This window comes from Cygnus olor, chromosome 8 (assembly GCF_009769625.2).
Source record: "Cygnus olor isolate bCygOlo1 chromosome 8, bCygOlo1.pri.v2, whole genome shotgun sequence".
Lineage (NCBI taxonomy): Eukaryota > Metazoa > Chordata > Aves > Anseriformes > Anatidae > Cygnus > Cygnus olor.
In genome coordinates, this window is record NC_049176.1 from 2,088,398 (window position 1) to 2,160,486 (window position 72,089).

Below are 72,089 nucleotides of genomic sequence, written 5' to 3' on the forward strand. Positions count from 1 at the left end.
TTTCTCCTAGAAGAATGACTAAGAGCTTGATTAGTTAATCTTAATTATCTACCCTAACTAAGCATGCTGTCAATAAGGAAATAGGCTGCTATCATACAGCAACTAATATGCTAAATTATTAGAGGCTATACTGAAGAAATGTAGTCATTTATTGAGTATGCTCTGAATTGCTGCTGCTCAATTTGCCATGAGTTGTGAATTTGCTCTGAGTTATTTTTATTATCTGAGAATTGCCAGGCTTTATACCATGTTTTGCACAAGGACTCAGCTGCCCTTTTGCTTTTGTATTTGTGGTTCCCTTCCAAGGAAGCTGCCTGCTGTTCCCAGGTTTCTCTCTCTCTCCCTCTCAGTATCTCCTTTAGACATGAGTAGTCCAAATGACTGATTTAAATTCTGTGTTTTGCAGGGAAACTTCCTGCTAGAACTTGAGTCTGGCCAAGCAATGTCTTCTCACCACCTGGAGAAAACCTTTATCCTTCAGGCTGATGACAGATGCTTAAAAGGAATCCTGCTTGGTCTGTCTCCACTAGCCACTAGCAAGAAGGAAAGAATTGCTCTTTCCTGGTGTTCTCCACTTGTACAGGCATAGTATTAGGACAGTTTTTCTCAGATTTCTTTCTTCTTTTGCATCATCCAACGGGGCAGATTGAGTTACCACTTGATTTTATTCCCCACCCCCCCAGTGTGAAGGCTTCGTTTCTTTTTGATCACTAGAAATCCCAAGTAATGGTCCTGTTCTAACCATGTTTACGCTGTACCTTCTGGACAGAATGTTTCCATGGGCTGTCAGCCCCTCCTTTGCTTGGGATGATGGCGAAGAGGTCAGCACAAGAAGCTGCCATTTGGAGCTACCTGGGAGACCTTATGTTACTTCTTCATTGTGCTGCCTTTCTCACAACAGGGCGAGCCTTTGGTGCAGTTAAAGATGCATTAAGTGATGGGTGGAAATGTGCTTGTCCCCAAAAAGGCAACAGTTCAGTTTTACTGTAGATGAAAGACAACTGCTCTGTTTATGTCCTTAAACCCCAATAATTTTCGTTGGAGTTGCTGCTGGTCATTCTTTACTGACTGGAACCCCAGCACAATGCTAAAGGGAATGTTATGTTTAATCTGGTTCCCAACACTTCATCTTTCCTTCACCCACGGCAACTGCCTGCACGTTTGTGAGTTTTTCATTTGAATGAAATTTCTCTCTAGCTGTCGGCAAAACATGGAAAAAATCAATAGCTATTAAGATATGTAACTGCGGGATATGGGATCCAACTAGTAGAAGAAGTGAAGGCCCTTTATTTATTCACATTCCCAAGTGCCAGCATTTGTTACCTGCCTTCACTTCCTGTGTCCTACTCCTTCCCCCAGGTTTTCAGTCAGATTTTTGTTGCCAAAAGCTGAGCAGAGGGTGTTTTGCCTACTGCGCTCAGTTGCATTCTGTGCTAGTTCCCTGTGAAAGCACCTCCGGGTACTTTCCCAGGGCTAGCACTTTTTGTTCAAGAACAAGTTAAGAAAAAAGAGTTACTGGTGGTTTTAAAACCCATTTTCTTTTTATCTAGTGTTCTGTTAAAGCTTTCCTCCTAAGCAGCTTACGATAATATAAACAACCTGCAGAAAAAACCTGCTGTCAATCTGCTGCTATAAATTCCTGCAGGTCCAGGGGCTTCAGGAGCTGGGTACTGCACCTACAGGCCTTGGAGTCAGAGATAAGTATCAGATAATTCACTCCTCCAGAAAATACTGCCTTGTATTCAAAATGGAGCGGGGGGAGAAGGGAAGCGGGGGCGCAGCAGCCAGGAGGTGTGCTGAGAGTGCAGCAGGAGCTGGAGACCTGGCGTACAGCTGGGGCGATGCTCACAGGGCTCCCAAAGCCGCAGCTGGGTAAGTGCTCGCCTCTCCTCACGGCTGTGTGCTTTACTGAGCTCCATAGCTGCACATCTCCTTCCTCACTGCAAAACATACATTTCCTCATTTCAGCTTGTGAGGGCCCAGACCATCATCTCAGCCCCAGGGGCTGCTCTAGCAGGAGCAGCAGCTGTGCCAGCTGCCCCAGGTCGGTGAGGCATCCTCCTGGCATGCAGGTTTGGGTTTCTCCCTTCGGCCATGGCACTCTGCTGTTTGTAGGCTGACGGTGCTGGAGCATGGCTGTAGGGGTGTGCAGCAGTGCTGTGCTGCTCCAGCTTTTGGAGGTGCTCGGGAATACTGAGAAAAATCTAATTAAGAAAAGTGAAATACAGTAGGTTAAGCCAGCTGCATCAGTGTGTGAAATGCAGCCATTATAAAACAAAACAAAACGTTGTAGAGCAGCATCTCTGGAGCTCTGCAGCCTTAAAATGATGCTGCCAGACTTCCCTGCCATCAGAGAGCCAACACTTGCGTAAGAGCTGCTAATACCTTGGATTGTCACTAACTGGGGCTGTGGCGCTCCTGGGGGCATGCAGGGCTCTGCCCGTGGGTGCTCCTTGCTCTGAGCAGCTCCTGCTTGAAAACTGGGGGCTGTGGGGGCAAAATGGGCCTGACCATGGCAGGTGGTGGAAGAGGAGGAATGAGGAAGGAGGTGATAAGAAAGCATCGGTGCAGTAGAAAGATGAGGGAAGTGAAAGACAAGCTGGGCAATGAGGGGGTAAGCAGGAAGGGTGGGTGTGGAGTGAGGCTGAGGGAGCAACCAGCTGACCTTTGCAGGCAGAGAGACTGCTCCAAATAATCTGAGAGCATGTTTGCTTCTGAAGAGCTGGGTTTGGCCAAGCCCCCTGGAAAAGTCTGCAAGAAAGCTGCTCTGCTCGGGTGGCAGAGGGCACTGCACTGCGCACGGGCATGGGCCGCTGTTGTGCTCTTGGGATGGCTCAGCGAGTGCACGTGTGTCCATACAGTGACACTTTCTGCATTGTGAAAGACAAACAAAAACAGAACAGCAACAGCAGCAAAACAACAACAAAGTTGATTTAAAATCTTATCCTTCTGAGATCACTGAGCAGAGGTCTTGGACCAGATGATCTTCAGATGTTCCTTCCAACCTCAACTGTTCTGTGATCAACAGGTAAAGCTTTAAAACAAGGCCATTGTATTTGTTCGTGATGCTACAATTTATGAAGTGGTAGGATTAATTTTACTATTTCAGATATCCTAAAATGGGAAAAATGTAATTAAGATTTAATCTCTTGCTGAAAAAAGCGTCTTTAAAATCAATCAGGAATGGCTGCAAAACCCTTAAAATATTTTTAATGGTAATTGTATGCAGTTCCCTCTGTCTAAAGTTTGGAGAAAGGGCATCTTGGATGTATGACAGTAAGTTCAGCGCAAGCGAAGCTGCTTTCAAATATACTGGAAAAGATATCCACAGTAATAGGATTAGTACAAAAAGAACGTGTCTTTGTATCTAAAATTCTGAGGCTAATTTGTCTTGGTTCCACCCCTCCAAAAACTTTTGTAATAAATTACTTTCATCAGGAACACTTAATGATGTTTCACTGGTAAAATGCTCACAAGAAATTCCCTGCTGGGAAAATTATCTGTAAAGGTTATCACAGTAAGGCTTGGATGTAAAATGTCAAAGGACAACTTCATCTCTCTCCCCTTCCTCGCCCTTCTACCCCAGCTACAGGCAGGAAATTTGGGGGAGCTTATGCAAGCCCATCAGATGGGCAGGAGTCTGTTCACTTCCAACGTGTCCCCACACTCGGAGTGCCCTGGCATGCATTTTATTCAAGCTAATGGGTGATCTGAAAGCTGAACACCAGAAGGCTGCAAAAATTAAGAATTCACCAAAACTTTGCTGGAGTTGAGTTTGACAGAAGAGCTCAACGTCTGCCGTCATCACCTGAGGGACAACCTAATGTCAAGGCAAGAGGGGCCTGCTGCTGGGAGCCACGGGGGGAGTGTTGGCCCCAGGCCCTGCCACCACGAGACCAACGTGACGGGAGGTAAGAGGGCCATGGGGACAGAGCAGAACTGCCTCCAGCTTCAGTGTAATAGCACATCAGCTACAGACCACTTTGCTGCATTTTTAAGCACTCTGCTGTTCCTCTACACAGGTCAAAATATGTTTAAGCATGTGGTGTGTCTCATGTAGCCTCTTTCATGGGTGGTGAACTGCTACAAGTGTCCCATTACCAGAGGTTCAGTCATATGCAGTGGGTAATTACAATTAATGTGCTTTGCTCTTCCTCGTGAGTATGCACTGAGGTGGCATGAAATAACATAATAAAATACCTATTGTACATAGTGATATCTGCACGGCAGGTACTTTTACCCAACACAATCTCTCTGTCAGTACAATATTTCCTCTCGATATCGATTATAATCTTGATAATACCTGCGATATTATCTGTGATAATATCTGCAACAAGGTATTTCCTATGTGATATCTTCATAATCAGATATCTTGGCTTTAGCTGATACAGGCAGTTTATGACTACGTTAAAGAATTTTGAAGAATGAAGTTTTTCTTACAAAAACTAAAATCTGTAAAAGACATCGACGTAGTGTTTGATGTGTGCTTGGTGTATGCATGTTCTTGTTCATTTTGAATTAATATAACTGATTTCACTTTCAGTAACAAAAATGTAGAAATACTTTGGGAATAAAAAGGCACCATTTATGTTCTTTAGGCTTTGATAATGCATTGACTTCCTTAGTGAAACTACAGAATGGGTCAACGAACTTTTATGTCTTTTCCAGTAGCATGTTTTGGAATATTTCTCTGGTTACTCACATGCCCTCTCCATTTCCAGGTGAACACAGTTACAGCTGCTCTCTTACGGACAGCTTACTTGTGCTTTATACTGTCATACAGGTACAGATTTCTGACAGCTGCGAAAATGTGCCTGAGGGGTGGGAAAGGGAAAGCAGGTTGCAACACCACCTCTTCTTGAGGTGGAATCACAGAGAGTGCTGTTATGGTAATTTCTGATGTGGCATGCTGTTTGTCTTTTCTGGGTTAATCTCAAAATGAGAGAAAGTTTTCCAACAGGGCCAGTTAAGTTACCAGGTGTCTTTGTGGCTGCAGAAGCACGGACTGCTGCTATATGCAGTCCTGCACTTCTCAGATGGCTCCACTGCAAAGGGAGCTTCTCATTTTGTGGTCATGTAATAAACCTTTTAGAGCCATTCCCCTATTGTTAACATCTGTCAGGGAAGGACACTAGATACAGAGTCAGTAGCAGTACCCCAGAAGGACTATATGTGGTCACACTTGGCAAAGGGTTGTCTTGTGGGGCGGCAGAGCTGTGCATGTCCCCCAGGTGTCCCCCACATCCCTGAAGAAAGGCCATCCCAGGCAGGTGGGGATGTTAGCACTGGTTCTGGTGCACCAAGTGGTCTAGAGCACAGGCTCTCTGTAGCTCACCTGTAACTCAGGTGTTCATCACCCTGCTCTTGACCGCATGTCGGGACACTGACTGGAGGGGAAGGGCTCGTGGGTGGATGTGGCTTGCCAAGGAGCCAGCTGGCAGCACACGTTGACACCACAAACAACTCATCTCTGAATGTTTTCTGCAAGAATAACTGAGATAAACAAGCCTCAAGAGCAAACAGAGGGGAAAAAAGCCAACAACCTCAAAACAAACTTTAAAATGCTACCCAGGCCTATTCTCAACCTTCGTGAGCAATGCTTAAGTGAGCCAAGTTCTCTGACAGCACAAGTCGTAAGTGGAGGAATTTCACACACAAAAAGCATATGCACAGTAGGCCTCTGAAACAACGGTGCTAGAAGACAATTTCTAAAGGTCAGAATTATTATAGGGCATTAATTAGCAATCAGATAATGCTCAAATTGCCTTAGCAAGTTTAGACACTCTGTAAAGCCACATGCTGCAGAGTGTGCAGCCACCTGAAAAGAATTTGGACACTTTAACCGAAATATGCCTTGCTCAGAAGAGAGCTAGAAGAACATAATGAAAACAATATGACTTCTCTGAAGTAATTAGGAAGTGGTATCGAGAGTAAAGAAGCTTTTGCAGAACAAGGTATGAGTGAAGCAAATAAGAGCAAATAAACCAGCAGCCAGGGTTTCTGCAACTGCAGAAAAAAGAAGGTAGATAACCCTTTCTTTTAACAATGGTACTTCAGATGTTAGCAAAAGGTAAAATGTCTTTGCAGAAAGAGGACATTACAAAACAGACGGAATACATGTAACAGTTTCTGATCCCAGATTTATCAAAAGTCTTTCCTCTGCCATCAGTGATGTCTTTATTTGGCCCCCAAATGGCTGAGGTAGGTTACACAGATTTCACGCAAGATGACGTGCATTTTTAGAAGCAGTGAAAAATGCTAACTCCATTGTATATATTTTTTCATTGCTCTTAAATTCAAAGTAGATCAAGGCTGGATGTATATCTGTTGCAGTTCAAATGTTGCCTTACCACTATCTTTGATAAAATGATATTGACTAAAAGAATATTTAAGTTACAGATTTTGGTGAATTAATCTGCTTATCTGTTAATTATATGCATATTTTAACAAGATAATAGCTGTTGGAGGAGAGTGATAATTGCTCTAACTTTTCTTCCTTGTTATGGGAGGCTGAATGGCAGACCTGAAGCTGAATTTTGAATATGTTTATATTTAGTGAGTTAGCCTCATTCATTGTAAAAACAAAGAATTGAAACTGGAACTTGGGATAGAATTTGTCTTCCATTTCTGGCCTTTCAGCTTGCAACAGTGCACAGTGCAGGGTGGCTGGATGTCTCTTTTTGATCTAAATGCATAGGTTTTATAGGCTTTTTGTATAATATATAGATATGTATATGATGATGTATATATGTATTTCCCTAGTGGCATTTGCTAAGAAATACTTTCATGACTACTTTTTCTTAAGCTACCTGTTACAGGTGGATGTGAAAACTGTAGCCAATTTGTCTTCTCAGCTGTGAGAAGAATCTTGTAGTTAACCTTTCCCTGTGAATACTCAGAAAAAGAGTATAAAAAGAATTGGAAAGAGGGTACATCTTGTAAAACAAGGAACAAGAAATTTGAAGCTAACTATCTATTTTCCATTATGAAGTTCCACTGAATTGGTTCAACAGCCTGCAATAAAAGAGCTGAAGATTTCTTCTTTTTTTTTTTTTTTTTTTTTTTGATGGGGACATGTAGATTGAGGTGAGAACTCTCCAAAGATTATCCGACGAGTGCCAGCTTTTAATGAATCCCATTTGTTTTCTTGATTAAGTCTGCTATTACCCCTGTTTAGTCTTGTCACGAGCCCATTAGCTGGAATTTTCATATCATGGATTAGAAGAGAAATTAGTGTACAAGAGCAGCACTCATCATCAGTCAGTTTTCAGCATATTTAACATAGTTTACAGTATATGAATTCAGGAACCTGTAGCCTTGCACACATATATATAAATATATACATATGTAATAAATAACTGTTCTTTGCAGTGAAATTCATAGGCCACTAAGGGTTGCAAATACCAGTTTGTGGTGATAAGATTGAATATCACTAATATTTTACACCTGCTAGGTATCTTCAGTGAACTTGCATTTGACAGGCTCTGTCAGGTCTATGATTTGTGAGACAGAAGTTTCTTTAGAAAGAAATGGCTCTTGAAAGGTTTTAACCTCTTATTTCCAAAATAAGCATCCAGGAGGCTTATCAAGCCTCGTGGTCAAAAAAGTACTCAAACGTTTTGGAGGTGTTTAAAATGCGTGTGCTGGGTACAGTGTAAAATTTGCACAGATGTAGCAGGGTTTTGAAGTTCTTGGCTTTCTTGAAAATGTTGTGAGAATAACCCTTTAAGACGTTTAAATACCCCCATTCTTTTTCAGATTCTCTAAATGAAAAGAGCAGACTAGGGTGAAATGTACTTTTTAAATGACATTTTGCAAATTTCAAGAGAGATCATTTGAGCCTCTCCTGGAGGTGAAGATTTGGACAGTGGAATTTGCAGAGCTGCCACAGAAGTATTTCATCAGTGACAAGAGTGAGAGAGGACTGCGACTGAATCATGGGTGATGCCCTGGCATTATTCTGTAATGGAAAACATGACTTTGCTAGCTACTTGGAAGCAAATATTGCAAATATTTGGACATTATGCCATTACTTAATATTACCCATTGTATGTCCTCTTTCTCTCTCTCATTTATTTATTTTATGTCATTCTAAATGTCTAGGCTAACCTGCTAGCATTTCATTTTTTTCTTTTTTTTTCTTTTCATTTTTTCCTTTTTTTTTCCTCTTTTCTACCCTCTTTTCTCTAAGTCCTGAAACAAAGTGGGATCTTGATCACTCTATTCTCCTCACTTAAAGCTCCCACGTCCTTTTGTATTTGATGAACAGTGTGAGAACATCCTGTAATCAAAGCGAAAACAACTCCAATCATATCACTATTCCACAGGAGCTCCCAGAGATGCCTTGAAGAATTTGCTGCATTTCTGGGCCTATAGGGTGTTATGGAGAACAACAGCTGGTAATCACAGCTCTTTAAACTATCTGAATTACTGAAGGAAAATCCTTTTCCATATCCTTACCAAGGCTGAATAGAACACAAGGACCCATTTCATAACTAACTGAATCTGAAAATTTCAAATCCCTGCTTAATAAACAAAAATAACCATCTTTATAAAACTGGTAAATGACCGTGACTGCCTCTCTAAAGAATTATTTCCTAAGAATAATTTGGTGCAAAAGGAGCATACCTCTCACCAAACACACCAGTTCCAAAAGCCTATAGTTTCCCTGCACAATATTCTCTAGCTACAAGACCCTTTTCTTTCAGTAAATGTATTATAACCCTTTCAGTCTGTTCTGTTTTACCTACTGTACACCATGAATCTGTAACAAGGTTAGGGTGAGTAACTATTTAAATCTACTTTCAAATACAGCTGAAAAGCCTATTATAGATGCAACCTTGAACTTTAATTGTATAAAGACAGCTACTTTCTTAGCGTTCACACAAGTGACAGAGTTTCTTGCTTTTAAGTCTGCTTGGACTTCCTGGCTGTATTGGCAACTGTGTATTCTGCCTCTAGACTTAGAAAAACAAACAAACAAACAAACAAACGAAAACAAAAACCTAAGTTTTCACACTGTGTAGCATCATAACATCTATTGAAATTTGTATTGATGAAGGTTATTAACATATTTGAGTTGGAGAATTTAATCTGGCTAATTATATGTTTTTCTTCCTGCTATTTTACTAGGCTACACAAGAGGCTGCTGAAATCCAGCATTTGTTTTCAGATACATGTTGATGCTTTTTAAGGAAATGATTGTAAAGAACCAGAGAATTCTTTAAAACAACGTTGGTCACAGCTTTTCCAGCATCGGCACTAACTGAGTAAATAAGGGGAAGCTTAAAGGATCCATGGAAGGTAAACAAAAGTCTCCATTTGCGGCTGGTTTGTAGTGGGTAACTGAAAATTCTGGTAGTAGCTTGGTGGTCTCAGTTTTATACCTTTCTGGCACCTCTGATGGTAAACCAACATCACAAAAAACAAAACAAAACAAACAAAAAAAAACACCACAAAAAGTTCAGTGTAACTGGCATTAACACCTGTAGTCTGTAAGCTGTCTTCATAGGAACATAACTCCTTTGCAGCTGCAGCTATGGTCTTGATGGAAAGGATCAATTTCAAATGAAAGTTTGTGCTTCATACTCCAAAAATTTCCATTAAATTTTCCAGTCATTGTAGCTGCAGCAAAGATGGTAACGTGATTATGGATGTAGAAATGAGGCTGCTGCTAATTCAGTGCAAACAGATTGCAAACGGATCTCAAACACTGGTAGTAACTATGGGTCTGTTCAGCCCTGGAGTAGTTGTGTAAAAGACCAAGTGAAATTTCATTATATTTAGTTAGTTTGTTTTATTTTAACCAACTTTAAGCCATGCTATTTCTGTCCTCCTAACCATATATATTTATATATATATATATGTCTTCAAAATCTTTGATCAAATATTTCATCTATTGTTTAGATAAGAACATATTTATCATTCATTTTCATTAAAGAAAGGATGATGTTATATGAGTAGATCTGCCTTTATCAGACCTTTTGCTCAGAGAAGTATGATATAGAAAGGAGAGCCTTGTAATCCTTCCAGTGCTCCCTGGAATGCACACTTGAAAGCACCCGAGATGTGAAGTGATGTTCTGAGTTACTGACTCCTGTGTGGAAGCACATTTGCTCTCTGTTAGCTGAAATTTTAAAAGAATTTTTTAGGCTTTACAGTTTGATTCTGTCATTTTTGGCCAAGATAACCTCATTCTATCTTATTAGCACACATAGAATAGCACTTGGAAAAAAAAATTTGGATTCAGAGGTACACTGAAAGTTTTTGGTCCCTAAGCAGAGATTTGAGATCTTTGTATTTCCTCTTCATTCAGAAAAATGAGGCACAAATTTTAAAAATGAGATGCATTTTGAAAGATTATCATCTAATTTGATAATTCAGCTAAAGAAATGCAGCTAAGTGAATATAGCATTATATTAATTAGCAGCAAGATATATGTCCTCTTTATGGTACTTATCAACAATATCGGTGAAAGGATGTCAGCAGGGGCACTGTGGTGTGAGCACTGGGAATATTGTGTAATGTTGCATGCACCAATCCTGAATAATATTGACTTATGCTAACTCCTCAGTCAGCTCAGCCCCTTCCGCTTACCAAAAGCTTTCCCATCTGGAAGAGAGATTCATTTGTAGGAGGAATGTAATGAGAGTCTTCATGGTGTGGGCATTTGACTGATTAAACTGTTATATGCCAAATCCCTTTACGATGCCACAGAAGGAAGAAAATTAATAAATAAATAACAATTAATATGCTACACTGAATAACATGCAGTGTAGCTTTGCAGCTATGCTAGCAAGCTGCTAGAAACTTCTTAAAATGCAAAGAAATTTTTACTTCCTTAAATGTTTTTTTTTTTGAGCTGTATTGAGCAATTATGCTTCTTCAGAGGTGGTTAATTTTTGTGAGCAGAATATTAATAATTTATAAGTGTGTTAATGGTATTGATCATACAAGGGTAGGAACATTATGCCTGACTTCCTTCTATAACCCATTAAAAAAGGAAGTGAATTGCTTCAGTTTACTATTAAAATATGAGGCTAACAGACTGTAGTTTAAAACAGATGTAAAGTTGTTTTCCTGCTTTAACTGCAGTCATCCATCGTAGAGCCGGTGGTAACATGACAACGTTTGCTGGGACTCAGCTGCAGGCACTCCAAACAGCAAACAGCAGTCTGTCCTCCTGCTCCAGGTGCCTTCCTCTCCACCTCTGTGCCAGCTACGCCCTGCAGGCACCGCTCCCTCTGGGTCCTCTGGGCTGATTTCAGTAGCCATGTCTGAATGCCTTGGTTTCTTCTTTTTGTGATCCTGTTTCTGGGCTCAAGACACTGCGTTTGGGAGCCAACAGGCTCTGCCTAAGTTCTCCTGGGGAAATGGTGAGGGACTGGAGGTCTAGCTGGTCTCTTCGTTTTCTTCTGCCCTGACCATTTTCTCATGTTTGACCCAAAAAGTGTGCATAAACGTTGTAGGTGTGCATGGTGGGTAACTGCAGCAGGCAGAGGCTTGTTGGGTCAAGGAATCTACCTGTATGGGACGTTTTGCTACATCAGGGAGTTAGTGTTTTCTTGATTCTGAATTGTTGCCCGATTTTGTCACAGTTGCATAAATAAGGCCTTAAAGCTCAGGACCAGGGTGGGATGTTTGTGACAGGAAGGGCCATTGTCTTTGAAACCAGTCAATACAATTCCTATTCTTCCATTCCTGTTCTAATGGAGAAGGAGGAATGATATAAACCGGAGGAAATAAATGATTGGTGAATAATTTTTTTAATCAGATTCCTTCTGGAGCACCAGTCTCATTATTTGTTTATCAGCTGGGCTTCTACTAAATCTATTCACGATTTAAAAAAAAAAAAAAAAAAAAAAAAGTGAACGGTATTGAACTGATCCTTAATTAGGGCAGCTGAGATGTCTTGTATAATTAACTGGGCTTTGTTCATAATTATTTCCTGATAGTTGGAATTGTTTTTTACAAGTAACCAAGCAATGGTAATGGTAGCACGAAGAAATGATTTTCAGTGTAAAAATGGCCAGGCTAACTGTGCTTAAGTTCTGTGAGACCTACTTGTTCCCACTGACATCTGAAAGTAATCATGTCAATTTGGCTTGTCCACATAGGAAAGGTTTTGCAAAATCAGGTATATCAGTGTAGAAATAAGTATGCATTTTAATTTTTAAAATGCATCTCTTCTGATTTGTGCTTTTTGATGGTCAGCGTGAGGTTACTCCTCGGGCAGCGGCTCCTGAGTCCTGACAACGAGTACCACGACAGGACTGTTTGGAAGAGTTTCTGTTCTCAGAGCCCACAGCTTTAAGCTGGTGCCTACAAGGTGTCTTGTCAAGCATTACAGCCAGCACCACGTGCCCTGCATGGGGTTGTAGACACCACTCTGGTTCCATAACTGAAGTAAGACCTCACTGTGATGTTTGTGATTCTCTGAGAGAAGCTGGGGAAGATGTGGGTGCACCCAGTGCTTTGTGGGGAAGTTGTAGCAGGCTCCAGGGAATGGGAAGTGTGTCTTTCCCACTGGAAAGAGGCATTTGCTAGAGCGTTGCCTCTGATTTCAAGAAAACTAGTATCTGCTCTAATCTAGGAAAATTGTAGTTGTGTTACAACCTGAGTTTTTTTGGGATTCATTATGAAGCTGCGTGAAAGAGCATGTGGGTTAAACAGGTTCACTGCTAATTAACACCTTTGCTTCTAACAAAGTAGCTCCTTGCTCTTGGGGCTAGGCAGCGTGTGAGGAGAAAAACAAGCAGGGAACTGTCTGCAGGCTCTTTCAGGGCTGAAGCAAAAACTGAGTATATGTAGTTTAGGGAGCAGGGCACCAGCCCTGCCGCCAAGCAGGGAAGCCCGGTAACTCAAACACCCAACAGCAGCTGAGTTCCTGTCTCTCAACAGCACTAAGGCAGAGGGGTTGGATCGGTATGGCTGAAATCAGTTTGTTTCTAAAATTCCAGAGCTCAGAAAAACTATGGGTTCCTTTTAGTATAATTTTCTGCGAGATTTGTTTAACGTGAGTAGTCATCCCCTGAGAGATCTTGGACGGTGCTAGGCTGCATTCAGGCTAGGAAGCACAGAATGGAAGTCGTGAGAATTGTTCAGCTGCCTCTGGTCTCTGCCTGGCAGCATCTCCCTTAATCTGCTCATTTATAAGGAATCTGGTGAATTTGGCTCATTGCTTTCTGATCACTCTGTTGCCAACAGTGAAGCCAAAGTCCATAAGCTGTAGAAACCTTTCAAAGTGTCGGGAAGATGTGAATAATGCGACTGCCTATTCCAAATCTTAATCATAGAAAGCATGGTGCCCTGGGGTGCCCTGACAATCATTGCCTTTCTCATTCTGCTCCTGAATCAACTGACCCATTACCTGTGCCTGTTTTGTTATTAGCTAATGCCTAATTATTTTTTTCACTGTTGAATTACTTGCAGCTCTCTTTAAAGTTTAGTCAATAAGAAGATTAAAACATAAATGCCATTAAATACGCTTTAAATATCAGACCTATTGAAATATTTCCAGGTTCTGTATCCTCTTAAAAAATAATCCCCATTCAAAACAGAGAGGAAATGTCAGCTGTATGAGTGTCTTCTGAGTTTAAGATTGGATTATACAGGGAATTATGTAGAGTAGCTTTGGAAATCTGATAATGAAAAAACTTTGGACTCTTTTATTTATGACATTTTAAACCGCTGTAACATTTGGGGAAATTTTCAGCATTGTACATGTACTGCTAACCTCGTGTGTAAAATTTTCCTGGGTAACTCCATGTGAATTAAAGGTCATACAAGCTGAATTTAGATTCAGTCAAGCTGGATTTACTGGGATTTGAAGGGGATACCTAGATCTGCATGAGGTTGCAATGGGGGTGTGGGCAGATGAGGCTGTTGCTCTCAGCCACCCCATACGGGATGCTTGCTCGCTCCATAGGGAGTGCAGTGAGAGAGTTGCCAAAGGTTAACATTAGCTGTTATGGATGTCCTCCTGAATCATCCTCTATAGGAATTCCACAACATCCCCAAATAGAAATTTCTACACCTCAGTGCCAATTTATTAACAAGTGTAGTGAGCCCTGGGAGTCCCTCAGAAAAGGGCCGAATGAAGCCCGATTACAGCCACTTCAGTTTCTATGTTTAAGTGCAGTAGGAAAATCCTCACAGAAGGTCAGGACAGGACTTCTCAGCTACTCCAAGCCCTGAAGCTCGTGTCCAGCATGGGATGCCAAAGTGTCTGTCAGATGTCTGGGACAACCCTGCATCCTCTCCCTGTAGGCCTGCCACCACAGCAGGAATTAAGGGATCCTCAAGTGCCCGAAGTGCCAGGGAGCAGGGCTCTCTGCCGGGAAGTGCAGAAAGGATTCCTTTCCAAGGCTGCTGGATAAGCTGCTTTTGGAAGCAAAGAGCAAAACCTTCAAACCAGCTTGGCCTTTTGCATTGTATAAGCACAGCAGGACTGGAAAAATGCCAGGTCACGCAATGCTGGGGAGGGGGAGGGAGAGTGGGAGGGAGGGAGGGAGGCAGGAGGACGGTGAATAACCCCAGAGCTTGGGTGTGGGTTTGCCATCTCGCTCTTCCCAGCCCTCTGGGTGGAGCAAGTACATTGGAGACCCCGTAGCAGAGAAATACAGGACGTCTGTTTCTGGTGAAGTCTGCAACCGGCGTTCATTGGGGCTGGCAGTGCGTGACTACCTGTTCCTTTCACAAGGCAGTAGCTGAACTGGAAGACATGCCCGTTGATGTAGAAATGCTCCTGGAAAATATTGACCGGGGAATTTACCATAAATATGCCATGAATCTATGAGCTAGTGGGAAATGTTAAAGCAAATATGTTTAGGACAGAGGCTTTCAAAACAGGCCAGGAAAATTCTTATTCCAGCAAGAGGTGACAAGCGCTTATTCTTTCTTCAGCTGGCTAAGCAACAGCGGGAGTGTTTCCTACTAAACAGCCTCATTAGCATAAGAATAACTACAGGGTAAATTTTCAAGCTCATTCCAAATGAATTCGAGGGGAGGGGGGAAAATATTCTTTTAATATGCGCAACTCATGCAAACAATGATATGAAACTAATTCATTTCATCATATTATCACCATATCATATTAACTTAAAAGAAATAATAATGCAACATGGAAATGTTTGCATATTAGAGAGAACTCTCATTGTACCCTATTAGCACCATATCGTATTAGTATTGCATTAGGCTATTATGCTCCAGTGCTAAAATGATGAAATCCCACTGTGAAAACTGATATTGAATTCTTGTAATGTTTCAGAACCATTTTTAGCACTGCATATAAATAATTCATGGGAGCAGATCTAATGAATTGATGAAACCCCCCCATCCCTTAACATTGTGAGAGTATTTGTGAATGTAAAGTCATGAACAGGATTTTTTTATTATTATTTTTTTTTTCTAACGAGGATGGGCTGGGACTGAAATATCTGGCTTACCCTCAGCCCCATGTCACTTAGAGCACCAGGCTGGGTGGCCGCATCCCTCTGTGGGCACGGTGAAGGCAGCATCTATGTGGCATGCAGCCCAGGGTTGGGCAGCGTGGCGCTGACCTCTGTGGCATGCTGAGCTGGACGCCCCGGGGCCCCAGCAGGGCGACCCCCAGACACCAGGGCACTGCTGCTCTGGTCCGCCCCATCGGCTTCCTGAGTTGTTGAGATCTGAGGCTACCGGCAATTTTTTAATGAGAAATTATATATCTAACTTGAAGGCTTTTGTGGAAATAGCCCTTAGCTTGCACAGCATTTGAATCCTACAATGTGGACCGCTATGGTGGTTGTTAATGAATGCTGTGCTGAACTTTTGTTTTATATAGATGTATTACTAGTAAGCTGTGTCCCAGTGACTATTTAGGAAACCAGAGTCCTGTAGCAAAGGGAGGTATGATGAACTAGTGAGATTAACTCAGCCTGTAGGGGCCCCACAAGGAGCAGCCCTGATGCAGAAGCCATCACCCATCTGTGTGCCCGGGAGAAGGGAGCAGCTGTGGGGCCACTTGGAGCAGATGGCCTGCTTGCTGGTGTCCGGGTTGGTCACCTTGTTCCTTTCCCTCTGCTCTCTCCAGGCTTACACTTCATCCCTCTCCTGCTCCTCTGGCTGCCTGCTTTCACGTCCAATTCCACACAGCGTTGGGGTCCCTGAGTCCAAACCACACTGCTCCCCAGGCTACTGGGAAAACAGTAACATGGGACCCCTTTGTAAACCCATTAGCTTCCTTTTCACGGAGGTGTAAGTTGAGAGTAAGAGATGTATGCACAGCAAGGCTGGCTTACTGTTCCCTTTGCTTTCCAACAGGACGCAAGGGTGCTGGCGTGCTGTGGATCCTGCTGCTGGGCGGGCAGGAGCCCTGGTCCGTGGATGCCATGTCTTGAAAGTTTATTGGGCTCCTCAGGCTTGTCCTTTCTTCAGTAACCTAGGACGCCTCTGCTGTGCTTGCAACAGGAAGCATGAATCAGACAGGGGGAATTACTATGTTTTCAGTGCAAGAGGCAGCAATTTGGGGGAAGTTTCTCTAAAGGTCAGCAGGAGTCGTGTGCTCTGAATGCTCTTCCCTAGTCTGGAGATTTCAAGGGGAAAAAATCAACACCAGGCTATGGGAGTTTCTGGTTTGCGGGATACAAGGTCAGTGCATTTATGACCTTGTTTTGAGCAGAGAAGGAGTGGATGAGGTGTGAGATCCCAGGAACAGCATTATGCAGGGAAAGACTAGGTGAAGAGGCATGAAATGTAGGGTATATCGTGACTCTTCTCAATATACCTCTTCATATGCACAGCTCTTTTCCTTTAAGACTGGGTGGAGAAATGGATCCATTCATGAGAATTTGATAGGATGGTAGTGTGGGAGCATTGGTTTCTCTCTCTGTTCTTTTTCTTCCCCACCACACAGTTTTGGTTTTCCATCCTTTCCTCCAGAAAAGGATGCAGAGATGCTGAAAGAGCTCTATTTAGCTCCTGGTTTTTGTGTCCAAACTTAAAAAATTGGCAGTGCTTGGAGTTCATCCCAGCTGGTTCAACTACTTCTAGTTTTCACTGGTGATATTAAATTACATGTACATCACTAGTGGAAATAGTTTTAGTTCTTCCTATAGTCCGTATATACAGTTTATAAATAACATGCAAGAGAGGATTATTTTCTTGTGGCCTATTTTTCAGTTAAGTTGAATACCAGACTTCAAGTTTGTTTGTAATTTACGTAGACAAGAGTTTTCCTCTGCGAACTGCAGAATTTCGGAGGTGTTTGAGTGTTCACCTAATTCATACTAAAAATAATGAATTTTGATGTTGGCATGTGAACCACAGTAGCAGCACATGCTGGCTTTACTCCAGCAAACAAAATCACTTGTTTATTTCACTGAAACATTTTATATGTATTGATGGGGAAATGGACCCTATGTTAGGGCTAACTGAACAGTCAGCGAACTATTAATGTGATATTGCTGCCAAAGTATTGTTCTAAATAGATTACAGCAGCTTCTTGTGGCTTACTGAATTTGTTTATGTGGGTCAATATGGCCTAATTTTTCCTGTTGAAGGTCTTCTCCAATTATAACCGTGAATCATTTTAGGTGAACGTGACAATTCATGAATAGTTCTACTGCTATAAATATCAAGTGTTTAGAAAGTACAACTTAACCTCCAAACGCTTACTGCTATAATTACCACTGAGTATCACGGTAGGATGGGAACAACTGTTGGTGGTGAAGAATGACGTATTTATTCCAAGTGTGAGTGAGAGACATACTTTATTCCAAGTATGAATGAGAACTTGCTGAGATGCTCGCAGTGCCAGGGGAGCACATCGGCAGTGATAAGGTGGAGGAATGGAAAGCTGTGCTCGTTGCACACTGCGGGAGACCACAGTGTCCTTGCCAGCAGCACCTGCCACGCAGCAGAGGAGCGGCTTCTGCGTCGGAGAGATGCTGCGTCCCCCAGGTGCAAGGAACACTGTGCAGTTTGCCAGTCAACAGGTATGGCATATCCTAATGTAAGAAATGCCTTTTGCATTATTAACTAAGAATTCCTATGTGCTTTACTGCAAATCTGGCAGTTCGGTGAGATATCTAATAGGAAATATTAGCCCAGATTGGGCTGATTCAGTGCTGGAATTGTTTTCAACATCCATGGATAACTCTTCCAATGGCATATTGGATCTCCGGCAGAGATTGGTATTCAAGAGCATACTGGTTTCTGGCACAAATGTTCGAGTCTATTTGCCACTCTTAAACATGTTTTAATCATAGTTTGGAGCTTAGATGTTGGTCCTGCTCCCCAGTGAATGAATAAAAACTGGTGTGAATTTGCTTTTGCACTTCCTTGAATTTGGCGGCTGCGGCGTTGGAAATGGCTGCAGTGGTAAGTTAGCAGCTCCCAAACTTGCTTAGTTATTTCAGCCTCTCCACAGCTCCATGCTTTCTAACCTTCTCCCATAACTGCAGACAGCACAACTCCTCCTTGCTGCTGCATGCTTTGCTCTTACAGCAGACAAGGGATATGTCTGCATCACACACTGTAGTAGGGTACCAGAAATAGCTTTGCGGGGCTGTGCAGGGGCCATCCAGGCTGGATTTCCAGATTCCCTTATTTCACGTAGCCTGAGTCTCTACTACACTGCACCGCAGTGCAGACATACTTCAGCGATAACAGGGTTGTATTGCTTTAGGAAAAACGCACCCTGTGCACACTGTATTCCTTCATTTTGCCAGGGAGCACTGGAGACTGGGAACAGGGGCGATGTCCTGCCTCTGTTGTGCCTCCTTGTTTCCCTGAAATCTGCCCAACCCTTTTGTCCTTCACCTCAGATTACATCTCCCCTAAATCCCAAAGCCTTGGTTTCCCTGCTAATTCACATTTCTGACCCTTCGAATCTTAGGTTGGGACTGCTAGTGGTATTGACTTCCTTGTGCCTATCTCTGTTTCTAACAGCAGGGGGGAGAGTTTTCTGTGAGAATCTGAAAATAGACAGATTGAAGATATCCACAGCCCCGTGTGAGCTGGATTGCAAACAGCTAAGCTTCTTAAAAAATTTGTTGGGTTTGCTGTATTCACACATACCTCAGTAAACACGGCAAACACTCCTTGGTTTCCAGAGCATCTCAAACGTGTCACTCAGCCACAGGGACTGACCTCACCGGAGCTCTCAGTGAAGAGGGTAGACAAGTAGAGGAGGACACCAGACTGGCAGTGAATTGCACAGAAGAGATGTCCTACAGGAAAAGTCATGAAACAGGAAGATAGGGGAGCAGCTTAAGGTCTGCAGTCTGTCCTGTAAGTGCTTTTTGGAGGGGAAGCAGAAATGCCACTTATCTGTTGTGTGTACTGTGGGACTCTGTTCTGTCAATGGTGAAGGGACAAAATCATGGGTGCAAAGTGTATCACAAAGCAAATATTGAGATATTTTTGAAAATGAAGTCAGGGAGCTACAGGGCTGGGCTTTTGCAGTGATGGCGAGATTGTGCTGGTGCCTGATCATCAAAGGACTAAATCAGTGGTTGTATGGGTGGACTTGGTAACAGCACTGAAGCTGGATTCAGTTGTGTGGAGTTGTCACTGGCAGCATAGCCCAAAAGCTCCTGGGACAGGCTCATGGGGGCTGCCCGAGCCGTAGCAGAATCCTGGCAAGCAGAAGATGCTCTGCACCTTCTCCAGCACGAGCCTCTGCCAAGTAATGTAGCAAAGCCCAATGGTAGTAAGCCTATGGATTTCATATGGATTTCATGCAGCTTTAACAGGCTCTGCACGGTGAAAATATCCTGCCTTTGGCAGAATAATAGTTGAATTACTTGAAGTCCACTTACAATCAAATCTTGTTAATTTGTGCCCGTAACTGGAGATTCAGCAAGAATGACAAAAACTTAGCAAGTTAGAGAGGAAGTGGTACAACACATTTTAAGAAGTGTGGCTAATGCATTACAGAATTCATTATCACCTTACAAACTTCTTCACACTCCAGAAAAGGATGAATGCTCTTAATTCATTTATTTTGACAAGGTTTGTTTCTTAAACATCTTTTGTTATAGCTGATAAGTTTGCACTGAAAAAAAAAAAAAAAAAAGGAATAAATTGTAATTAAGGAGACATTATAATAGTCCCTTCTATCAAGCCTGTGCCATTTTTTTGGGTACAAACTGTAGCATGCGTGGATAGAAGTGAACGTGCTTCACTTCATTCTGCTCACAAAAGCCGCTTACTTAGCCAGTGCTTGGCAAATCCTTTCTGCAAAGCAGCAATACCAGTGACTTCATTTGTCATCCTGTTGGAGAACCGTTGCTTTTTTAAAAACAAACAACCAAACAAATAGCTCTAATTTGGCGTGATACATTTAGAAAAAAATAAAATAAAAAGGAATCTTTATATCATGAAAAGGGTATCTCTGGCACTCTGAGAATGCAATACGTGGAAGAGATGTGACTGAATTTTTATTACTATTCTTAAAATGTTGTCAGTTTGTTCACTGCTAGCGTATTGTATCTCATTGAATAAGAAATACAGTTGGGGGAAAATAGATCAGATTTGCGGGTCAGAGGTTCTGCAAAAATGGGATTTGAACCTAAGTGCAGCAACCTTGAGGCAAAGCTGCCCTTCCTTGAGTGCCAGACATGAAATGAGGCTGATTACCATAACCTGCACTGTCTCTTTGATTTGGACGGCGATGGAGGCAAAGGTCAGCTCATGGCATGAATCTTCATACTGATACCTGGGCCACCCCTGTCTGCAGACAGGCACTTTCCTTTTTTGCCAGTAGCACAGTGGTTACAGATACCTGTATCTGACTGTGTACCACTTGTAAATCTATAATTAATTACCATAGGTTAAACAGACTGAGGAAATAACTGGAGTCTTTTTGAGGAAATGTAATCGTCAATATAGCAAGACCCCTGAATTATGGATTCAGCAATGATTGCTATTACAGAGATGGCATTAGACGAGTATCATTTTGTCAATTAACCTTTTACAATTCATAGTTTATTATAGCCTAGAACAATCCATTTTTAAAGACTTTTTTTTTTTAATTTTTTAACAGGACTCTTGCTGCTTTAAACACTTACTACCTGCTCTTTAGCCTTTGAACATAGATGGTTGTACTTGCTTAGCATAATGGTCCCTGGGTCACAAAGCTAAAGCAAACCCTTTTAATTTATTGGAGATGTCATTTTAACTGAATATTTTGAAGATGGCAGAATTTCCTAACTTTCTGATGGCACATCAGTCCAACCAAGGATACAAATGTATCTGTGTTCCTGGGTCCAGCCACTTTACCCTACTATAGTTTAAGCTTTAATTTCATAACCTACAGTGCCCTGGTTAATTTGCAAAAGAAAAAAGCATTCTTAGTCAAGACGATGTAATAGAGACTTCTGCAATAGCAGATAAAATGGCAATGACAAAGTAATTATCATAAAAATGATTCTTTTCTAAAAATACTTTAAAAATTCTCTACTGTAAGAAAGGGAACAGACTAGTTTTGATGAAAAACACATGGGAAAATGGCGATATAATTTCTTTGCTATACAAAAACAATTATTTTTTCTGCTAGAAATAGCGTTGCTGTAGCTGCTGTGGTAGGAGGGTGGAAGAGAGGTAAGGTTTGAGGGGAGAGGTAATATTTTTATTAGAACAATTGACATAGTTGAAAAAAAAAAAACAGAAACGCTTTCAAGGGGCTTGTGTGTCTGAAAGCTTTTTTTTTTTTCCCTCCAACTATATCAGCTGGTCTAATAAAAGATATTCCTTCTGCCTGCAATCCTTGCTATTTTTGTACATCGCCATCTCTGTACAAATGATTTGTCCACTCACAGGACAAAGACTTCTACAATTCTTAAAACTGGTATAATTTGGTTAAAATTGATTCTGCAATACTAAAAGTTTTAAATGCTTCATTAAAGTGCTGAGAACTTGGGTTTGGCTTTGTGTTTTAAAGAGAATAATTGCAACTTATGAAGGAACTACATATATATGAGAAAATGTGGTCAACTCTTCCCTTCAGTAGCTTTGAAGCAGCAGTAATCTAACAAAGCACCTTGCTCTTGCTGTGCTGACAATGAGTCCGGTGTACAAAAAGAAATTAAACAAAAAAAGACATTTTAATTTCAAGGTTCACTGGAAAAAAAAACATGAAAAAAATCAATGTTTGCCAAAGAGAAAGACAAACTCTGAAGGGAGATGAAAAAAATGTATTTACAGGATTTACAGAGAACTTTATAAATAATGGGGCAATAAAAAAGAAAATAAAATATTTGTCCACCTTAGCTCTAAATATGTGGGTTATATTCCCAATAAATCCATTACAATGAGGTAACCTGAAGGCATCATCAAATTACATTGTTAACAGCTTGAGTATTTATTAGGAATAGGAAAACAAAAACAAACAAACAAAAAAACCACCCAACCAACCTAACAGGCAAAGAAAAACCCCCCAAACCAGACCAAAACACCCTATTGTGATAGCGTTAACTAATGATTGAGACTGAATCTGGATTTGCCCTTGCCCCTCTCCTTGCTCCCAGCTGCGTTGAGGCTGTGGCCTCTTCTGCCGTGTCCCCTCCTAAGGCTGTGCCACCAGTGTGGCGGCAGAGGGTCAGCTGGAGCGGTTACCTCCACACCATGCAGCTGCATCGCCCCACAGCGATGGTCTTCTGCAGCCCCGCACTCGCCACCTTCCTACGGGGCAGCATGGCCCTGCACAGGCACAGCGCGGGGCTCCCACACAGCAGTGCTCCTGGGTCGTCTTCTCTTCTGCACAGGCTGCAACCTATAGCCTCGTGTACTGTAACGAAGCTTTAAGTTAATTGTCTTCCCCTCTGTGTTCTCATGCTCTGTGAGATGGAGCATTTTCTTTCAAGTCTGGAATCCAAACTTCACAGCTGAATTTCCTGCTCGGGCCGAGGCTGCGGGAGCCCCAGCTCCTGTCCCTCTCCAGGACAGCCTGGTGGCCGGGTGGCTGTGGGACAGCTGCAGGCACAGCGGTGGCACCCGGGGCCTGGCCAGAACTGCCCCGAGCTCTGGTGGGTGCCGAGCTGATGTGCTGGTGCCGATTAGCCCTGTCAGTGATACCCCATCCTGAGCAGGCACTGCTGCCCGCATCATGGAGCAGCCGCATGTGGTGCCCCCCACCACAGCTCCTGCCCTGCTGGAGCGCTGCACAGGGGGTAAGTCCTCCGTTCCTCCTGACTCCCTGTAACATCCTCACACGTGGGCACACAAGGACTTGGCCGTCCCCAGGCCCGCTGGCTGCGCATGGTGGGAGCGGCAGGCTCTGCTCTTCTGACGCTCCCCACACGAGCGCAGTGGGTGCTCAGCATGGGGCAGCCTCCCGCTGCCATGAGTGCCTAGGCAGGCAGCAGCCACTGATGCATTTCTTTCTCCTCATTATTTTTTTTCCCTGTTCTCCATTTGATCACTCAGCTGTTCACCACAATGGCAAGATAAAAATGCAGCACTTCATTGTTACGCTGAGAATCTCTCTTAACCCAAGGCTTTTTAGTGCATGCTGAGAGCAATGCCGAGCTTTCTCCTGGACAGGTGAAGATCAGGATTCCCGAGAGAAGACTGTCCAGTTACGGTTTGGGACAGGCTTTCTGCTTTTGCCGTGCTGCCTCCGACTGTGCAGCGACTGTGCGTGAAGCCTGTAGAGAGAGCTACAGCTTCAGCTATCCATGCGGCACAGACGTACGCTCCACTACTGCTTTGCTTTCAGCCAACAACTGGGAGCTTCGAACGGCTTTGGTATTTAATGCTTTAAATCAGCCCCCTGCTTCCCGTCAGCATGTTCCTGGAGCCCTGGTGGGGTGGCAGGGCTGCAGCTGTGGGCCCCTGGGTGCGCAGGGTAGGCAGGGCTGCTCCAGCTGCCTCTGTGCCTCCAGCACCCAGCCGCGACTGCGATGGCAGACCAGGCCTGCACGCAGTGCCAGCCTGGCTAATGAACTGCACATGGCTTTTAATTAGATTCCCCAGGCACATGGTCTTCTTCTGCGAACCTGCTCCTGGGTGGGAGATGCAGGGATGAGCGTGGTCTGCCCGGGAGCCTTTGCTTCCTGCAGCCACCCTGCCCTGGTGCCTGCACCTCCCGCCTAGGGCTGTTCTCCTCTGGAGTTAAATCGATTTTGCACAAGTGCTAGTGTTCAGGACCAGACCTGTTCTCTCTGTCAGGTTTGTAATGCCTTTCTCCCTATTAGTTTTCTGATACTCAGCTATCACGGCTTTCTGTAAGGATGTTTAGGTTTTATATGTACTTTGTCTGACATATAAAACACTTTATAAACTTTATCCATTTAATTCTCCTACACTGTGCACTGTGCTGTAGGAGCATTATCTTCACTTTACAGATAAGGAGATTTACATTCACACAAAGCCAGACTGGAATTGGGGTAAGGACCAGGCTCAGAGCTCCAGATATGATGATAACCTGCTGCGTGCTTAAGGCAGTAGATTGTACAGCTCTTTCCCAGCACAATGTTGCAGGTCAGGCCATGGATTTCCTTCTTACAAGCTCCTTTTTGTTTCAGATTGGGCTAAACCTTGTTGGATGTTTACCGTTTGTTTCAGGTAATAGAGCAGGTAAGTTTCTTTATGAAACAAAAGGTGTTCCATGACCACAGCTCTGAGGAGAGTGACAGGGACAGGACTTTTTGGCTAGCTGCTGACATGTGGTAAAGGATGGTAGGAAAGACCTAATCTCTGGTATTTAAGTAGGTAAAAAGGAATGCAACAAAGAACCCAAACATTTCATCTGATCTTCCAAACTAAAACAACTCAACTTTCTTTGTCTTCCTTTTTTTAATTTTTTTTTATTTTTATTTTTTGACTAATTGCATGTGTCAGAAGCCATCATAGTATTTAATTTACAGTCATTAAGTTAGACTGCCTGATCAGCATCAAAAAACATTTACAAACCATGGGCTCATCTATGCACATCAACTATGCTGTGCTAGCCTCAACCCTCCCGAGCATGCACTGATGCTCTTGGGTTTGGAAATGAAGTTGGTGCTGCTTGGCTGGTTTGCATCTTACTTGAAGAAGGTTTTAAAGAACCCAGCTCCTGAGATAGACAGAAATTTAATGATTTAAGTGAAGCAATGTCTTGTCAGCTGCGGAGTTGGCTCAGGGTCTGTAAATCTGATCAAATGCACTGAATACAGTTAAGGCTGGATTCACAACTCTGTGAGGAGAAATCAGCTCTTACTGGACAAGAGGATTTTATACTCAATAATTAGGCTAAATGAAGCTGTTACACAGAATGGTGGCAAAGAGCCACGTTTCGCTGGCATGCTATAACATCACATAATACATGAACGTACTGTATGCAGTAAGTCCTGGTTTCTCCTTCCAAAATTTTTATTACAGCCCTAACTGACACTTCATTCTCTGCCAATTCCTCTGCTCCCTTCTCATGCTGGCAAAAATATAGCAGGACACCCAGAACTGTAGGCCTTGGCAGGATCATGTGAATATGCTGAACGCATACATGCTGATTAATTCATTGCCTTAGCAACTGAAAAGTCTCACATTATTCTGTCTTGTTTATTGGCCCTTTCAGAGCTAATGTGAGCAGTAAAGATCATCCACAGGCAAAATACAGCATCCATTAACTCCTTGCACCTGCAAGGACCAAAAATCTCCTTCAATCCCACAAGATTACCTGTTCTGCAGAAGTCAGGTAAGTGTTCTTTGGTACACCAGACCAAAAACCCTTCCTGTACATACTGAGTACACAATGTTACCCTGCTAAACTTGCTGTTGCGCCACCAGTGGCAATATACAACAGCTTCCCGCTGTGTTGTGGGTGTACAGACGCAAGGTGTAAGGGAGCAGGGAGTCTCGCTTTTGGATAAAAGCGTGCAGTTGGAGCCCTTGAAGGTGCGATGTTGGTTTCCCCTCCGAGAGGCACCCAGTAACGCCTGCCACTGGTGTGTTCCCTCCCTGCAGCTGCAGAGGCAACAGCAGCTGTCAGCACTGGGACCGCAGGGAGGAGCCGAGGGTGGTTCTTCATAGAGCTGCGGGAAAGAGATGTCCAGGGTGTCACTGCAAGCACGGCGTCTGGGTGCCTCTGTGTGTATATTAACCATTAAATGGAGACTCATAAGTCCCTTGCTGTTACATATTTTGCATCCAACGTGCATGCTGAAGAGGAAGCTCCTTGCACACAGCCTGAGGCCATCTACTCCTGGGCTGGGCTCGCTCCCACCGTGCAAGGAGGCTGCCAGTGCTTCCCGCTGTCCCCTGCCTCCCGGGGCCACATCCGAGCAGCACGTGGCTGGCCCCACGCTCCTACATCCATCTAACCATCTTTTATTTGCCTGGTGTAGTTCAGTAAGGCAGAGCCACGTGTGGCGCCAGCCGAGGAGCAGTGTCCCCCCAGCCTGGCCGGAGCTGTGCCCGTGCCCGTGCCCGTACCCAGTAGCACTGCACTCCCGGGGATGGCTGATGCGAGCAGTGCAGATAAGCTGGCGGGGTAGTGGGCAAACAGAGCAAGAGGGCTGGCCCATTAGATGGGAACATCTCAGTTCAAGAGCAAGCATTATGTTCATCTTTCATTTTTGATTTAGGTCTCATACTGCTTAGTTAAAAAACAAACCAGAAAACAGTTTGCTGAATCACTGCTACCCGGTGAATGTGCTGCTTGATTCAGTTCTGCAGGTATGAACCATAGCTGCTATATTTTTTCCAGTTGTTTTAGAAATATTTTCATATTCTTTTTGAACTTTTGCCTGGTTTTCAAGCTAAAGTGACCCAGTGTTCCTCATTCAGTTGGTTTTGTTGCTGAATCCAAAAGTATTTTTTGTTGCTGAATCCAAAAGTATTAGCTGGACTGCCTGCTCCTCCTGGTTGTCCTCCCTGAAGGTCCAAAGAAGGTTTTCACATGTACTCCTCCTGTGAGAGTCCTAACAGAAGTCCTGACGATTTTTTTTTCTGGAAGACTTTGCAGAAAGTCTCCTTTTCTCTGTCAATCTGTGGTCCCTGTCTCTCAGTGCTGCTGTCCTCCCTCCCCACAGACATTGCATGGAGTCTTAAGAGCTTGAAAATGTGCATGAGAAAAGTACTCCCTGCATTTTGCCCTGCCGTGTTTTCAAGCCCTGTGACAGGTCCTGCAGCCTTGTTTGGGTGAGCACACACCAGCAAAGGGTCCCATCTCTGCCAGAAAGGACAGGAAGGTCCTGGTGCTTATGCCACCTTCTGTACAGGACCTACAACAACTTCACTGCTTTTAAAGTAGGTGCTTCTCTTCTTTTCTTTCTTTCTTTTTCTATTTCTGTGCAAATACAAGCTGCCCCTTGGTAAACTCTGAGCTGAGAAACATCTAGCAGTGCTGTCAAGAGGAATCTACATTTGCTTCAAGGAAAATATGTGACTCATCCCTGTGTCCCTGCTACAGCTGTGTGGAGTGAAGTCACAACCCCCATGGTTGGGATGAAGCCAACTTCCAGCAATACTTCTACATATATTGTAAGTCCAATACGAATGTCTACAGACATTTCACAGACTGAACTCAGAAACGTACTCTGACACCGAGCCACCATATTAAAGGTGTTGAAGTACACGTTGTGTAAGCCTGAGGCAATATACAGAATTAATGAAAGAAACGCTGCATACTCTGAGCTTTGTGGACCAGAACATGAAATAATATCTGGAATTTTTCACACACAATTTTTCACAACTATGAAAATGCTGATTCCAAGTATCCTAGTAAATAACTAAATAACAGTCCTCTGACCCTGGTGAGACAATTCCATACTAAGAGATTTTCTTGAAATTCGCAGCTGTTGACTATTAGAAATGGTTTGGGGGTATTGGCTTTGAAACAGAAATTTTTTTCCCCGCTACATACTGCTGGTACTGCCCTTGAAAGATGCACTGTTTGATGTGAGGTTTTGCACAAAATGAATATTTGAGTTTTGAGCTATGAAAAATGGCTTCTTTTTCTGAAGAGTGTGATACATACTGAAGCTCCGAGCTCACTGGGTTCTACTGATTGATATCCACAGATGAGCTAGTCTTCTACCTTAAACCACTCTTCTTCCTGCAAGTATAAAATAACAACACGAGCTGTCGGCAGAGTACCAGGTAAATGTTGCCATGGGCCCAAGGGCTTTCCCTGTCCCAAGAGCTCTTTTTGGAAGCCAGAAAATGACTATCAAATGAAAGCATATTTACTTGATGCAAACAGCAGTGAGATGATGTTTGCAAATGCCTCCTTCTGTTTCCAAACAGTACAAACAACAAATTACTGCCTCAGACTGATTTCCACCAAATATATTTTCACACTTTTCCATTGTTAGTTGGTTGGCTTTTTTTTAATTTTTTTTTTTTTTTTTTTGGAGGGGGGGGAGGCTGAGGGCAGGAAGTCAATGCTTTGTAAGCTATCCTCAGCTAGAAAAAGGTGAAGAACCAGCACTATTTCAAGTAAATGCATTTTAAACAGAACTCTGATATTACTACTTGGCCCGTCTTTTTGACTTCAACTGTTGGTAGATTTTTTTTTTTTCCTTTGGCCTGGTCCATTTGGATAGCACAGAACTTCAGGAAATTAGTGATGCTGCCTTTGAAAACCCTGCCTATTTTACAGAGGAAATACTTAAAACTCAATGATATGAAACTAACTAGATATGTTTGAAATATTGATTACATATATCTTCTGGAATAGGATAATGGGATATTCCTGGTTGCTATATGCATGTTTATACGTCCCTGAAATGTTTGATTAATGTGCACCTAATCTTTCTTTCCGCTAATAGACCATCATATTTCTTACTAAGAAATGAATTATTTGACTACTGGTACAAGTGGCTGAGAGAAAGCCATTTATAATGCTGCATCTTCAGCTAATGTTTCTTCTGCAACTAAACCTTGACCTGGAAAGCTCTTTCACTGAAAATGACTAATATTGTCAATTTTAATTTTAGCTTTGAATATGTTTTTCTGATGGCAGTCTAATCTATCCTAAAATACTTTATACTTCACAATATTAATAAAACATACATAGAAAATAAACAAAGGAAAACCCTCATGAAGCAAAATTTGAATCCTGTTTATGGAGATGTTATCCCAGAACTCTGAATTTATGCAAAAGCAGTATATTGGCAAAAAGAAAGAAAATATTTTAAAAGCAAAACAGAATTGACTTAACCTCTCCTTTTCTTTGTTCACAAAATATATTGTCATTTTAGGCTGGTATTGATTTTGCTTTCCATTTTTCTTTTAAGATTAACTCACATTTGAATGTTTTTATCATTTTCTGTATCACTTTTTTGAGCAATGTTATTTTTCATATTTCTGAAAATTGCTTAGTTAAGAGATTCGACAAATAGCAGGTTGTAATAACAACAGTTGCTCTCTGCTGGCCTTGTGTGTATCAGCCCTAGTCTTATCATTTGTACACTATAAGCAGCCCTTCTTCATACAATCATTTTCAAAATTGCTGTGCTAAACTTTAGGGAATAGGGATGTTCACCACATTTGTACACTCAGTCATGAGCTCAGACAAGAACGCTGAGCATTAGGCATGGCAAACAAACCATGAAAACTTACAGTTGTCAGACTGGATGACTTTTGCAGAAAAGCTGCAGAGGGTTAGTTTGTTCCTTGGCACCTTTTGTAAGAAAAAATAAGCATTTGCATACACATTTTCAAAAGCTTAAAAAGATCAATAGAAAATATAACCCAGTGTCACTGATGCCCAAGCACTCTGAGCTAGGGTCACAGCCCTGAACAGAAGCCTTAGTATCCAAATTCTCTTAGTGTCCACATTCTAAATTCTCCTTCCAATTAGCAACTAAAAAGTGGTAACTTGTAATTTCTGTTGACTTTAATAAACTGTACAGATTTCAGCCTGCCCTGCATCTGACATCCAGAGTCTTTTAGAGACTATCCAGTTGCCACTCAAAAGCAGGAGCATTTTAAAATGGGGGCCTTCGTTAAAAAACAGAGAACACCCACTGAATCTGCTGATCGGTAAAATCCAGCCTGGCAGTTCAGCATGACTTTAACTTTAGTCTGAGGAAGCCTGAGCCTATTCTGTTGTAGAATTTTCTGGAAACGGCATTCACAAGAAGCAGTAATGAGTTATATGGCATCTGCTGACTTTGACATGGAGCTTTTTTGATCCATCTTATGGATTTCAGTTCTCCCTATTGTGTTAACACTGTGACTTTTGTAAACCAGAGGAGTGGAATTTCAACTGGGACTCTACTCCTACCCTTGGCTCCAGGCTGTAGACCTTCCAAGAGCTATTGGGAGGTTGAATGGAAATAAAGATTACTACGACTAGAGGAAGCAATGGATGTGATCAATCCCTCAGTAAGATATGTACTGGGAGCCCTGTTAAAATGAAAATGGAGAGAAAGAAGAGTTTTCACAAACTGGCTGTGTAGAAAGAGCAACTACACAAATTATGCTCACCTGGAACAGATGAGCTAATAACCTCCTGCCCTCCCTTCCACTTCTTCCCCCACTGTTACTTGGGGAGGTGAGTAGGAATTTCTGGTGGTAAAGAAAAGGGTTTGATTTACTTTTTTGAACATGTGAGTTTGTAATTCAACAACCTGTTCCTGAGTTGAGGGAAAAACATCTGTGCATGCCGCTGGAGTAAGTACATGTATTATGGACTAATATTGTCACTTTTCAAGAGTGCAAGTACTGTAATTTGTTGTGCGTGTGCTTATCAAAGCAAAGTTTAAGAAGTCTTCTAATAAATGAAAAGTTTTATGGAGATTTATTTATTTATTCTTTTCAAAAGCTTTTGTTGAAACAGAAAAGTATCTTTTTGATGAGAAACATCCACCTTCTTTCCCCTTAACAAACATTGCCATCTAAGCCTGTCTGGGAGCCTGGGGTGCATCTATGCTCTGTATATTGAGGTATCTTGTTCAATCTTGGGTAGAATTTATAAGGAGCCCCTGTAGGTCTGAGTAACTTCAGTGGAGCTGGTTGGTAAGCTAATGTCCTGCTGTTGTTTGCAAAGGAAGGAGATGTGAGCTTTGTTTACAGGGTATGATCTAAGAGATGGTTTCTAGAGACTTCTTGACTTTTTCTATCTTGATAGAAGACTACATCTTTTTACAATATCAGGAAAAAAAAGTTAGTTTTTTTTTTTTTTATAAGATAAGACTTAAACCTAATAGTGAATTTCTCAGTATTTGTACCAAGCTCACTACTAATAGAAAGGAGCAAACAAACAACAACAACAAAAAAACCCACCTAACCCGAGCATTACAGACAAAGGGCACAGGAAGCTTTGGAAAAAAAAAAAAGGAATATTACAGGAAATGCTATCTTAAATTATGCTTCCTGGGCAGGGGGAGACAATGAAATTCTGATCCTATTTTGCTATGTTAGTCAATCAGTCTGATTTGTCTGAGAAGAGAACTTCCCACGTGCAACTCCGGTGAGGTCCTTAGATGATGCTGAGGCCCGCTGGCAGTAGGATTGTGTGGTGATGTGTGGGGTATCAGGTAGGTTCCTGTTAACCAGATCCTCCGCAGCTTCACACATGCTGAGAGCTTCTTGGCCTCAGCTTCATATTTAGGTCGTATTAAAGAAAACAAATGCCACCACATAGGAAGCTTCTTCCTGAAACCCTTAGCTCCTTTAGGGCTGTCAGGCATACTCCTCTCCCCTCTTGGGCTCGCGCCCAGCCCTAAGCAAGACCCTCCTGCTGCCGCAGCAACTGACCATATGATGAGCTGCTAATTAACGAGAGTAGAAGGCACTTGCAAAGAGCAAAAGAGAAAGTATGAAGCCTCTGTAATTTGAGTACAACTTTTGGTAATTACATTTGTCTTACAAGCAAACCTTGAGATCACAGCAAAATTGAAGGAAAACTTTGAAAAACAACGCTAAGATTGTTCAGGTGCAAGAGGCAGGGAAGTGTAAATGCCTTCAGTTTTCTGCCTTGTTTAACTCTCTGCAATTTCATTTTCCAGGCTGTGATTCATACGTTCATACGCTCCTCTTGAGACACTTACATCCTCCTCATGTGAGGGAGGTGGCAAGTTCAGGTATGTGGCTGGGCCTGGGCCTAGGCCGCAGCAGGAGCAGGCGCTGTTACGGCGGTGCTGTGCTTTCACACCTGGGGACTGGGGAGTAAAAAGTAGTCGTAGCTGCTGCCCCTGGCCTGTGGGCACGTGGCAGCAGCAGGCAGATCTGCAAGGCAGAGCACAGCACCAGCCTCCTGTGCAGGGTAATAGGCACCCTCCCCACAGAGGGAAGTCTCCCTGGGTCCCTGTTTGTCACTGCCCAGCAGGCTGGGCTGGGCAGCCTTTTGGTGTGACATGGGCACCTGGAGGTGGCATAGGCCTGTCTCCATCTGGTGTGGTTGGAATCACTTCCCAGAGAATGAACAAACAAAGCTTGTGAGAGGATAGTTATGCTAAGAATAATGAATATCAGCTATTCCATAGGGACTAACTTAACTGGGTACTTAGGTGCTGGATAATTAAGGAAAATGAAGATCGTTAAGTAACTGCTGATGCCTCCCCTTCTCTCTCCAGTGTGGCTTCTAGGAGGAAGGAGGCAGGGGACTCTGCAAGGTACGTTGCAGAAAGCCACCTGCGAGGCCTTCACATGTCACAAATCAAGTTTTTTGTCCCCCACCCCCTCAGGTAGAAGCTGTTTCAAATGACAGCGAAACATTAGAAGTAGGGAAAGATTTTCTTATTTTTTTCCCTTTCTTACTGGTTTCTGAAAAAGCGTGGTTTATATGCTGTCAATCATTTCCAATGATCTCAGTCCGGTGTTTATTCAAAAATCACGTTTGGTGTAGCTGGAAGTGTTGTTACTAACTGATGAGCAAGTCTGAATACTGAAAATGAAAAATGATTGACATTCTTTAAGGTAAAGAGGGAGACTCTTCATCCAGCAGAAGCTGCCACTGCAACAGATGCTGTTATAGCTTCTGACACTGATCGTGATGAGTGGTGTGTAATGTCAGTAAAAGATGAGAGGATTACAACAACAAAGTGAAAAGGAAGCCTCTGAACATGAATCCCATGGCACCCTGGTAACAGTTAATAGCCATGACTTTCCTGGCTAGAGATATGACTAAAAAGGTCAAACATATATTTGTTAACTTATCATCTATTCGGTAAATAAACACAAGCTTGTTAATTAGCATTCTATTATTATTTGACTCTGGGTTATTTTTTTTATTATTATTTTTGGTTCTTATTTCCCATGGCTTCTGGCAAATATGTTGTCTTGTGCTCTTTTTTACCATTTCAGGTTTTCCTTTTGGTTAAGTATAGCAGATATTTACAGAGAATAATTCATAGCAGAGCTACACATGGTCCTGAATACTTTGAGGTACTCAGGGGTAATACTGCATGTTGGACATCTTTCCAGCAATATTAAGCAGCAAGTTTCCATGTGCAGTTATAAACTTTTTCCCTAAACAGTAACATCATTTTAGGTGTAATACCTTCTCCCCCAGTTTGCTACAGGAAATCTCTCTTTAGGCATTCTGCAGCAGCATCATTCTAGCGTGGGCAAGGCTGCTGGGGAGCAGCTTAGGAGACCTGCACAGTCAGACCAGGGCTCACAGAAAGCTCCCCTGAGCACCGGACAGCCCCAGTACCTGCTTCAATTTACCATGGATGAGGGTCCTTCTGGGGAGCAGCCTTTCATTAACCCCAAAATTGTTGATACAGTTCACTTCTTATAAGTGGTGTTCTTCTTGTGCTTCCTGGAGGGCTGTTTAGATCATGGCTTAAAGATAACTCTTGTCCTCGCAGTTCTAGGCTTGCAAGTGAAATTAAGGTCATTATTAAATTGTCCTGTAAGTGGTATAAATATTTACACTGGTGCAATGTGTATACTAGAGTCTCTTGTATGCTTTAGTAATAAAATGTGATTTGGTTATATTCACATACTCTCTTGATGTGTGTGCATATGATCAGAGCCAAGTGGAAAGCCAGCACTGAAGAGTGACGCACAGTCCCCTTCCATATCCCACTTTACTGCACAGCTGTAGTCCCATACCTGTCCCCAACATGTGCCTATGGGACGTGCTGCTCAGCTTGCTGCCTCCAGGGAGCTGAGTACAAATCTGGGGATATGCTTCAACTTCTATAATTGCTGAATTTACTCTGGGGCTATAGTGTTGTGATAATTCTCTTTTCCTTAAATGCAGGAAATGGAGCTCCATGTTGTCCATTTGGGGACGGTGAGTTCAACAGTGCAATATTTCTTCATAAAAGTGCTTTCTCTCACATGGAGAATCTCACATGCATTTCCCCAGGAGCTACCACAAATTTAAATTGTGTACACATTTTCATATGTTCACAGTTTTAACAACAACACCACCACCACAAGAGTCTTCCTCTTTCTCTTTCCCTGTTTGGCCTCATTTGAGTGTCTCTGGGATACGTGCCTGAATACACGCTTAAAGCACGTTGGGAATGTGGATCTGTTGTGAAGGGCTGGATTGCTGCTTCCTTCTCCGTTAGCATACTGCCCATGAAAGATGATATGGAGCTGGGTGCTGTGATTTGGCTATGTTTAACATGACTAACAATGAAGTTAAATATCCGTCATTAACAACATATTTCTTTTTTCCAGTACTGTGGAGGGTTTGCTGTAGTAAGGGTGTTTCTGAAATGCTGTGTGTCAGCACAGACTCAGCGGATGCCCCCAAGTAAGCCAGGCAGCCCAATTCCTTTCCTTTCTACCTCTTTCTGGGTGCTCACCTTACAAGGTAGGTGAGCTCATTGCTGCATCCCTGGGCCCATGCTCTGATTTGTAAAGCATTTTCTCCTAGGTCATGGGAATCGGTGCGTGTAGGCTCTTGCAGAGCTAGCAGGTGCGTTAGGCAGCCTCGTGCTTTACGTGTCGTTAACTCTGCATTTCGAAAGCTGCCTGCTGTGTGGTGCCTGGAGGTTTCAGTTATTTTGGCCCATAAATTCCAGATCTTGTACTTCTGCACTGAAGCTGACCCTGTACCTTCTTCTCCACTGCAGGAGAGTTTTGTTGTTGTTGTTTGTGAAACGCAGACAAATCTAACTTGTCCAAAGGCCTCTTGCAGAAACCCTGGTAAAGCATCATCGCTCTTCTGTGACATGCGACCACTTCCAGGTGCTCTGCCTTGTAGAAGCTTCTGTTGTTTTTCGCACCCCAAACAAGGTTTCCCTTCTTACTCTATCCTTCCCCTTAGGAACTGTCCCCAGCTCAAAGATCCTTCTGCAGGGCTATGGCCCTTCAAAGGAGACCTTTCGTTTGTACAGCAGCTTTGATACAAATGATCCCAGGAGGTTTAACTGCCAGATAAAAGTAGAGTGCATTAACCCACACAATCGCTCTAATGAAGTCAGGGTGAAGTTGTGAAGTCTGGGTCACAACTAATGGATGAACCATTAACACCTCTCAGACATAACAGCACTTAAAAATATCAGACAGCAAATGCATTTAGTGACTTTCAGGTGTATAACTGGTCACAGTGTTTTGAGCGCGAACAATCATGAAAAGCTCACAATTTCATTGCATATCCCCTACAGTGCTTTCCACATTTATGTTTTAAGGTCAACTCAACTCTAGAAGATTTTGCCATCATAAAACTGTCAGATGACAGGTAACTTTTTCCTTTTTCCTTTTTTTTTTTTTTTTGTGTGTGCGTGAAGTGCTTAGCACTTCAAGAGCTTGTGTTGATCCAGAGAAACTTTGAGAACCCCAGCTCTGATCAGCACTTCTGTACTGTCAGGTATTTCTGCTGGCATATTCACTGAATTAATAGCAAAATGTTTGAGGACCTGCTCTAATGCAAAAACCTTTCCAATAGAGAAAAGTGATTTTTTTTTTTTTTTTTTTCCGATGTTAAAGGACTGGATTAAGAGTTGTTCCTTTGTACCACGAATCTGAGTGCTGTGGTAGAGGGACAGGGATAGGCTGTCTCAGTAGAGACTAAGATCTGTAGATGTTTTGATGCAGAAGTTCTTGTTCCCCCTCAGTTGTTGAGAGGCTACTTGTGATTAATGCAGGAGCTTGTTTAAATAACTGAGGTGTTGAATGCTGGAGGACGTTTCAGGGTATAGTAGGCTGGCAGGGGTTTGCCCTCTTGGACTGGGCTGCAAGCCCCAGATGTAGTTTTGTGGAGAAGACCTGCAATAAAGGCTCTCCAAAATTTCTTGAGATTGCTTTTTCTTTCAGCATCTTCTACAGAAGGCCTGATTGTCATGCGTGCCTTGCCCTGGCCCATTGTGCTGACTGTGGCCTGTGTTATGTTCTACAGAAAACAAAGCTGCTCTGCACTTTTTCTGGCAGCAAGTAGCTCGAGCGGCTGCTTGCCTGCGTGCTGGCCTCCCCAGCACTCTCACCAGCTGCTCATCCCTGTGCTGCTGCATGTGCTCCTCGCTGCCGCTGCTCTTCTCACCTCTGTGCCCCTTCTGTCATGAGTGCCCTGGGGAGGATGCTTTGCTTGTGATTGCGGGGCACTGTCAGCCCACAGCTGATGGTATCTGCAGCCATGGCCTTGGTGCAGCTCCAAGTTTGCTTTGGGTGTCTCCCAGCCCTGCGAACACACGTTGGCACAAAATGGGATGTGCTGTTCCGGCAGCACACTGCAGCATACAGATGGGGTCAGGGAGGTGTCTGAGGAAGGTGTGTGTTGCAGTTCCCTGCCACCAGCTTGCTAGTCTACAGGACAAATACTGAATTGTTATTTAAGCTTTCTTTGTGTCCTTGTTTTTACACTGGGCAAATCCTGCATAATGAATCCACAAAGTGGGACAAGAGCGTAGCAGCTGTAATTCCGGTTAAAGTGCTGCACGGTGAAAAGCTGCATTTTGTGTCTTAATTCTCCACTTCTGTGTCAGATCTGTACCACTGTCCATGTTCAGAAGGAGCTGCTGCTGCAAAACCATGAAGTGTTTAGGCTTCCCGATGAATCCTTAGGGTATAATTTAAGGAAACAGGGTCACGTGTTGGACGCTGTGTCTTGCACAATGGTGTCATTATCTCTTATGTATTAGCAGGCTACTAATGCTGACACCTAATTAGCACCAAGAAACTGATTAAGTCTCAATAGGGTCAAGAGAAAGAAGAAAAATAGATCTCAGGCAAGCAATTAGGTCATTTATTTAATAAATTAAAATACTTGTGATTATAAGCTCACTCTAGCAAGTTTTTTTTTTCCTGTACTGAATAGTTGATGGCAGAAACAATGATAAAATTAAAATAGTGAATGCAACACTATGTTAACGGCAACGTAATCAAAACGGCACATGCGCGCACACAAGAAAAAAAAACAAAACTTGAGCTTTCTCTAATGGACAGTTTATCATCCAAAATAGATGCATTCATTAGGAAAAAATTGCATTCAAATACCAGTAAAATAAATGGAGTCTGTTCAGATTTCCTGTTGCATTTGGGCTGCTCCATGCTATGGAAGCTAAGTATGTAGAAGATGCTTCAATACACACTCATGACATGGCAGACATTTATGTTTATGGTGTACCTTTTGTAAAATAATCTGATTTGCTTTTTTTGAGCATTCAGACAAATATTGAGCAGGCAGTAATTAATATCTTTTTGTCATCCTTTGCAATCAGTTTCTACTTTTAATAAGGCAAAATATTTTTTCAGTGACAATGAAATGTAAAACACATCTATGTATGCTAATGGGCGGTGCATTCAACCCACAGAGCCTGGTGTTTTCTTCTCTCTCTGTAGAGCCCCATAAGGGCTTGTCTCTTCGTGCATTAGCACTCCACAGCTTTCTAATAGACAAGTCGCCCATACTCCCTTCTTGCATGCTCAGTTTAAAGCATTTCTTAATTGGGTTCATTTAAATGCTAATTTTATTGAATTCAGACTCCTCTAAATCACTGAGGTGAGCTCTTGCCAGACTCCTTCAGTAATAATAATATTTCAAAAGGTTTGAAGTTCGGATTAGGTTTGGACGGGCTCTGGAAGGTCTGCTCGCACATCCAATGTTGACTGCAGCCCACGAGGCATCTCCCATCTTGCTTTCTTCTCTCTTCCTGCACAAGCCCTCCTCTTCCTCCCTGCTGCAGGCTCACCTCCTTCATCTACTGCTTTGAAACCTTCTTGCTGGTATTTAAATGCATCCTATGTGGAAGTTTTAGACTGCTGGAGACTTTCAAAATTGTGGTTTTCTTTTCAACTTATTTAAAAGGTAAAGCCTGTGTGTGCTGTGGGAAGTAGCCACTGGCTCCCTGTGTTTTTCCTGCCTGTGCTCTAGCTGCATGAAGTGGGGGTTCAGTTCTTGCTTGAAACATGAGCTCCCTCAGCTTTTTCCTAAATCACTGTGGGGGATGAAAAGGATGCTCAGGCCTTTTCTGAGGCTCTGGACTAGTTTGGAGCTCGCAGTTACAGGCAAGGGGAGAGCTCACTGCTTGGTCCCAGTTGCTGCAGGCACTACAGGATGGTGGCTGGGAGGGACCCGGTGGTGTCCTGGTCCAGCCCTCGCCCCACAAGCGGCTGCCCTCTACTCCTGCATGTGGTTGTGCTCACCTGGCTGCCAGCATACCCCCAGGCATGGGTGGCCCTGGCTGATGCACCTATCTTAAAAACACAGCAACTAATACAGTAACAGTTCCTTGAAAATAAGAAAATAACCTCTCAAATTTTTTTTCTTAATATTATCTTCTTATTATTAAAACAAATCTATCAAGGATGGAGTATGCAGCACCAAGCAATGAGAAATTCATCATTTGTACCTAGTCTTAAACACTTGATTTTTTTTTTTTTTTGAGAGACTGTCTTGAAAAAGTTGTCATAAACACCAACAAATGCAAAGCAGCTTTCAAGATGACTTTTTGTTATAGGCATATTCCTGAACTATTCATCTGTGTTAAATGCATTTTGCCTTGAATCATATGTCATGTTGCCAGAAAATAGTTGTTTCCATGCCAACTCATTTGCAATATGGGGGAAAAAAATCAAAGCTACTAACATCTGCAAGATGTCAGTACTGATATAAGCCACTTGCAATGAAAAACGCAGAACTGCAGGAGGGTTTGCCAAGTAGACACTATATATAGGGTAGAATGTCATAAACTAATCACCGAACAGTGCATTTCCATTCCTTTTTTGGCTGTATTCTTGATCTAATCTCTTTGCCAAAAAAGGCTTGCAGCAAAAGGAGCATCAGTGGCTTCCACGTGCATTTCTCTTGTAAAGCAGGAATTACTTGGATTTCTTTTTTCTTTGACTCGAGCCTCCACAAAAGCCACTTAATTTAAAACACATAGGAACTAGTACAAGAAACTGCAGCTTCACTTTCCATACTATTTCCTTTCAATTCTCTCAACTGCAGGGTCTCCTTCTATAAAGATCCTATTCATCAGCCAGATTAATGAGAGCTGGTGTCTGAAACTGTGGATTCCATTTCACAGACACTATTTCCTCTGCGCTCTTCCGCACCCCCCACCCCTAACCCCTTTATATATTTTTTTGATAGAATAAGATTGTTCGTTTATTACCCAAGTATTATGAAATGCCAGAGGCTGAGGCTCTGAAGCCCAAACAGTTCAAATATCAAGGTATATTTAATTTTGAGATGATCCAGGCATTGCTGTATTGTGTGAGCCATCAGAGGCAGCAGTATTTTTTTATTATTTTTTTTCCCCCTTGGAGGTATTAGAGCAGTTTTAATTTCCAAAAGTTTTCTACAATACTGATGGAAAATCTGTTATTTAGATCTGGAGAGTACAGCTGATGCTCAGCATGCCTGTTGTACCACATCCATTGTCCCCTTATGTCTCACGATACTGTGTGGTGGCACTTGTAGTAATGCCTGTGGTCTGGTGTTGGGGATGGGACTGAGGCAGTGCTCTCCAAGTATGCTGGGCCAGTGCTGCATGGTACCTGGCTGTGCTGGGTGCTCCCTGGCACGGGCTGGAGCATCTCTCGTTGCATGGGCACCCCTTTTGGCTCTCGCCCCATACCCTGGGGTTCCTGAGTGCTGGGGCCCTGCTGGGCAGCACTGTTAGCTGAAAGGTGAAGGGTGTTGTTTTTGAGTCATTGAGCAATAAGAGAATGCTTGCTTCCCTTAGCGAAGAGGCTGCCAGCCATCTATCCCGTGCATGTGGTGGGGCTGGAGCGTCATCTCCAAATGGCCACTTATAAAGCCCATCCCCATTGTGCAGTGCTGGGGCTTGTGCAACATGAGCCTCTGAGTTATTTGTAATTGCTGAATTTCACAAAGGAATATTCATGCTTTCTGAGTATTGCTTACCCGATGAAAGCAATTACCAGAGTTGTCACGGAGATGTTACGCGGCAGTGAACGGAGAGGAGTTAATTTCATGGGAGTCGTCTTTGCATAAGGGAGATTTGAAATATCAAATTGAAACATCCATGGCAAAACCTTTTGTAGAGGAAAGGTCCTGTCTTTGCTTACTGGTAAGGTGGGAGGATGGGAAACAACCAATCTACTGCGTTTCAGATATCTCCATAATTTTGCTTCGGCTATTGTTAGAATGATAAAAATTCTCACACAGATCATCATTGTACTTCATAAAGATCTCAGTCCAAACTCATCTAACTTTGCTTTATTAAAATGGCTGTATTAAAGCTTTTTAATAGAAGGTTATCACAAGCAAGCAGAATTGAGAGCAAATGTAGGAATTAATTCCTACAACACCTTATTTATTTCACTGAATTTTGCAAGGTAAAGCACAAGTAAGACCACTTAAGGACATACAAAATTACCTGGATCTGTTTTGAATGACAATGAGATGCTGCAAGCTTTGCTGTTGCTGAGCAGAAGTTATGGTACTAACACCTAGGCTGTACAGCACACACCTGGTAATATTGTTTTCCTGTGCGACTTCAGTTGCGTGTATTTATTTTTATATACACATCTACATATCTTTCACATATTAATATGCAGGTTAATGTAATTAATAGGTTAGTGCAAACAATATGAAATTGGCTTGTCTGAAATATATGCTGTAGTTAAATCAGAGACAAATGTAACTGAGAGAGGTTAGAGGCAATTTACTTTCTGCTTCTTAAAAAACTGTGTGCTTTGTACAGTTGACAGTGGCACGTCTGTGACGAAGCAGGTCCTTTTTTCTTTGCATGTGTACTACCTCAGCAGAGTACAGAAGCATCCTTAGAAGAGAAAAATATGACTGTAAAATGATTCTTAAGAGTTCATTTGAACTCAGTCAGGCACAACAGCTAGAAATGCTATAAATCGGATTTTTTTTTATCAGATTTCAAGTTGGCAGTGTCCTATGTTGTTACGCATAGAATTGTAACTTCAGTGTCTGTAGTGCTTTGTCTGTCTTGGCTTGCAGACAAGCACAGCATCTCTCTGTGCAAATGCAACACGAGCAGCTCAGCTTGAATACAGTGAGCCTTGAAGAAGATCGAGCATAGGTTAAGCACAGTTTCGGCTCCAAGAAGTTACACAACAAGATAGTAGTTTTAGAAGGGCTGGGTGCAGCACAGGCCTGCTGAGGTGCTGGCCTTTGCGCGGTGCCTCAGGGCTGGCCCAGTGTGGCAGTTGCAGCATCGTGGCCCAGCTGTGACCAGGCCCTTCAGGTGGCAAGGAGCTCTTCCTGCTCCTTGTTTTCCAGAGGTGAACAATAGTGGTTGAAATAAGGCAGCCTCCAGATGGCTATAGCCTGGCTGGTGCAGGCCTGGCTGTGCACTGAGCCAAGCATTCGCCTGCCCTCATGTTCATCACAGCTGTTTTTCATCTGAACTTGAAATGTGAGCCACTGGCTTTGCTGCTGTGGCTAATGAAGGGAACACCTTGCACCTGGGTAGCTTATTTGGTCTCTGTATTTATTTTTTTCTCAAGAGTTTTCATCCTGTATGTATCTGTGATGTAGAATACTACCTTCACTTAGCAGTGGTTGCACTTTGCCCATTTTGCTGCATTGTGAGCACAGGGTTAGCTGTAAAATAACATTTGTGTCTGCTACCTGCATAACCTATGACAGTGGTCACTGGATGAAACCAAGGACATCCATTAGGGTCTCTTGGTGGAAACACCTGCCTCATTCCTGCCTGCAGCAGGGACACTTTAAATGGCCTCTCTCTACTTCAAAGAAATTGCAGGATTTCCAGGACAGTTTTTGTCAAAGATTTTTTTGTTTCTACAACTCAGTTGCTGTTCACAAGATCTCTGAGTCACCAGCAAGTTCTTTCCCTGTGATTCCGATGCTGGGCGATGCATGGCAGTGCTCCATATGCAGTCCGGGCCTGAGGCCTACGGCCTGTCAGGGAGGCTGTGTATACTGCCACCCCATTGTCACCGTTGGCCTCAAGTCAAGTGTTTCCTTTTTTTTTTTTTAGCACATTAACACAACTAGATTTGTGTTGGTTTCTGATCTTTTGATTTCTTTTTATAATAATAAAAGTTTCATTATGCTTTCATCTGACAATTTAGTATTTTTGATCTGTTTTGGCACTTGCCTTTGAACTTGGAGTCTTTGAGAATGTTTCTGACTTGGATAAGCATTCAGATACAGATTTCAAGGAAATACTTTTTAGAGGGTTTCAAACTGTTGTGGTTTAACCCGGCCAGCAGCTAAACACCACACAGCTGTTCGCTCACCCTCCCCCCTCCCTCTCTGGGGTGGGGGAGAGAAATGGGAAAGTGAAGCCTGTGGGTTGAGATTAAGACAGGAAAATAATAATAATGATAATAGTACTACTAATCATAATGTGTACAAAACAAGTGATGCACAATGCAATTGCTCACCACCCATTGACCAATGCCCAGCCTATTCCCGAGCAGCCGGCCCCACACCCCGGCTAGCCACCCCTATATATTGTTCAGCATGACATCAGATGGTATGGAATACCCCTTTGGCTAGTTTGGGTCAGCTGTCCTGGGTCTGCCCCCTCCCAGCTCCTGCTGCACCTGTAGCCTGCTCGCTGGTGGGACAGAGTGAGAAGCTGAAAAGTCCTTGGCTTGGTGTAAGCACTGCTCTGCAACAATTAAAACATCAGCATGTTATCAGCGCTCTTCTCATCCTAATCCAAAACATAGCACCCTACCAGCTACTAGGAGGAAAATTAACTCTGTCCTAACTGAAACTAGGACACAAACCAACCATTCAGATAAGATCTTTTCAAAACTGATGATTCATAATTTGATAAAAACTAGCTCTTGTGCCAGACCTACCATTTCCATGTAACTGAGCACAGGGCGAGCATCCTGTAACTGTCCTCTGTTGTCTACCAAAGTGACAGCACACTATAATCATCATGAGCATATGTTTCCATATGTGTTTTTTCTGTTGGTTCATGTGACGGAGTTACTCATTTTCATTCAGAGAAAGCATACCTGGTCCTCAAGTTTCTATGCTGAGCATTTATTCTCGTCACTAAATATGCCACCTGCTACTATGAGTAGTGACTCTGAGCTTTTTACCATTTAAGAGCTCAAGTTGTCAGGTGTTATCCCAAGATATCATTACTTTTACTGTCAGTATTTTTGGCTAGAATTCTTTTAGAGTAGATCTTAAAATAAATAATAATAATAATTGCATTCCAGTCTCCAAGAATGACATTAAAATCCTGGCCACTGCTTCTTTATTCCCAGTAAATCTTGTTTTGTTAAGTCTTATTTGATCCTGATGAACTTCAGTGGGAGGAGATTGCTTCTGCAGACTGCAGGGGTTTGTATAAGGCTTTAAGAAGTCTTAAAGACCTCTCTTTATGTCCTAGTCTGATACTGAGGGGAGAAAATCCAAAAACAAAACAGTAAATCAGGTTGTCATTAGCAACGTACTCGTTAAAAGTGACTGCAGTGATTTTTCTGTACTTATAACTTTTCAATTAAAATTTAGTTTAAAAATAACAAATAGTCAGGGTGCACGTTCTTCTTCTAGCTCTTCCTCATTATTCTGATAGTTTTGAAGGAGTTCACTGACTATATTTTCTTCTTTGTATTTTATTTTTATTTTTTATTTTCTATCATGCTGTGCAGTAGGAGCCTTGCACCTATATTTTGGAACACTTTTTTCCAAGTGGGTAGCCACATTTCACATAAACGAGTTATGGACAGAGATGTTCTTACAGAGTTTAAAAAACAAAGCAAGCTTTGAGGCATTTCTTGTCTGAAGAAAGATTTGTATGGCTAAACTGCTTTTATCTCTCTTCTATATTCCCTTGTCTAGCATAAGATGCTACTTCAACTTACAAACGTTGTTTTGCTTGCATTTTTAGATCATTATGTTTATAATGATTCTCATTGCTACATTTAGGCTCTTTGTTTCAGTTCTAATAGTGCCCACAACGTGTAGTTAAGTCTTTGCAAACACTTGAATGCAGTCCCAAGGCATTTATAATCATCTGTTCCCAGGAATCGGCATCTGACACTTGTTTAAATGCCTTACTGTCCACGTAGTTAAATATCTGTGCTGGAGAGCCACACAGGCTGTAAGGGTATTTGTGTTCCCTCCATCTCTAGTTGATGACAAGTACCTCTTGTGTGTCCCCTCAGATGGGTTTGTTTTGTAAGAAAAGCTGTGCATCAGATGCTTTGATCAAACACTGCTGGTTTAGGTTGTAGTCCGGTTCAGATGCTACCTGGTAAAACAAAGCACAACACCTGTGGTTCAACTATTATTTCTGCATGGTTTGCTGCTCTAAGATGTTTCTGAGGTTAGTAAATCTCCAAATTCTCTGAGACAAATTCTCTGATTGTGCCTTGATGAAGTCAGGCTCTAGCTTCCTGGTGGAACTTCTCATCACACTGCAAATAGCATTGCTCTGCAGAGAGGCTAAAGCACCATTTCTACTTTCATCATATAAAAACAGCACCTGGCTATTCCACCAGGCTGTCTGCTGCATGTAGAGGAGCACCTACACCAACAATAAATGTTATGCCCTGTCCACTTGTAAATAGAAATGTATTTGCTTTGATTTCTCCAGAACTCTATGTAAATGCTTTGTTCTTCATTGTTTCAGCATACTTCAAGTTCCCTACCCTGTGTTAGCAGTTTAAATTGTCGGACTGGAGCACAAATATTGCAGAGGAAAATCAGTGGAGGAGGGCTGGAATTAATTCTGTGCTGAAAGAGCTGTTCTAAACAGAAATAGTGCTGATGCACTTTCCATTTACACCTTACAGGAGAACATTACATATGCATCAACTTGGTTTTACTGTAGTCTGTGCAAATATCATTCTTGCAACAACCTGGGGCTATGTATACCATACTATAGTACTACAGATATGCAGTTGTTATGAGCATGCTTTACTGACATTAAACGCTTTGATCAAAATTGCACTAGCATCGTAACTGAGCAGCAAAGAAACACATAGAACGTTAACTGATATTGCTAGTGAAGAAGAAAACTAAACAAAGCCAATGTTGTGTTGTACAGTCAGCTCTGGATATAGTATTCCTATTAAGAGAATGGCTATTAAATTTAAGAAGACCTAATACATATACTTCTTTTTAAAGTTTAATCTGGTCATTGAGAACCTTATGAGGCCATTAACGCCAAGAAGAAATCTACTGAAAAGAAATAGCAGTAAAGGACTAAACTGAAAGCAGAATGGGAGAGTCTTACTGCTACGCTGCACCAATTATACTGCCATGTTGTTTCTTCACTGCAAAACTGATAGGGATCTACAAATGCGTAGATCCCAAGGGACTCGAGCATGTCTGGTGAAAATTGGAAATCAATAGGAGTCTATAATCGCAAGCAAACTGCATCATTTCCATTGGGGTGAATGATGGCAGGCATCCACAAAAATGCAGTAGATGTGGGTCCATCAAGTGCATTTGTTGGAGCTTTTTGCTCAACATGAGAAGTACAAGGACCTTATTTCTTGGCATATTAAGAGTATTACTTGCCTCTTAATTAGCAAGGCAATAGGAAAATGTTTAGTGACCTTTCCATTCAGATGAACATTTTGTCACATAAAAGGAAAGAAGAGAATTCATTTTTTTGGATGTGGTTTTTGAATGTATTGGCAGTCCTGCTGAGGAGGCAAACAGTTTTTAGTTTCCAGTCCTGTCAGTAAACTGCAAATTCATCTCAGGTCTGGCTTGAAGCAAGCTTCATGTTCGAAGCTGAGAGGTAATTTAGTCTCCAGGGTTATTCTGTCCCGGCTTTTGCTTAAGCAAAGTCTACCAATTCAACGTGACAATGAGAATTACTATCCACTAGGGGCCAAACTATGCCCACCAAATGCTTGATTTCCTTTATGAAGCACTTTTTCTTCCCCCAGTAGTTGAAATTGTGTGGTTTTGTGTTTTTTTTTTTTTTTGAGCCCACTACTTAATGTATTCAATTCCAGACTGTCCTTGAGCTAAGTCTGAATCCACAAGGTATAGTTCACTTGTTCTAGAGATATATGCAGCAATTATGAATATTATGACTGTATTCGTCTATAGGGCAGGCAGGCAAGGTATAAAGTCATGCTATTGTTGATGAATATAAAAGAGATGTCAGTTTCAGAGGTGGGGGAAATTATGTCTATTGAGGGCTCAGAAACAATTTTTTCAATGTATGTAATAGCTGAAATGATCCTGCTCACTGTGTTGAAGAAGGGTTTGTGAAAGGTCTCAACAGGAGATGCCTCTGTAAAGGCCTGATTCAAAGCTCAATGAAGTCAGTGGGCAGCCCTTCAAGCGAGACATGCTCCTAGACCATATGCCCCTTGAACACCTTCTGCTCCCTTCAGTGGTTGAGCAAGCTGACAAATGGAGGAAAGCACTTGTCCTACTGAGACACATTGGAGCGCACCTTTAAACACTGTTTAAATGTAGATGTCCTTTGTGGTCATTGGCCAATAAAATCTGACAGTGTAGGCTTTTAACAGGAATGTGACATGACGACAGTCCTGTATCTTTCCACAGACTCCAAAAACAGGAATTCTGAAGTCATTCTTGTGCTTTTCATTCTCCCACAAGGTACTAACAAATGAGCTATTAGATTAGTTACAGCTTTCATTAAAATGTAATTAAAAGATGTCATACTTTTATAGTCGGACTCAGCTGTAGCCAAACATATGGGCATAGTAAAACATTTCACAGAGCTGAAAGATTTTGTCGTCCTGCTGAGAAAATGATAGCCTTACAGCTTCTCACTTAATTATTCTAAAATTAATAATAACAATTGTGAAAGTTCCTCTCATTCCAACAGAGAAGTTTTTAATATTGCTGGCTGAAATGCTTCATGGTGGAGGTAGTTTGGTTGCTAGGGATATAGAGAGGTTCCAGAGCGGCTCCGAGTCCTGCATGCTCCATGCTTCCAGGTGCCTTATTGCTTTGAGCACACCTATGAAACATTGCCTGTGTTCAGGGGAAGGGACTTGAAACTGTGCCACTTCCAGTTTGGAGAGGGTGTCCACACCACCAGGTCTGTCGTGCTTTTCTGCCTTTTCCACACTGCTGGAGCTGCTCTGTTGGCTCATTTCTTGCTCTGGGATGGGGATGGATTTGGGTACCATGTAGCTAGGTCATTTACCTGGAATGGGAAAACGTGCTGGGGGATTTTTTCCAGTCATTTGAAGCTAGTTGTACAAAGTCAAGTAGCTGCAAGGGGAGGGAAATTCACACCAATGTATCAGTCCCTGGGCAGCCAGGACACAGGGGGCTCAGTTCAAGTCACTGTTCCAGAAAAGGGACCGCAGCAGGGTCTCCCCATGCTACAGCAGTGTCAGCGAGGCTGTAGGCATATGTAGTTCGGTGCTGGCTTTGGGATTGTTTTGTGCCTCAGCTGCAGATGCATAAATACCGGGGCCCTGATGGCGAGGGGGATGTCTCTGCATTGGAGAGCTGTGCCCTGGGCTGCTCGTTAGCTGTGGCTCAATGCAGCTGCTTGGCCCAGCTTCGCCCGGCAGCAGCAGTGCAGGCTCCTGTCGGGCCAGGCAGCGGCTCAGTGACTGTCCTGGGGACGTTGGCCAGCGCTGAGCGGTGGGATCCATGCGTGTGTAAAGCAGTGGGCAGCGCTGCTGCCGATCCAGCCCGCTCCTCTCTGCAGAGCTGGCTTTAGGCATAAACAAACAGTGGAAGACTGCTTGGGGAAACCCAGCATCTGTGAGATGCGGGCCTCAAAGCTGATTAGAAACCATCTCTTCCTTCCACCTGGGCAGCTGGGGAGGGAGAGTTGGGCTGCTGCTGCCCTATGCGGGGCCGGGGAGGGAGTGATGCTGGCGGGGGTGCCGCCATCCAGCGCGACCCAGCGCTGTGAAGCATTGCCCGAGTGCCGGCCGAGCAGGGGATGGGTGCTGCTTCCTCCTGTGCCTGCCGTCTGAACCCACAGCACCAAAATCTGCTGCCTCGGGGAGGGAGGCTTTGTTCCCTTTATTTTTCAGAAGGCAATAATGTTTCGTCTCCTCTGAAGGTCTTATCTGTACGCAGTGTCCTCTGTGTGCCTGGGATCCAGAGAGGGTATTTTTGAATTACAAGTGCAGGCAGAGTTCATCTTCTGAAAGTAATCGGTTGCCAAGGGTTTGGGGGAAATGCTCATTTATTCTAAAAGCTTCACAAATTTTAACATGGATCCCAAAAAATTAACCAAAGTATGCATTGCTTATTGTTATTCACTTTTTCCACTTGCTTGTAAAAGTTGTTCAGAAATAAGAAATCACATCATGTAACCATAGCAGGTGCAGGAAAAAAAAAAAAAAAAAAGGTGTATTAACAACCTTAGTGCAAGCTATTTGTATGGATTAACTGAACATTTATAAGTAACTAATCTGTTCAGAGGAACCTGAATCAGCCTGCTTACATGAAAATTGCAGAAGTTGCGGAATATGATTTGAGACAAAATTAACAACTCTGCACTAGCATCAAATATTGCTAGTTCTGGAAAAAAAAAAGACGACTTTGAGTCACCTTGTGTATAACACTGGGATATGGAAAGCACTTGCTCAGCGTGGACGCTGCAGTTGGTACGTGTGCAGCACGAAGAGCTCTACTTTCAGTGGGGTTAATGAATTGGTGTTACTAGTTGGGTTGCAAAGCAGTGGCACTGAGGCAGAGGGGGGTTCTTGGTGCCAGCAGCTCTGGTGCAGGTGTGTGAGCCCACGTGCCTGGGACTTTGTCCTACCCATCGTGTGCCTGGCTCAGACAGGGGCGAGCAGCCCTCTTCTCCAAACCATCTCAGGGCTGGAAGGCATGGGAGTGAGACTGCTGTGGATCTGGGACAAGATAAAGGTTTCGGTGGGAGAGTAAGATCAGTACTGTTGGCGGGATTTGAAGTAGTAGGAGCAAGAAGTACATTCCTGCGCTGCTTTGACTGGTAAATGGAAAATGTTTCCTCTTCACAAGAGCTGCCTTCCTATAGAAAGCTATCAAAGTATTACTTTAAACAAACTATCTTATTCAAAGGACTGTACCACATCCATTTCATCATGAACATATCACTTCAGAAGGGCCTGACTGTGAGCCCAGGCCCTCTGAACACTGTGAATCCAGGAGGGTTAGAGGGTAATGCAGCAGTTACAGAACAAACAAGTTGTAGGCAAGTAGTTTTATTTGGGGTACGAATTTCAGATAAATGATACAGCATGGGACTGACTGTTCAGATATTGTGGACATCTGTCTAGAGATTATTCCCTAACAAAAGAGTCTGAGAAATCATTCATATAGTTTGTATTCATGTCAGGTTTTGGTCACAGACAAATTCACACATTCAGCAATGTAGTTAATCTCCTAGATACCCACCACAGAAGAATAGGGATTAATACATTTATCTTGTAAAACAATGCAGTCCTCCTCTGAATTACAACCAGAAATTACACTGTAGTTATCAAATATGCTCAGTGAGGTTATGAGTCAAGTCTCCGCATTGTTAAAATTCCCCTCTCTTATCATCTACCATTTGGAAGGCTGCAGGCACCAGTGTCAGCTGCCAACTGGATTTGCTGGAGGCAGAGAAGTGCCTCTTCCAGTACAGAAATTCTGCATCAGGGCACTGAGAGGGCTTTGCTCTGCAAATGTCACCCAGAAATCCAGAAGAGATACCAGAAGACGCCCCTTGGACTAGGTCATCCATAAAGGCTTCATGAAAGTCAATGACTGTTCCAATGCAGATTGAAGCCATCGCTTACATAGCATGCCAGCCATAATAAATCTGTCCTGTGTATGTGCACAGGACTGCTGGGTGTCACACTGCATGCCTGCTGAGGTCTATGTTAAGCCCAGGAAAACTTCCACTGATCTCAACCTAAAAAAATCCCCCCAAAATAGAGATCAAAAAGCCAGTGCTGGTTACAAGGGAAGAAAATCTATTGGCTTGTAGTTTTGGAGAGGGGAGAGAGCAAGGGCTCTTTCCTTTCCTGCTCTTTCTAAATGTATGTGGCACATATATTTATAGGTTAATGGCACCTTTGAGGAAATGCAACTCTTGCAGTGATTAACAGAATATTTATTTTCTACAAGCAATGTTATAAAGCTCATGTATTTCCTGCCTCCTAAATTATAATTAATCTGCTTGCACACATTGCCCATCTCAAGACTTCCACAGTGCAACACTGGCGTTTCTCATTAAAATGGATCCTGGAGGCACTTTGTTATTGTTTAGACTGTGAAAACCACTGACAATTTTTTTCCCCCTCTCTGTATGTTTTGTAAGTGCTAAACGCAAAAGGAATTTAGTACGTTCTGTAAAGGGCTGCACATTAATAATACATGCTAGACCACAAAAAGAAAGTAAAATTGCTGAATGGTAGTTGTATAAGTCAACAGCGTTCAGGAAAAAGCGCTCTCCCTTTAATCTTTGCTACAAAGAGATGCCCTTGTAGTAGACAGTATCATCTCGAAGTCGACCGATTCTTGCTTTCTGCGCTGCTCCGTTGTGCCTTTCAACAGTGCTTCAGGGGGTTATTTCAACAGCATTGCAGATGACAAGGCTTGGATTAGTGAAACTTTTCAATTCCATCTTTGGTTTTTAAAAGGCTGCCTGCTGTACGAGAGCACTTGTATGGCCTTTTATGCATCTCTTTCTCTTGCCATAGGTAATTATTTATTAATGTAAACCCTGCAAGAAAGATTGACTATGTCAAGAGGAGAGCAAGGAAATAACAGTCTAATGAAATTCCATCTCAGTGCTCTTGTCTGATTCCGATGAGAGTCAGTAGTTCAGGTTTGTGCCACATTGTTTCAGCTAATTCCCAAATTTAAAAACAGTTTCGTTTAATAGCGATAAGACAATACCAAAATAAGCCCGCTGTTAGGATCCTCTTTCTGCTAATTGATCAGAGCTGATAACATTAGTGCTGTTCTGCATATAAGCCTGTGGCAATTCTACAGTATTTACACAATGCTGAGGATTAGTGGAGCTGTTGGTGGAGCTGCTGGTAGTTGTCTGAAATTGGCTGTCACATGAATAAAATGAACAGGGGAATATGCATTAGGAAAGCAGGTTTACTTTGTTTTTGCATTTTGTTTTCACCCCGATGCACCGTCAGTGCTGTGTTCTTCTTTCATGAGTTTCTTCAACATTTTCCACTTTGCCACTACTGCATGCTGGGGCTCTGGGCTGTGCGTGTATGCGGATAAGCAACATCTTGATGTAGTAAATTTAGGATTCAGAAGAGGAGGCTGGAAAGCTCATGCTTCAAATTGGCAGCTTGCTTACATTTCTGGTTGTACATATTCCTTGTGAGCTACAATCTTCTGTCTAGACTCTGATGTATCTGTATGTGGACTTTGTTCTCCACAAATTTGTGTTGATGCTCCTTGCATCTGTTGATATGGTCCATCTCCAGTCCCCTGTGACAGCAGCTTCTAGAAGTTTTTTGCTCACTATGTAAAGGAGCACTTTCTTTCATTTAAAAAGACTGAATCTTCTTTATGTCCTGTCAGGTGTCTCCTCGTTCTCACACTGCAGGTGTGAATCCTGAATAGAACCAGACTGCTGCTTTGCACTTTTTCCACCCACAAGCAGTTGACAGCCTTTATTAAAACCTAAATTTGAATCTTACCATTTTGTGGAGAGTCACGGTACAGCAAAATTTGCACAGACTAATGAAAGACGAAGTTTGAGCTATCAGGAAGCTTTGCAAATGCTCTTAAATAACATCCAAGTCTTCAGTTTCAAATAACTTTTAATATACCTTCTTTCGGTCATTCTGGGAGGGTTGCTGGGATCACACAATGTTTAAAAAAGTTTACTTCATCTTAAAATAGCTTCTCCTTACTCATTCTGTACAGGAAGGACAGGGCGGTTTGACCAGGTAAAGTTTCCCTTATACCTGAAAAACTTTGGGTTAGCTACAAAACAAAAGTTCATGAATTTCTCCCTAGGTTTTTGATTTTTTTTTTCCTAATGGCAAAATGCCCAGTGAAATCAAATCCTTCAATTCATTTTCCAAAAAAAAAAAAAAAAAAAAAAGGAAAGAAAGAAGCTATCTTGTATGCCTGAAGTATTAATTAAAAAGAAGCAAAAAAGAAAGATTTGGACAGATCCCAAACCAGCTACTCAAATATAAATGTCTGCAACTGTCATATGAACTTCTCTGTAAATTAGACTATAATCCTTCCTTCCTAAAGTGGAAATACTACTTGATTAGCCCAATTAAGAGTGGATTTCTGACAGAATATTACTTTAGGGTGTAGTGTAGTTTCCTACAGGATCAAAAAGTGCCAACTGAGAAACAACTGTATGTTATTCACATTATTAAAAATAGAAACAAGGAATGACATAGTAAATTAACCACTGGAATTGCATATTGGCCTGAGTTTCCCTTCAAAGCAATATTAAAAATGTAGAGCAATTAGGCTATTTTTATAGAGTGAATTTGTAAATCAATATTCTACATAAAGCTTTTAATTTGTACAAGTAGAGAGTGATCACTGATGCTATATTTTAGTTTGTTTGGTGGTTGCTTTTCTGTTGTGTTTTTTTTGTTTTGTTGTTGTTTTTAATCCTTCTCTTCGCTCGTTCTGCTTAGAGAGTGGACAAATAATTGCTGGCAGGAGACCCTTTTCTCCTGGCTCGTTCTTCCCCAGCAGGACCTGGCATTCTGGCATCCCAAGGCTTGTTTTCCTTCTTAACTAATAGAATATTTCAACGTGGCACAGAAGAGCTCAGTGCTAAAGCCCTTCTCAAATCACAGTGCAGAAACGCACCATTTCTAATATTACATTATCAGGCCAAGGGGAGGAAATTCCCTCTAGCAAGAACCCTCCTTTGACTCCTGGCAACCTACTTCTTACACGTAAATCTGTTTGTGCTGCCGTAGTGGCTCATCCACTGATTGATCGTTTGACTTATTGTAGAGGTCTGCATGCGTTTAATTTGGTGAATGTTTGTGGAAGCTGGACTGAGCGGGTGCTCGCCCAGTTGCCAGTGTATGAGAGGCCAGGACCATCACTCATCTGTGGAGTCCGTGTTTTGGTTCATTTGTCTTATGCTACTCTTCCCAAGGTCCCGTCACCAGTAGCCTTAACCCTGCCTGTGGCGTGGTGCAAAGCCCAGGGCCGGGCTGCAAGGGTTCCCTGCGGGCCGGGAGGATGCTGCCCAGCCCAGGCATGGCACAACTCCTGCTGACCTCTGGGATGTGGGAAGCCGGTCTCAAAGCCCCTCTTGTTGGTGCAACATACTGCAAAGGTTTTACATGGCTGCTTAAAGTTCCCTCTGCTTGTTTAACTTTGTCAAGGCAGGGAATATTAATATGCCATAAAGATTTCTGCTCCGTGCGATCCACAGGATTTCATATTGAAAGAATGTCTATCCGTGCAGCCACGCTTATTTTCCAGTTGCCCAAATTAAGACAATCTATAAAGAAATGTTCATTTATTAGCAACTAGTGTTTGACAGTTTATTTCATGTAAGCCTCCAGCTTTCCTTGGCAAGCTGATTTGCATAATGTGTTATTATGTCTAAATGGAAAACTAAATGCCTCCATGTGGTCTTTAAATGACAAGTGCTTGTCAGCTTCATGCAATATTCAGAAGTAATAGATCCAAATCACAACAGCACTCACTGGGATATACAAGCAGAAAAGGAAACAACCCCCCAAAACTTGTTGCGCATCCTTCCTTGACAAATTTACACTTCGGTTCAGAATTGTCAATTAGAGTTTTCATGTGTTAAACAGTTGAGTTCAACTGTGAAGGAATTTACTGTAGCTTTTGAGTAATTACAATTCACAATGCTTTCTTTTTTTCTTGTTTATTTTTTTTCCTCTCAAACAATGCTGCTCAGGGAATAAACTTTAGAGGACCTTGGCAAGATATACCCTAGAATTTCTGACTTAATTATTTTTGAAACCATGAATGCTCTCTGACAATAGTTATTATAGCTTTGGAAGATCTGTTATGATGTTCACATCTGAAATAGTCGTTGACTCTGAAATTTGCAGAGCTACATATTGAATATATGCTGTCTTAAAATAGAAAACTGGCAAATTTGTGTGTGGGTCCAGGTTGTTAGTGGCTTTAAAAATGGAAGGTCTGTGAATCAACACTCAGTAAACATCTCTTTACACACTTTGCTTGTGTATTTATGGTGTGCCATTCAGGGCCTTTCAGTCTGCCTCCTTCCTGAGCACACCTGGCAAGCCAAGTGACTTCCACTCAAAAATGGAAAAAAATGAATTCCTGGTGTTAGCCAGGGAGGGAGAGAGGTGTACTGGAATGACAGGCTGTCTGAGCTTCAGCCAAGGGGGAAGCACTGGCAGCAATGAGCGCTACCGCACAGCACAGGCAAGGGCAGTTCTGTGCTTTAGCAGTGTCACATCTCTTTTTGCTAAATAATCTCTTGCGAAAGGCTAGAAAAAGCACAGAGCATTTTACATTTAAGATTCGTTTTAACTTTCAAGATAGATGGATATCTCATTTTCTTCCTTTGAGCTGCATAAGTTATTTTTTCAGTTGTTTTTGGTATTGGTAAATGCTTTTAAAGGTAGCATGAAGTGATTGAAATGGTTTGGAAGCTGGACGTTCACAGAATCACAGAATCGTCTAGGTTGGAAGAGACCTCCAAGATCATCTAGTCCAACCTCTGCCCTAACACTAACAAGACCTCCACTAAACCATATCACTAAGGGCTACATCTAAACGTCTTTTAAAGACCTCCAGGGATGGCAACTCAACCACCTCCCTGGGCAGCCCATTCCAATGCCTAACAACCCTTTCAGTAAAGAAGTTCTTCCTAATATCCAACCTAAACCTCCCCTGGCGCAACTTTAGCCCATTCCCCCTCGTCCTGTCACCAGGCACATGGGAGAATAGACCGTCCCCCACCTCTCTACAGCCTCCTTTAAGGTACCTATAGAGAGCGATGAGGTCTCCCCTGAGCCTCCTCTTCTCCAGGCTAAACAACCCCAGCTCCCTCAGCCACTCCTCGTAAGACTTGTTCTCCAGACCCCTCACCAGCTTCGTTGCCCTCTCTGGACTCTCTCGAGCACCTCCATGTGCTTCTTGTAGCGAGGGGCCCAAAACTGAACACAGTACTCGAGGTGCGGCCTCACCAGAGCCGAGTACAGGGGGACAATCACCTCCCTAGACCTGCTGGCCACGCTGCTTCTTATGCAAGCCAGGATGGCTGTTGGCCTTCTTGGCCACCTGAGCACACTGCTGGCTCATATTCAGCTGCCTATCAACCAGTACTCCCAGGTCCTCTCTGCCAGGCAGCTTTCCAGCCACTCATCTCCCAGCCTGTAGCGCTGAACGTTTGGTTGCACAAGTTCTGCTTTCCCTTTTTTTTTTTTTCCCTCCTCTCTTTATAAGCAAAAATTCAGAACAAAGACAGGGAGAAGAGAGAGCAAGATGAGAAGGAATTTGCTGTCTGGGTGAATCTGTCTGCTGGGGGGAGGCAGTAGAAAGAAGGGAAAAAGACCAGATACTGCACACGATGTTGTCTCTTCGCAGGAGCTTGGACTAGTGATATGCTAGTGAATGTTTATTTTTTGCATCTACTGCAATTTTTGCATTGCTCAGTGTTGCAGGACAAGGAGACGAGGAGAAGCGGTTAAAGGGCAGAGACATGGAGGAGAGGAGAAGTGAGCAGTAAAACATGAGGTGAGACAGACAAGTGGGGAGGGCTTGTGTCACCCTTCCCGGGTTGGCTCTGGGGCTCAGCCACCAGCAGGGACTCAGAAGCTTGTTTGGTTTTTAAATCTCAGCTGGAGACAACAGTGTACCACCAGAAAGTTTTCAAGCACAGCTGGAAGTTTACCAGAAGTCTTGCAGCCCCCCTTAGGCAATCCCTTTAACATAGACAATTTAAGATGGACAGTTCTGGTGGTTTTTTTGGTTGCTTGCTTGGTTGGTTTGTTGTTTTGTGTTTTGTTCAGATGGTTGAGGTGTTTTCCTCCCACAGTAATTTCCATGAATAACTCCAGGTGACTGCCTGATGTGAATGTTTGTTCCTTGGTGGATTCAGAAGCCCTTAACTCCTTCAAGCATAAGCCCTGACCACTGCTGCAGCTGCTGCAGCAGTAGAGCTCACTGCCCTCAGCACAGCTGCGGTGGTCATATCGCTCCTAGCAGGCGGGTGTCCTGCTGCCTTCAGCCACTCAGCTGGGCTGGGCACCCCTGCACCCTCAAATGCCTTTGAGGTGCATTTCGGAGCACCTGCACCCCAGGGGCGGTGGCAGGGCTGGCCCAGTTTTGGCCAATGGGAAATGCTGTGGGGACACTCAAGTATTTTCAATAGCATGTGTGTTAACTGTAAGAGCCCAAGGACTGGCTTGCAAATAGGTGACAAGTAGCCAAAAAGAGTGCGTTTCCATGGAGAGGTATTTATAGTGAATAGTTTGATAGCTGTGGCTCGCCGTGCAAATAACAGTCCTTGTTACAGACATGAGAGGTGGGTGGCACATGTTCTGACTCCAGGTGAGGTGCGTGCTGCAGCTCCAGTTGCTCTTTCAGGTCTTCGGCTTAAAATAACATTTATTTCTGTGTCCCTTGAACAGCTGTTTTTTAAAAGTAGTACAGGAGTTATCATCTCGTATCGGTGTGCACGGATGTATGTAGGTGACTCCGTGTGTATGAAAATGAGGATAAACTTCCCAATGCCAGAACGTAACCAAGTACAAAGCTTTCTGCTGCATTGCTGCACACCTTACTCCTGTCAAAGAATAGGTAAAATTATCTAAAGGAAACAGCAATCAGGCTGGATCTCAAAGCGAAGTGTCCAACAGTGTGAACTTTTGAAAGTACCACTACTGATTTTAGAGCTATTAAAAGCCAAGGCATTTCTTAAAAAATGCCTCACCTTTCTCGTGGTAACCTTATTGAGATTAATTATGTATGTAAAATTCTCAATGAAGAATGCAGCATTTAAGGAACTCATGTTGAGTTTCAGTAGTTAGTCTGGTGATATTAAAATGAAACGGGATCAACTTTGTAGGGGGCAATTATAACACATTAAGGTGTGAATCGCACACTGTGATTAAACTCATAGGAGGTACTCAGCATCAGCATTTGCTTTGAAAGGGGCACTGATTACCATTTATGCTATGCATTTGGTAATCAGAAATCATTATGGAAACTATTACATCAACTAAACAATAACCCCTTAGCAGCATGAAATATACAGATTAAAAAAAAAATAAAATACTGTCCTTATGCAGGTAAATAAATAATTTTTTTTCTGCACGGTCCTAGCACTTGCTCAGCACATCGAATTGTATGCCATCGGGCTGCAGTAGGACCACGCACTGTAGAATGAATGGTTTAAAGTTAAAACACCTCCTGGGGTTGGGTTTTTCTTTTGTGTCTTAACTTCAGACTGGTTGCAATTACATTATAAACCATCAATTACTTGTGATTTATAAAAATAGCCTTGTGAAAGAATTAAGCTAGCAAGAGGTGTTAACATTCGCTTTGGAAGTCCTGAGTTATTCTATTAAACGGCTTTCCTTAGGATTTAAGATAGGGGAGTCTTAAGGTTCTTACTGCCATAAAATACTAATGGGACTATGTTGCAAAGGCACTATATTTTTCTGGCATATTTTGACACCTAGATCTACTAATATTTTAAGGGATTTGGCAGCGAGCTTTTGTATCAGGGCATTAACTGGTTTTATTAAAGCATTTTTGCCATTGACTTCGGCGGGCATTTCAGAGGTGGGCATGCTCAGGTGCTCGCTCAGGCACCCCAAGGCCTGTGGCTTGCCAGGCGAGGGTGTTTCAGCACCTGGTGGCAAAGAAGAACCGGGCTGGCAGCAGGTCTCCCGTGCGTGTAGTTACTCGGAGCAAATCTCCATTGCAAGCTAAGGGAAATCAAATAGCTGCTGCTCAGGGATTCTTTCTTCTTCTCTTTGATAGAATGTCATCTAGAGCAAGTGTAATGATAATCCTATAATGTTTCTGGCAGTTGGGCACTATGTGATTGCTTTAAGGATGCAAACTCATCTTCACTATATCTTGATCATCTTCCCTCCTTTTCAGCCTGCCATCCCATTTTGATTGCTTAACATAAGGTCTAATGTCAAGTAATAATAAAGCAATTACAAGAAATACAATTCATTCTAAAGTGCATTAAGCAAGAACTAAATTAAGACGCAATTAACAACAACAACAAAAAAAAAAGATACATCCAGGACAAAATGTTTTAACCCCTATATTTCTTCTAACATTAATTACCTTGGCGTTAACTCAAAAGTGGCAGGAAAAAGAGTAGATTATATGCACATACACAGTAGGGCTTGTGGTGATTTATGTATAGGGAAATTCACAATCCTCTATGCATGATTCTTCTATATAGAAACATACTCAGTTTAAGCTGTCATGCTATTTTTTTTCTTGTCCATCTGGCCCAATTATTAGAAAATTGTACTCAAGAAGGCTCCAGTAACAAACATGAAACAGCTCAATATTTCAAGTTGCCAGTGTTTTTCTCATATTTGTTCTTTTTAATTAGAGAGCATACCAAGTTCCAACTGCAGGACCCAGCCATTTATTAAGTGATAGAGAAGCAGCATTATTTTATTGACTAATTCCCAGGCTTTTATTATGTTTCCTAGCAAAATGTGATTTATAGGAAAGTTAATAAAGGTATCTTCACCTACTGCACCTGGAGACAGGACATCCACAAAGGGAAGACATTTAGACTAATAAGTGAAATCACAAATCTAGGAGATGAAATTGGATTTTATTACTGGGATGTATCAGAGAATAGATGCAGGCTTGGGCATTTAACATCTCCATTCTTAGCTGACTTTGACTATGAACTGAATATAACGGTTTCTCTGGATTTTCAGAAACATTATACTAACTGATTATACAGTACTTACAAAATTTCACAGATTTAATGCTGAAAAACATCATTAAAATGTTTCCTATATATTACTTCCCATTTCCTCCTCACAAATTGTTGAAACTTCTTTTTTTTAAATTTACCTTGTTCCTGAATTGAAAGTAAATGCTTGAACACTGTATGCTGTTTAGACTAATTTTGATACATTTTGCCTGCTTTTTTTCCTTTGTATACCGTTACTTCAGTCTCCTGTGCGTGAGCTCAGCACTGGGTCCAGGGGGGTCCAGGGCATTCATGGGCTCTGCAGACGGCTGCTGAGTGGCAGTAGGGCAAGGCAGGCCCTGAAACTGGTTTGTGCTCCGTGTGTCAGCTCCACAACCAGCCAAAATCACAGTACAACAGCATTGGACAAACGCAATTTAAAATAAATACATTGATTTTTGATTCTTAATAAGGTTAGGCATGCAATTGTGTGATGAGTAATTTGTGTGCCTAATTACCATGATTGTATGTGCAAATCAAGTAATTATAGAAGTAAATAACCATAATCAGTTATTTTCATGGGTAATTATTCAATTTATGCACAATGGCAATAATTGGGTGTGCAAATTAAGCATGCAATTGTGCATGCATATTCAACACACACTTGTGTGTCTAATCTTTTCATAAACTGCTTTTTTCTGAGGATTTTTCTAATTTTCTATCCGTTACTGTGGTGTAGTGTTACTGGGCATTATTGCTTGGGTAAGGACTTAGAAATGTACCTCTCTGAGCCTCCTGAGTGTTTGGGCGTTAACAATTCTGCATTACAAGTGGCCTGCTCTCTTGGAAGAAGGTTTTTGCATTCTTCTTAACACAGGTGCACTTTTTTCCTAATTGTGTAGGGAAATTCTAGAGAGACAAACATATATTCCTTTTTCTTTTTAAATTTCAAATATGTAATTTTGTAACCTATTAGGAGCATTTCAAATATTTTTGCTTTCATATGCACAATGAACTTGTCTTTTCTAGATATAAACAATAGTTTCTTTGTCATCAAGAAGTGCTTCATGCTGTACTGCACGACAGGAGATATCCCTAACCTGTCGAAGAGAGGAACACGCTGTACCTGCTTGCTTACTGCACAGGTCTGATTTACAAAAGCACTTCATCACAGACCTAATTTGGTTCCATTCAAGACATGTAGAAAGAAATGCCATTAACCTCATTACAGGTAAAGTTTATCACTGCCACTGCCAAGTGGTTTTAAAAATGTCACCCTATTTTTCTGTTGTAACTGTTTGCCTATAAATTCAGGTCTTATGTTTAAGCATACATGCCCAAGCGCTGGAAGCCTGAAGGCCGTTGCCAATGGCACCCAAGTCCCCGGGCACCAGGCCGGTTGTTGTGGTGTTGCTGCACTTCAGCTCTGTCGCAGGTGAAGTTGCTGTGCTGTCCCTGAGTGGTGTCTGTGGTGGGATGTGACGCACGTGGCTCAGCACAGGCTGGCAGCAGCTCTTTTTCATCTTGGCTGCTGCGCTCGGTGGTGCCAAAAGAGCCACAATTTATCAGTACCTTTCCTCCCCCTCCTGCGAGCGGCAGGGAGGACGAGGGAGCACTGGGCTTCATTCTGCCTCAGAAAACGTCTTGCTGCTTTGTTTAACCGTGGGATCTAATTTCCATGTTTGTCTTCTGTGTCTCTTTTATTCTTGATAGATTTCCAGCCTCACTGATGCTAATCTCCTTGTCCAGGAATCAGCAAGGGTAATTAGCCTCTGTGATAATGATCTATCTGTTGCAAGATCATGCCCTCCATCACACACCATCTCGCATGTTTTCTAACTAAGCACAGGAGCTGCTGGGAGAATGAGCACAGCCCTCGCACGGTGTTAGGCATCAGCTGCCCGAGCTCAGCATGGAAGCGATTCCCACTGCTGGTACCGGGCTTGGAGCCTCTCTGTCCAAGCTGGGCCTTGGCTGCCATTACCACAGAGGCAGGGGGAGTTTCCTGATGGGCAGAACCTGGCAACGGCAGAAAAAGAAACCCAAACTTTCTTTATGGGTAAAAACATGACAACAACAATTTTTAGTTTTTTTTATTTTTTTTTTAAGCTATGCTATGAAAATAACTTTTCACAGCATGGTGTGTCTCCCTGTGGTAAAAGAATAGAAAGGTCAAAAGCAGAAGGCATCTTGTTGTCATCAAAACGAAGGTTCTGTTCAGGTGCCAAAGCACTTCTCCTGGCCACTTCATTTCATAGGCAATCTTTAAATTCTAGTTTGAAGCATTCTGAAATGAAAAAAACAAGGACTGAAGAAGCAGAATGGTGTATAAATCTAACTGTTCTGCTGTGTGTTCTCCGTGGCAGCAGGCACAGTGTCACCAGGTCACCAGCCGGGCTCCGCCTTGGGCTGGGAGCAACTGCCTCACGCGGGAGCGTCGCACGTCCATGGGGGCTGAACCACCTCCACCCCATTGGTGGCATGTGCTACCACAGCCATTCTTCCAGGCAGCAAGCGTACACTTTCTGAGCTCTTTGCTCTCTGCACAAGAGTACAGAGATCCAGGTGTTTCTTATTGTGCCTCCTTTAATTGCCAAACTAAGCTGGCCTCCTGCTTGATGAGAGCTCACATCGCATCAGAAATTGCATGCTCAGTCCTGCACTTCACGTCATTGAAAGGCTAACATAATCTATTCTTATAGTAACCTATTCGTTATAAAGTATTAGAAGCTTTCTTTCTACAAAAAGTTCAGCTATTGCCTTCACAGAAGGATTATTTTTAAATTGCATATAGCCTACCCACAATGTTACTATCTTTGAATACACACATACACACACACACAATCGTTTTGGACTATATCTCTGGGAGAAGATAGTTTTCCAACTATCCATAAATGAGGATAATTGTGCTGGGTTTGTACACAGTAATATGGACACTGAAGTTGAAGTGGGGAGAGAAATCACTAATTACAAACAATAAACACTGGATGTTGTCACTTTACAGTTCTGCTGACTCACAGAGCCGCAGCTGCTTTATGGAAAGTCATGCTAAACATTTCTTTGTGTCAAAACAATTCTGCTTATATAGCCTATACTTTCCATATTTCTTTATTCCGAGTTACTAGAAGCATTGCATTAAAAAAGTGTCTTTGTTTTTCAAGAGTTCATCTGCTTTCCTGCTTAGCATGCACATGCCAAGAAAATGAGATCAGCGGGGAACAACAAAAGCCCATTTCCCCAGGTTACGAAGCCTTCTGCCATAATAACAGGAGTAACCTGGAGAGCATACCTGACCTGCTGCCCTGCCTTCTCCTTTTTCAGACAGATCAGTCAACGATATTGCTCTGCCTGACAGGACGTGACCTTGGGGTACTCGGGAGAATTGGGGACAAATTGGAATTCTAAGTAATTTCTTTGGAGTTTAAATATTACTGCAGTCATTCATCAAACATCTTCCCTTTGAAGAGGTATTGATCTCCAATAATGGCAGAATAAACAGCTAAACAAGAATCCTAAGAAAGCCAGCTTCAAATGTAATTCTTCTTTAGCAGTGGGCAGATACGGTAAATTTATGCACGTTCAGGAGCCTTTTCTAAGTCGTCTGTGTGGGGAGGCTAGCCCATGGCTGTGACACAGCATTTGGGGACGCTACTGGTTATACTGCACTGCACAAAAACATGCTGCTTGCTGCTATTCTATTGTGGCAACAGTCCCCTCAAAAATTCAGTTTATTCACCCCTGATGCAGCAGCTCCAAAGAGCTACACGTAGCTGCGGGCCGGCCTCTTGGCCTACAGGCCTCCGCTGTGGTAGCAGGCACTGTTGCTGTGGAGGGAAGCCAGCAGCAGCCCACGAGCTCCCTGCTGCTGCGTGCTGTGGGGCTTGGTGGGGTGTGGGGATACTAGGAGCGCTGTGCCTGGGGACAGGCTCAAAGTATCTTTTCGACTGTATTAATCGTTTATTCTGTTAATGAGCAAAGGTCTGGAAAGGAGTTGGTTTTGTGGTGAGCAGCACCAAAAGGGCAAGGTGATTTCTCCTGGTGACAGGGGGACCTTTTGCCTCTCAATAGCTTAACCAAAAGGAAACAGAGGAACTTGATGGAAAAGCAAGGTTGTAGTGCCACAAGTTTAGAAACAGAAATACACATAAGCATTTACTAAGAAACAAATACAGTATTAATTTAGTAAAAAATGTTTTTAAAATGACTTTCTCTGAGAGGCACGCATAACAAACCACTCTTAGTCGTTTGCCTTGAGAATAACTACAGAGCAAATTCACCCAGTTTTCCCCAGCAAATGCTTTGTGCCCTGCTGTTTATCACGTCTTATTACTCTTGATTATACCTGTTTGAGACTTACGCCTTGCTTAAATAGAACAATGCTGTTATCACAGTGGAGCTGTTACTTGTTTCTTTGGGCTACTTTTGTCATCCTGTGGTGAAAGATCATCCTTTTATTTGCACAGTGCTCAGCTCAGCTTACGTGGTACTGAAATTTGAGTAACGAATGATGATTCGGGCATCCTGCTTCATGTACGGCCTTGCCCTGTCCTCCATGCAATGACCAGGTTATTCACAAAGTGGAAACTAGGCTGATAACGGTGTCTGGGACAGCAGTGGGGAGGGTAACCAAAAAGTGCAAAGTCACCTGTTAAACTTAGCTACAGTGGGTTTCTACTTCGTCGTCATGTGCTTTTAAGTAGGTAGCCTTGTCAGTGGGTAATTGTGCTATTTTTTTTTTAATTTTAATTTTTTTTTTTTGTAAATGACTTCTCCACCTGCAATGGCTGTATTTCTCATGTGGTGTCTGTTGTACTTTTGCACATGCAGGATGAAAGAGAGCTCTGGAATGGGTGTCTGTAGCTCGCCAGGAGATAAGGCAAAGCAGAGATGAGAACAAATACGACAATAAGAGCAATGTACGTAGTGAGTTAACCTAGAAAACCGGAAGACCATGAATGTGTTGTTTGCTTGTGCTTATGCTACAGTCTTTGAAACCACTGAAGACATGTGAAATCTGAAGCTATGTAAAAGAAAAGTTGTAATTTTTGGCTCATCCCAGAAACCATCATTTCAAGAGACAGTAGAATTAGCTTCTGTGCATACTCCTTATTTCACTTGTGTCATGGAGAACTTAAAATATAATGGAAATGGGGATTTTTAAGTTGCCAGGGGTACACTTGCAGCTGCCAGTGTGCTGGCTGGTAACATATAGAGAGGAGCAGAGAAAAAAATCCCAGCCTTCAGCCTGCAGAGCTCCTGAGGCAGATGCTAACCCCATGTGGGTGTTGCCAGCTGGCAGTGCAGGACAGAAGCCCTTCTCTGCTTCACAAGGATCCCACCTGCTTCCCCAGACAGCCTCAAGGAACAGCAAGGCTCCTTAGCACTGACAGCTAGAGCATCCTCCTCTGTTCCTTACCTGTAAAATAAATTCAGAGTAGCGCTTGCAGAGCAGCACTGTACTGGTAAGGCAATGAGGAGACCCTCTGTGGCCATTTGCTTGAGGGCAGGATTTGCCTCTGTATTTCTCTGTGCTATCATCTCTCTATAAAACACAGGAAGTAATCTTTTCCTATGTCATAGGGAGATAGGCAGCTCAATTAAAGTTTATGAAGCATGATCTGAAATCTTTGGAATCAGAGCATTATGGATATGCAAAGCAAGACTTTAAGTTATTCATTACTGTTTAGTATACATTGCATCTAATTTTTTTTCTAGCAGAACAGTGGCTTGATCAGGAAATAGTTCTGACTTAATGGGAATGAGCATGATTTTGAGGAGAGAAATGTGGTAATTATTAATTATACATTATGACTTCTTAGTGCATCATTTCGTCCACATACCTAGAATATGTTACTTGGATTGGATGGTAGGATTTTATTCTAGGATTTCTTTTCCATTTCAAAAAATGTGATATTTGTATACACTATCTATAGAGATATGCTTAAAGGTGATTTGTGATGTAATATCTAATTTTTCTGTTGACAGTGATCTGCTTCTGGTCACATAAAATACCCTCTAGCTTAGATCTAACAATGAACACTGAGGACTTGTCTACTAATGATTTAGGAAATATTATTTACTTTTATTTAAGGGCAGCTGAGAAGACTCAGTTGATTGGATTAAAGAAAGTGAGAGCAGTAAATAAAACCCAATCCCCAATATTTAATATATCAGTCACAAAAAAAAAAAAAAAAAGGATAACTGATGCAGCAGGATGCAGTATAGTAAGGCAATTGGTTGGCTATTTAAATGGTTGAAATAAAGGAGGAGCAAATAGAGCCCACCTGCCCATCCTTTGCTTTTTAGAAAAAAAACAGAAATGGAAGTTTTGAATTTTGACAGGCAAAATGTTTTCTGATTATTTGCCGGCTCTATCTCGTCTTGCGGATTTAACTAGTCCAGACAAATTTCATGGAAGCAGTATTTTTAAACTGTCTCCAGATACCCTGCTGATCATTGTAGCTCCATTATGTCAACAGAGCTATGTAATTCTACATCATCAGAGCACTAGTCCTCTTCATTTATGCTTGCCTTTAAAAGAGGAAATCCTTATCTAACGTATCTGGTTGTGTAGCACTCACGACATTATTAGGAGCAGGTGAAGCATCTCCAGCCTTCTCTCATCCCCAAATTGAATCTGAATTTTCTGGTTCATAGTTTGTACAGATTGTAATGCTAATGTTCTTTTTCTAACTTGATTTGAGTCACTATCACAGTCCTGAATCAGTCGTGGAGCCCCAGTAACAGTAAATAACATAAATTATGTACTTGGACTAAAATAACAAGGTGATATACTGTCACCTATCACAGATTCTTTCTGTATATATATGAACCAAAATACATTAGCAGTGAATAGCATCCTGCTATGGAACTCCAAGAAGTGATATAAATTAGTTTGTTGGCACATCGCAGTAAGAACCAGGATCACGACAACCTATTTGATGGCACCGCAGACACGGTAGAAAAGTTCAACATTCTGCCTCAGAACCTGCTGTCATTTCCCTGAGATAACGTAACATCTGTGGCTTGAAAAAAAAACAACCAACATTTCAATCTTGTTCTGGCTCACATCAGTAAGTCCTGGTAAGGAATGAATATTTGTTATTTTGATTAAATATCAAGCATTTACAGAAATGCAGGAGTATATTCATAATTATAACTATATTTTTTCTTTGGATTTCATTTCTTGGATTCTGCATCGACAGATGCCACACAAAGGAACTGCTAAAGGCACTTTCATTGTAGGCTTAGTGCTGTCACTTCAGCTTTCTGGCTTTTGAGGGAAGATTTAATCACAAAGCACCAGCTGAACTTTGTGGCTATGTACTTAGAAGATGATCAGGCACCTTTAAATCAGTTCAGCCCATGGGCCCAGAGGAGAGAAAGTCAGATCAGGAGCGCATACAGATGCACCAAAGCTTTTTCATCCACATGCGGGCAAACTTTCTATGCTGAAGATATATTAAATTGCTAAAGGCAAACAAAGCTACTTTGTTAGGTAGTCTTTTAGGTAGTCTTAAAGTTTATTTTTACCTGATGATGACATTTGCATTGGGAGTGAGGTACAGCAATAGAAAGCCCACAAGGGCAGCATCAATGGAATAGATATTGAAAAGAGAGAAGAAAAAAAAAATATCTTTCTTATGCGTCTTCCATACTTGTGAATGTAAGACCTATTTCTGCGATAAATGAAAGGGTCATGAGCAAATGCACTAGAGGATGAAATACAATACTGACTTCCCAAAGTTTGTTTAAAAACAACACAAAAAAGCCACCCCCCCAAAAAAAACCAAAACAAACAAAAAACCAGAACACGTTACTGCAAAAAAAAAATCTCAGGCAAACAGTACTGAAGGTTTATTCACGCTAGAGCAAATCCTTCCCCCTTCCTTTCTCTGGTGTAGAGGGTTACAGGCACGATGGAGGAAGTCCATCCCTGCTGGACTTCAAAATGTGCATTTTCTGCAAGGAAAATAAATTTTTCTGTTGTTAGTGCCATACCCAAATGTCTTCCGCTCCACCCCTTGAGGTCAGACTGCTGAGGAGTGTCCAGGTAAAGCAGAAGTGGTACAGACCAGGAAAGCTTAGAAAGGCCAAGGGGAGAACAGAGCTACATAGGACTGGACTTACTTATTTCTTACAAACTATGTAAAGCACCACCAGGCACGGACTGCAGCTAAATATTATGAAATGCTTTCCTGGGGTGTTTGGGTTAGCATGGAGAAGTGACAATATCACCTTGGGGCCAGCAGAAACCCCAGGGTGCTGGCTCTGTCCTCGCATCATTCTCCATTGCATCAATTACTTTTTCTCCCTGCAGAAAACCTCCAGAAGTTAGCAGCAATGTCTACTACAGCTCCTCATTCTCTTACAAGATGCAAGAGTGCTCCTGTCTGAAGAGCTCAACGGGATGCAAGCAGGCGGGGACAACCACCTGCTGACCACTTCTCACATGCATGGTGATAAGGAAGAAAGCTAATTATGAACTTGCTCTGAGTGTGGATTCACTGTTAGTCACACAGGTGAGGACCCTAAGGACTGTGTTTGCTACTTTCTACTTGGTTCCTCAAGCTAGTCTGCTTCTCTGGGAGTCTGTTTCCACCAGGACCATTTGGAAGTGATTTCTGGCTGGAAGGGAAGAACAGGGCCAGATGCGTGTGAGAGAGATGAGGACAATAAGACCAGGCAAAACCCCATATGCCTACAGCTTGTTGGTGAGCACTGAGGAAAAAGGAGGAAGGTAAAGAGGGTACTAATGTATATGGACTGTGACCCTCATATGAGGGGCCATGGATTCCTGGTTTCTCCCTGCAAAGCCTCTTTAGCAGGTCTTGCTGCCTGGTTCAGTGTTTTCATAATTAATGTCATATTAATAACTTTACTGATCTATCCTGTGCCCCACGTTTCTGACTCCCCATCTTTTCCCACCCTTTCCCATCTCTTCATGCCCCCTCTTCTACCACGGAAGACAGCTAGAAGCAGGTCCTCCTCCCCTTTCTCTGGCCCAGGTGGCCTGACCACAACTAAGTGTGAAATACTGGTTTGGATACTGCCTCATGGAGAAGGGCTGTCTGTGGCCCACAGGGAGCGTGATTTGGCTCCATCAGGCTCACGAGAGTACTTCTGGAGAGAGGTGTGAGAAAGAGAAAGCAGAAATGGAGTATTAGCTGCAGCTATAGGTCTGCTGTCAAATAATCTGAAAAGCTTGTTTTTAAAAATAATCTGACTTCATGTAAGAGTAATTTCAGTAACCTGCACTTCTTAGCTCTTTTTTTGTATTTTGTGGTGTGTCACTGAACAAAACTTAGTAATATTTCTCCATATAAACCTCTGTGACTGTATGCAGTTTCAGCAGAAAAACAAAATGAATTCTCTCACGTCACAGTAGTTTGTTTGTATAATAAGCTGACCTTTTGCATTTATTTTGCATGTAGAAAACGCTACTAATTCATTAAGATAGGGATCTGCAGATCAACATTTAAAGTGTTATTATAAACAACAAATTTTGTTATTTACAAAGGTTTGAAATGATACCTATTTCAGCCTGTTAGTGCACAAAATTTAAAACAAAAGGATGAAAATATCTGTTATATCAGGTGTAAATGTTACAGGTTTCTAAAATTTACATAGTATGAATAGCAACAACAGTAATGCCGGTGAAGAATATGGCATTTCTGATGCAAAATGTTACTGGTTTCTATTCTGATGACAAAGCAATCATTAATTCACTGTTAGTCTATTGCCTCATTTAAAAATCAGTTACATAGATGAAACATGTTCGCTTTCAGGTAATTCTTTTAATGAATAATTTTACTGGTATATCACCACACAATGTCACAGTATGCTGGCAATAAATAAAAATAATAAAGCAGTAGCTTATTTAGTAGCTAAACATAACAAATACTGTTATAAGTAGATCCAAACTGGTTTTCTACAAGAGGCTTTTCCAAAGATTCAATATTGTTTCTCATTTTTACTATTAAAGAATTGGTATAGCTTGCAAGAGAGAAATATCTAGGGATGGGAGTTGCATCCATTGTCATAATCAACTGTGTGTGCTCATCATTGACTGCTCCGGGATATTTTGGTTTATAGAACATCATTATGGCCAATGTTAACACCATTATCGCAGTTGCTGGAATTCTCTGGTACCCTCTTTCGATTAGAAAAAGGTCTACATACATAAAAACATAGCACATTTGTAACACAGATGAAGAAACTAGTCGGGAGCTTTGCTGACAGCAAATTTCATTTAGCTAGTTTTACTATAAGCAATTTACTCTACATGTGCATTTTTGCATTGAAACTGTTCTTTATTAAGATCCTTCCCTAATAATACAAAAATGTGTTTATAAAGCCTGTAAGTGGTTTCTATAATAAGATTTTTAATGAGTTGGAATATTAAATTAAGTTTTGTAGAAATGCTTGAGGTGTTGTTATAACTAACTTACAAACTGTACACCATTAACTTTATCATAAAGAGTAGTTTTGGCTTCTATTCATGCAACAATATACAGCTCTGAAGTAGTAACTATCAGCTACTTTGCACCGCAAATGACATTTTGTTGACTATTTAGCAATAATGTCTGTTGTTGTGATATTTGAGCCCTACTGTGAGAGTAATCCAGCTGTTCAGCCGACCCGGAGGTGGTCGTGTATCTGGCAGGCTTTAGGCTGTGTTTTTGGGCCCCGTGCTCTTTGCTGGATGGCATAAACCAGAGCAGGCCAACGGCACCACAGGATGCTTGGCATGGAGCTCAGCAGGGATCGGCTGGCTCTCCAGTGATTTATGTTCTCTATCTGTTGTTTGCAGCTGAGACTCCTTAAAAGTAAGAAGCTGTGGAAATGGCCCCAAACATTTGCTGTCTGAATGGCTAGTGCGCAGTAGATGAAGCATGTCTAACCTTAAGCAGCTTGTGTGTAAATCAAAATGATTAACATGATTGCAGAACAAGCAAGTCAGAGTTTTACAGGTGTATTTTTGCACTCTGTAGTTAATAGCAAAGCATCTAACATTAAATGTATAACATAGATTGCCCCCCCCCCTTTTTTTTAAAAAAAAAAACACTTTCTACTTTAGAAGAAAGAAACTTATGCTCCTAACTTTTGAAAAGCAGGGAAATTGCTATCTCGGGGTCTTCCAGAACAACTGACCTTGCTTACTAGTTGCTATCCTTTCTTCCTGGAAAAAATGCCATGTGTTGTTGCATGATGGTTGCATGAGTGGTTGTGTAACTAGGACCCCATGCGTGTCCTGTCATATAACCAAATGTGCCTTTTCCGTAATGGGCAGTATTTTTCATAACCTGATGGATGAGGGAAAGGGGTGTGCAGCTCTCCACTGTTTTGGATAAGAGGCCAACAGTAGTTGAGGGGTAAAACACTGCATCGCACCTAAGTTGGATGGCAGAAATTGTCTAAGACAGATGATGTGCCTTCCTTAGAGGTCTCTTACCTCATTTGTAAATCTATAGCCGCTTTTTGTTTGTTATTCACATTTTGCTTCACTTCATAATGCTTTTTCTTATACTTTCATATATTTCATTTACCTTCTCATTTCTTATCCTTCTGTCTGATGCAAGTTTTGTCGTACATCAAAGTGGCAGGCCAGTGAAAAATCTCCCAGTGAAGAAAACACATTTTTTCATTACTTTGATTTTGACTTCAAGGAGCTTGAATTGGTCCAAGAAAAGCCATGCTCTTCAAACCTCAGCACTGTGACAGTAGACCAGTCACAATAGCTTACCCTGTCTCAATTTCTTCATCTACAAAATGATGGTAATGATATGTACCTCTGTCAAGTGCTAGGTGTAGGAACAAAACAGCATTTTAAATAAAACCAAAGCATTATTATTATCTATTGCATAGAGTTAGCATCCAGCAGTAGCTGAAGTTTCTGAGCCCAGGGAAGCACAGAGCTGCTGGCCATGCAGGCTTGAACGTGCAATGCTGTCTGTCACTCTGGCAAGTTCTGCATCCAAACCAGAAACAGCAACAGATAGAAAATGCACTTCTTGCCATGCCATAGCGATGGTAATGGCTTTCTCATTCCAAGCAGAAAAGAAAAACAAGCCACTTTTATTTATAACATTTGGTTAAGGTATACTGTTACTTCTGCTTGCTTTTAATTAAAAGATATTAAGTGCTGCCAATAAACTTAGAGCTGGCAGTAATGAGGAACACAGAGCTGCTGCTGAATATTCAGCAAGACTAACTGCAGCTTTTGAGGCATCTACCATTGCAGCAAATGGGCTGCAACATCAGATTTTAAGATACAGGGGCAGTGCTCTTAAGCTATGGTGCAGCTCAGATGTGCTGCCTCTCTCCATGAGATTGATGAGAATTCTGCTGCGACTGCTGCACTCCAGCGCAGAGCACTGCAGGGCATTCACTACGTTGAGAAGGGTCAGAACAAGACTACATCAGCCTCTGAACCTAAAAACTCTGAACTCTTTGCTACCTATTAGGATGAACGAAGAAAAGCTGTGTTTTGATGTGTGACATCCCAAAGTATTGCTAGAGGCAGATGACAAAGTTACTGCTACTTAAAGGAAGGAGCAGTAGTCTGCGAGCTGGGTGTCTCAAAGGATGAACCACAGCCTGGCTTGAACGAGCTGCCTTTTAAACAAAAACTCTCCATGGTGAATTGGCTGAAGATTCAGTAATGAGATGCTTGCTCATCTTGACAATCATTAAAAGTTTTCCATCCTTTTACAGTTAAAGAAAAAAAAAAAGTCCGCTGTTTATTGTAAGGTATTATGGAAGCTGGAATAAATGATGCTCAAAGAAATAGGGCATGGCCTGATGTACGCTACCAGTAAATGCCACTTTCTGCATTTCTAAGACTTGTAACGTGCATTGTTGCAGCTTGTTGAGGGTTATGAGAACTGCATTTGGTAGAACATTGAAATAAACCTGACATGAAGAAAGCTTGATATGCTGCAGGGGCAGCAGGAGTGGGAAGGCAGCGTCTCCCAGAGCCTGGACTGAGTGTCACCACAGCAGGGCTGTGGTCTTGCC

The 72,089-nt window shown here is 42.3% G+C and overlaps 1 long non-coding RNA gene across 5 annotated transcripts; it reads left to right on the forward strand.

The window, feature by feature from the left end:
- Window positions 1–779: 779 nt before the first annotated feature.
- On the forward strand, window positions 780–31,227 carry LOC121074071. 5 transcript variants are annotated; one of them, XR_005822085.1, is made up of 11 exons: window positions 780–3,911; window positions 4,722–4,783; window positions 7,759–7,962; window positions 8,328–8,399; window positions 9,133–9,303; window positions 16,303–16,525; window positions 17,761–17,975; window positions 24,510–24,561; window positions 25,541–25,660; window positions 26,997–27,105; window positions 27,269–31,227. It is a non-coding gene; the product is annotated as an uncharacterized LOC121074071 (long non-coding RNA). The 5 variants fall into 5 exon arrangements; XR_005822088.1 differs by adding an exon at window positions 19,095–19,272 and having other exon boundaries at window positions 7,759–9,303; XR_005822084.1 differs by having other exon boundaries at window positions 7,759–9,303.
- The last annotated feature ends 40,862 nt before the right edge of the window (window positions 31,228–72,089 follow it).